This window comes from Protopterus annectens, chromosome 7.part0 (assembly GCF_019279795.1).
Source record: "Protopterus annectens isolate FY-2018-M chromosome 7.part0, PAN1.0, whole genome shotgun sequence".
Taxonomy (NCBI): Eukaryota; Metazoa; Chordata; order Ceratodontiformes; family Protopteridae; genus Protopterus; species Protopterus annectens.
The window spans coordinates 1,337,617,072-1,337,689,160 of record NC_056739.1 but is presented as its reverse complement, the minus strand read 5'-3'; positions in this window follow the sequence as shown (position 1 = coordinate 1,337,689,160).

Below are 72,089 nucleotides of genomic sequence, written 5' to 3'. Positions count from 1 at the left end.
ACTTTTACACATTGTTTCCTTCCATCTATTGCAACATACTTTTCTGCCAGCTTGATATTCTGCATTATTATCATATTTGTACTCTTACAATGTTTGTTGAATCAGTTTTGCTGGTTGAGGCTAGGTTCTGTTTTTGTAATGACGTTTAATGTTTGACATGAGACCAGGGTATCTCCGTACCTTCGATTCCAGTAGTGGAATGACGGTTAATGGTGATTTAAAATGCTAAAATTGAGAAATTCAGAGTAAAATGGGAGGGATCTTTGGTTTTATATTGATACAAGTCAAAATGGCATCTGTTTACATTTTGAGATGTGGGGGGTTTCTTACTGTGTATGGTGAGGTCACCACTGAGCTGTGATCAAGCAGTTCTGATTTGGGATAATACTTACTAGTAGTCTGAGAAACATGGCTGTCAGTGATGTTTGTAAGGGTCAGCAAAGTGGTTAATGCTTTAATGAACTCACTCAGAATAGATTATATATATTTTTTGCAATCTAACTTGAATGGTGGGTGCCTTATGGTCCTGTGGAGTGATTTTTCAGCAGAAATTATCAACTGTTTCCTTTGTAATGAAGCAGATTCTTATGATACGTGGAATGTAGCATTAATTTAGAAGGTATGCTTATGATGGTGTGGAGGTGATGAAGACTGGTCATAGGTTAGATGGTGTCCATTCCATTTCTGAGATGCAGTATTTCTTAAGGCATATGCATGGACATCAATGTATTGTGACACATATATTTGTTTGGGATAACAATTCTGTTTTGTAGTAAAGAGCCTGCTTGCAGTAGATGATGACCCATTTTTGGTACTGAACTCTAATTTGGAAAACTTAGACTATTAGACTGCATCTTTCTTGGGAACACCATATCAAATGGTTGGGCTGGAGGACCCACATCCTTCAGGGACCACATAGACCCTGATTATGATTCTTTAGTTTGGCCCTTGATGGCAGATGAGCTTGAGAGTTTCTTGGATTTTCATGCTTAATGACCATGTGGAGTATGCATTTTATAATAAATAATGGTTTTGGTTTCCCGAGTAATAATTCCTTTTTTTGGGCATCTAATAACACAAAAGTGAACTGGCTTGCAATATGTCATTTAGGAGTTTTGATTTCAGTAATGTTTTTATTTTTTATGACTGTTATGGTGGTATATAATAAGATTTAATGTTGTATCACAAGTGGTTATAACCTCAAAAAACAATTCAGTCAGTATTTGGCATTTGACAGATACATGGATATGAGAGAACAGGGGTAAGTATTTCCATTGATGAGAAGGGTGGGAGCTTATAACTGTAAAATATGCTGATATATGTAATAGTTTCATCTTTTCATATTGGACCAGTGGATGGAAAATTGGAAGTTCACCTGCAGGTCTGGCATCTATGTCTGTAGTGAATGAAGGCAGTCTGTAAATCATTCCCTGGCTTACACATATCCCTTAGAATAACTTCTAAGAATCGCATTGTAATTGCACCAGTCAAATGAAGCTGTTGTTTGTTAACGTTTAAGTTGGATTTTGTTGACTGTAACAACAGAAGGTGTGTGTGTGTGTGTTTGTGTTTGTGTGTTTGTGTGTGTATATATAGATATATTAAAGGTAGTTACTAAGATTTAGATAAAAAGGAGATCTAATAAAGCCATGTAAAGCTTTCTTCTTTTTAGTGTTGACAGCCATCCTAATCTGAATCCATATGTCATTCAAATCCATTCCCTTGACTCTCTTATAGGTTCATAGATTCATAGGTATGTATTAGGCTATCTGTCCAAAGGCATTTATAAGCCTAGCCAGAATTGTGTTAGCTTTCGCCACCCCCTTAGATTAGTTCCCTGTGCCTCTGTCCAGCAGAACCACTGAAGTGATCCCCGAGGTAAACTTTCTGTTTCCCATCCACTCGTCAAGGTTTCTCTTGAAGAGTGTTAGCGAGGAGCTCTGCCTAATGTAGATTGGAATCTTGTTCCAGAGCATGGGAAGTCTCTGGGACAGGTCACAGGAATCTATCCCTCCAATATGTCCTATTTATTGTTGTGGTGAGGTTTAGATCCCTAGAGCATGTGGCTCGAGGGGATATGGTTTTCTTTAGGTGGAGCATGTCCATTAATTCTGGGTTGGACATGACCTTATATGTCAGGCATAGATCACCTATGAGTTGGTGGTATGCAACCGAGTACAGCTGGAGTTTCTTCAGTCGAGCTGCATAGGGCATCTGTTTGAGGCCAGTGATCCTTTTGGTGAGGTACTTTTGTGGTCTTTCCAGCTGTTGCAGGTGTCTTGTAAGGTACATCCCAAATGGGGCATTGTGCTCTATGATGGGTCTGATGAGTGATGTGTACAGGGGCACAATGACCTCTTTTGATCTGGATGCAAACCCTTTTGTGATTAGGTGGGCCACATAGAAGGGTTTTCTAACCACTTTGGCAATGTGATTATTAAAGGAGAAATTAATATATACTTGGGTCCCCAGATCCCTTATTACGTCTTCCATATTTAGGGGGCTACCACCTATGTGGTAGTTTGTGGGTACTTTATTTTTTCCAAAGGGGATGACTATGCACATAACCTCTGGTAGCAGTTCCTTTCTCATTGCTGGTGCTCAGAATTGCTCATCCTGATGTTAACTTTCTCAGAAATAGAATTAATAAAGTTGATCTATAATTAAATTGCACGACTTTGATCTTATTACTTTCTCTGCAACTTTTGTTCATGTTAGAACTATTCATCAAGAGCAGCTAGGGGGCAGTTATAGTTTTAATTAATGTGAACAGAATGGAAATAGGCTTGGTAGTGGTTATATGAATATGTCCAAAAAGTATCTTGACAGTGACCGTGTTCACAAATGTTGCTCAGATGATCAGTATGTAATCTGGTTCCTTATTTCTAAGGTTATCATTGGCATCCATCTCACAGCTTCTCCCTCCTTTATTTTCTACTTTGCTTTCCAAACCAAGCTGTATCTGAAGAATAACGCTACCTTCCTAGGTAATTTCAGCACAAGTGCCTTTGGTCTGCTTGGCATCTCTGCATTAAACTACCTGTCAGAACTCAGACAAGCCCATCCCATGTTGGCAACTTATTCTGCCCTGTTTGTAGCTGTCCTGATCAACGTTAGAAACTTATAAGGTCTCTAGTCTTTTGTGACCATTTTTCTTCTGCTATAAGATTTAGACATATGTACCTTAATCTCAAGTAGGCTCTGTTGAGCTAAGGATAAAAACATCACCCACAATTACCTTAGCCACATAAGCTACGATTTCACTTTAAAGTCCAATGTTAAATCTGTTTTCTCCAAGTTTATTCCACCACTGTCTTACTCTGCTTCTGAATATTACTTTCTCCATATAAGCTTGAAGGCTATGTGGTAGATGGAAACCACAGATGTCCTAAGAATTTTAGCATCTTCTGAGGCTCTAAGATTGCAGATGGAAGTTATGGAAAACGTGCTTCACAGATGCATATTTACCATTCATTATGGTTTGTAATCTTAATGGAAAGAACATGTGATTACAAATATATGTTATTTAGATCCAAATTTAGTTCCAAATAAACTCACATAATTTTCAAATGTGCAGAGAGAGGTTACCCATCTTATTATCTACAGAAAGTTCTCAAGTCTCTTGGATTATTCAAACTGATGTGTTAACTGGTCACTTCGACCTATCATCATTAGATGAACAACTTGTCCTTTTGTCTGTAGAGCACTCTTCTTCCTTCTTTGAACCCGACTCTTAAATCTGACCCTTATACCCCACCCATTCCATTTAAAGTAAGTCCCCTTAAAAAATATCAGTCTAATATTGTTGTTATGTGATTCAGAATTCTCTGGTTGCAACAATCTTCATCTTTCAATGTTAAACATTTTCTTCCATTTAAGTGCTAAGTCACTTATATTTTTAACTTGTCATTTTATCCCTCTGTCACACCTGACATTTGCTCACCTATTTTTTCTCAGGCTTCCCACTATAGTCCAATTTCTTTAGTCCTATTACCCTATCTGGGGCATTCCTAGCATGAGTAGTAATACCATACAGGCAATTATTTGGATGGACCTCATTTGTCCTTCCATCACAATATTTCCTACTCTAGATGCTTTTGTTTTTAAGGGATTTGCACGTTTTAAAAACTGTTAGTAGGTTTCTCCTAATTAAACCCTCTTCAGACAGAAATGGCCAGCCTTTCAGATACTTGCAAACAAGTTCTGCAGGTTCACATTCTTTACTTATCTCCTTACAAGGGTCCTATTGATTTAGGTGAGAGCAGACATTGCTTTCATATTATTCACCACTTAGCTTATATTTATTAGCTATTACAAACCCTCATTAATAAAACCATTACTTGCAACTTTAGATCTTGGACTAGTAATCCTTTCTTGCTTCATACTGGGTAGTAGAATATGTTATCTCTTTATTCCATCCACCTTGTATGTACTACTATGTACAAGTCAAGAATGGAACTAACATTTATGATTTTAAGAACAGTCTCCTTTACTTCACAAGCCATATAAAGTATAGAAGTGCTTCATTTAAGAAACATCAATTTGATTTTTCCTTTACATGCACCCACACTTATTTAATATAGTTGGTCCTCATAATGTGTATGTTGATTTTTTTCTTTTCAGTAAGATGTTTCTGAACGTTTAACCATAAGAAAGAAAAAAACTAGGAAAAAACAATAAAAGAAGGGAAATGAGCCCCAAACATGTAATTTATATAGTTATAATAGAACTTAATTGCAAGAAACAACAAGGTACATACTTAGCTAATTTGTAGTGCAAAAATTATGTAGAGCAAATTTATTTACAAAGGCTGTCTATAAAGCTACGCAGTACATTTTAATTGCCAAATTATACACAATGCCTTGATTTTCTATATTGTCAGTCTTCATACAGAGTAGGTTAAGTTATTTTTCTTTAAATCTCAAGTAGGCTCTGTTAAGCTAAGGATAAATACGTCACCCAGAATTACCTAATAATATTATCCACATTTATTTATTCTGAAACGTTATCTAACAATGTAATTGACTTGACCAATATTCATAATTCAGATTTGTAATATATGTTGTATTATTAAAGTATTAATTTTAGCACTGTATATTTGACCTACCAAACATAGCCAACATTAGAATTTCCACTCTCAGTTTCAGATATGGAGTTTTTCATGCCCATGTTGTACATGTCCTTGAAACTGCCAACAAGAAGCAAAACAAGGGATGCCAACTAAGATTAACACATGCTGTGACGGGAACATCAAAGAGCACAATTTTCTTATATCCAAGTACACATTGTGACCACATAAGATTTGAGAAAAGATGCTGAATCTTTAGGAAGAAATTGTTTGGTAAGGAACACACAAAACTATTACTCCTGCTACCTTTTGCACAGTGGGAAACATCATCAAATGTCTTTCTGGTGTATAAAATGCTCTGCACAAGAACATCCATTGGTGAGAAAAGTCTTAAAAAAGGAGAGGAGGATATTTTGTGAGAAGAACTCAGAATAGAGGTTTTATTTTTGTTTATGATTTTCTTATCCTAATTTCCAAAATTTAAAAGGGATGTCCTTTTCAAGTTCTGTTAGGTACTTATGAATAATAGCTTGTCATTTGAGATGCATGTGCCCTATGAATTTTGGTCACCAGATAATTACTTCAGGTATTTAAGCCTGGTTTAGACCTAGTATGGCTTGAGGCATTTTTTTTAATATTCTGAGCTAATCGGTGGATATATAACTACACTGATCAGAATTTCTGAAATTTACTTACAGATTAACATTGCTAAAAATTTACTTTGAGATTCAGTGCTTAGGAGTTTAAATAATAAGTTTCTGGTAATAAACAGAAGCAAAGTGAACCTTGCCTGTTTAAAAGGGGGCAAAATGTTTTACATTATACAATTTAATAATAAAGCTTCTGGATGAAGTTATGCTATTATTATCATAGGAGTAAATGATTTGGGAATAACTTCAAGTGAATAATGTATGGCAAATGTCAAACACTTTTAAGGTAAACCTAGATAACTGGCTGGGAAACCTCACATCCCACCCTTCCCCAGTTTGCCTTCCTTGAAGTTATAGGGAATGTCTGAATTGTAATGGTTTACAGATTGATTTCTTGGTACTTAACAATGAACAGCTTATTAAATGAGAGTATGATAGGGGCCTTACACTGAATTTTTGTAATATCTCACCATCTCCAGCTTTCTCAAGGTATAAGTTAAGACAGGCTAGCAAATTAAATAGTGGCATATACAGTCAGGTTATTTACATATGCTTTTGTGGGAATATCTGTTAGCTAAATAATACTATTTGGGAAAGACAAATATCACCTAGGTAATTTAGAAAACAAATTTCTGGGTTAACTACAACTTGAACAGTGAATGTTTTCAGATCAACCCATGATAAGCCTAGACTGACTTCAAGAATTACAGTTAATTTGAAGTTTTTGAGGTGCTGTATCAGGAGCTTAAATAAAAAAATGTAATTCAGTGAAAGAGTTATATGATTTCATACAATTTTATAATTGTGACAGAAATATATTTTAATGACAAATTCCTCTTTAGCATTGGCTGGTTATAAGATATACACTAAGAGATGAATCATCATAGAAATTAAGGGACTTTATGGTTATGTAAATGATAAACTGAAATCTGTAAGAGCTGTAATAGACATAAATCTGAGATATAGGGTGTTAGGATTAGTAATGACCCGTATGTATTTGTTATACTTGCATTTCATAGTTATTGTAAACTAACTGGGACAGATTGTACTAACAATCTGGAAGAAATTGCTGTTCATTTTGATAATAATGTAACACTCTTATCAGGCTATCTTAACAGTCCTAAAATATGCTGAATGAATCTTTGTTAACCAAATCAGTTTTGCAAGCATTTGATTATTTAGACTAGCCAATAAGCTAAAGGGATGGGCAAGCCCAATCTATAACCAAATGAGATAGGTTATTTTGAGCACAAAAAGGGAAATTAGCTAGGCTTAAAATGGCCTCAAGGACAGCTAGCCTAGTATTTGCTTATGAACTTATAAGACAGAACAGTATTCAACATAGTGTTCAGATAACAATAGAACTGAGCAGTAGAATTGCAAAGTGTGTGAAGGACTTGGTGCTTACTTACTAAAGAAAGGGTGCATAGTAAGCTTGGATTTCATGAAGTGCTTTATAAGAGAGAGATTACACATTAATAAATATGGATATACAGGAATGAAAATAATAAGAGATATTATCCGCCACTGATATACTAGTATCTTGAAGTTGTTTTATAGAAAAATGGTTGCCCTTATATAAAATACACCTCTACCTATTACAATTATTATTACAAAAACGTAATGAAATAACAGTGTTCAAAAGTAAGTATAAAAGAAACAACATTACTTGTTAGACTTTAGGAAATATCAATTCCAAGTAAAGAAGGAATAATATTATAAGGCAAAATCCCATCTCAGGAAACATCCAGGGTTTCCAAAGAAAAATACAAGTTGAAATCAGCATCCTTTACTCTTGATAATAATAAAACCTTGTATATGCATACAAGAGCACAGAAAATGTCAAACAGACTTACAGTCACTATGGATGGTAATAATGTCACAGAAACAAATCTTGTTGTTGAAATTGGTTAATAAACAGTTTTATTCTAGATACAGATAACACATTTAGCTTTTCAACACTGTTGAAAGTGTCTACATCAGCATTATCTTTTAATTATAGAGGAGTCTATCTTAAAAGCATCAATCAAAATGCCATCTAATGCATCAATAGGACCTGAGAACTTAAATGGTTATTTCTTTAGTAATGCTAGAACATCTATAAAACCTTGTTTGACATTCTTATAGCATTGAAATTTGAAAGAGGTTTTTGCAACTGATAATTGGAGAGAGGCAATTTTGACTCGCATTCCAAAAGACAGTAATGTAAAACAAGTAAAACTAAAAAATTGGATCCCTTTCATTCAATAACTTACTAAATACCGTTGCCCCTCCCAGAACTAGAGTGAAATCCAAAATAGCCCCATGGCTCTCTAAAGATACCATCACTCTTACGGACTCATGTAACAAACTCTGGAAACTCCACCAAAAACTCAAAACCCCACAATCTCTTAACCAATATAAACAACTGCGCAACACAGTAAAACAGCATATTCACTCTGATCATAGATCCTACTATACAAAACTCCAGAACAACTATAAATTGAACCCTAAGAAATTCTGGAGTAGTATTACAGCCCTCTTCAAACCTGGCAGAAAAGATAACCCCTGTCCTGACCCTTCTTCTCCATAGCCACCAACTTTAACTCCTTCTTTATTGACTGTATAACCAGACTTACCACATCTTTCCCTGCTAGCTCATCAACCTCCTCTGCCCCACTCTCCACCAACCTCTCTTCCTGTACCACAAATTCCACCCCCCCACCTCAGACAATCTCTACACAAACCTCTCTTCCTCTGCCAACAACCCTACCTTCCTCCCTCTTTTCTCCCTCAAACCAATCTCTGTCAACACTGTTAAAAAAACTTCTCAGTAAATTAAAACCTTGTTCTAATGCCCCAGATAACCTTTCATCAAATTTTCTAAAATTAGCTGCTGACGGTATAGCCTACCCCATCTGTATTCTCATCAACTGCTCCATCCAGGAATCTTATGTACCCCTCCCTTGGAAAAAGGCTTTCATCATCCCCTTAAATAAGGGAGGCAACAATGACATCCCTAACTTCCGCCCTATATCCATACTCTTCCCTATCTCAAAAATACTTGAAAAATGTATTCACCAACAACTTCTTTCCTTCTTCCTATACAATAACCTCCTGTCCCTTATACAACATGGTTTCAGACCCCACCATAGTACCTCATCAGCCTTATCTTTCCATGACATTGTCAGCCATGCCCGAGACTCTGGCAGTGTTGTATCCTCTCTGTTCTTAGACTTAACTAAAACCTTCAATACCATTTCCCATAACCTATTACTATCAAAGCTCTCACACTTTAACCTCTCTCCTCCAACTATAAATTGGTTTTCCAGTTATCTTTCAAACAGGCAACAGTCCATTAAATGGAACAACTCCACCTCTTCTTTCCTTGATACCCTCACAGGAGTGCCCCAAGGGGTCTATCTTTGGAGCTTTATTATTTAATATCTTCATTAATGACTTCCATCATTGCATCCCAATTGTTAAACTTGTTCAATACGCAGATGGCTCTACTGTCATCTGCTCAGCTGATTCTCTCTCCAAACTTATGTAACTAACACATACTGCTTTTAGTTGCACTGAGACCTAGATCCTAAATAACCATTTAGTCCTTAATGCAACTAAAACTAAACTTATGATTTTCTCCCCTACCAAGAACTACACAATTGACAAAAAGTCCTTTATTATAAAAAGCCAAAACATGATTCCCATTGAACTAGTCCCTCAAACCAAGCTTCTCAGAGTCTTTATTGATGAACAGCTAAAATCTGACATACACATTCAAATCAACATCAAGAAAACCCACCAAAAGCTAGGTATGCTTTACCGCCATAACCAGGCTAACCCACTCCACCACTTACCTCCTCCCGTCTCTCCTTTATGGAGCTCTAATTCTCACCAACCTTCAAAGTACCCTCAAAGCTAAGCTGGCATCCTGTTACAATAAAATCTCCAAGTTTGCTACAAATTCCAAATCTTCCTCTCACAACTCAATTTCCTTACATTTGCTGAATTGGTTAGAACTCACTAATCATCTCTCTTTCATTCAACTCTCCACTGGCTATAAACTCATTTTCAATCCTTCCCATTGCCATTCATTATCCTCCACTCTCACAATGCACCATCCTGGTCATTCTCTTAGATCCACTAATCAGAACCTACTTTAACTGCACAAACCTCTTTGCACTTCAGGCCAATCTCTATTAGCCTTCTCTCTTGCACGAAAATGGAACTTACTTCCTCCCCATATTCAGACCACCCAAAATCATTCTGCCTTTAAGTCCCTTCTCACTCTTATCTATCCTCCACCTGGGAAATGTTCCTGCTCACACCCCTCCTAAATTTCTCCTACTCCTTTCTCGCAATTAATCTCCATATCTCTCAAGCACTAGCTTTATGTAATACTTTTTTTTCACTACAACATGTTGCTACAATAATTGTATTAACTGCCAATAAATGTGAATGTATCTTTCAGCTTTCTCCTATAACTGTATTAACTGCCAACACATTTTGTATCGTATGTGGAGCCTCCTCTCCTATAATTGCATTAACTGCCAATATTATTTGTTTTTTGTACTAACTGCTTAGATTTTAGTATATACTTTCTTGTATTAACTGGCAATATAATTTTGAATGTACTTGGAGATTTACTCCCCAGGCCTCCATTGAAAAAGTGCTCAATATTTTTATTTTATTTTATTTATTTTACATTTGTTGACCGGGCTAGTCCAACTGGATATATGTCCATTTTCAGTGGAGGCCCGTGGAGAAAAACTCCAACAAACAAAAAACCCACTATCATTTATAATATGAGACATTTACAAATACAGTTAAATGTATAGATAATCATCCTATACATTACATTTTGTTACATTTCTGTAAACAGAATCATGGTACATTTCAGCTATGGTTAGCAATGCAAATATTTTGCTAACAATTTAGTATAAGAGAATACTTTCCTGGTTAACAAACTACAAATAAATAAAAAGTGAATAACCACAGTCATATTAAGTTTGACTCATCTTAGGAATTATGGCATGTGATTTAAAAGTATACCGGGACATTAGCCAATATGAATTCTCTTATGGAAGGTCATGTACCATCAGTCTCTTGAAATTTTATGGAAATGTTAAAATGCTCTTAAGAATGGAATCCCAGTAGATATCAGATACTTGAATCTTTCCAAAGCTTCCTCTCTGCCTCGTACTTGACACCTAGGATACCATGGCCATTCTCTCTGCATATCAGAAGGGTGGTCATGAGGAGATTAAAATACATGATACACTCAGTAACCCCCAAAGCAAGGAACAGGACAAGGAGCTACTGACAAATAACATAGTTTTATTTATTTTACTTTATGCTTTGTTGACCAGGTTATTCCCACTAAGTTAGGAGCCTTTTTTCAAGGGAGACCCAAGGTGATATTTATACTACTTGGAAAATTTGGCCAGCACAGGGCATCAGAGAAATTTTTCTACTCTTGGTAGTCGGGGGAAGGCTTTGTGTGTTACACATCCTGACTTCATGTTTCCTGTCCAGGTGCGGAGGCAATCAGGAGGAACAGGGAGAAAACGTTCTGATTCAACTTTTGCTGAAAATGGAGTGAAAGTTGCTAAAAATGTAGTTGGCAGAATCACTACCAGAGTTTTTTTTTCTGATGATGTGGGTGCAGTGACATTGGAGGAAAAAGAGATTGTAGCTGTAACTGAGATGGATTCAGAAGAAAACCTTCCAGAGGAGATCATTTGGAGATACAGTTACCTCTGAAGAATGCATAGTTACAACCCTCCAATGGGGGGGGGGGGGGTTGTTGTGGGATGATTATCTGGAAGAAATGGTAAACCAAATTGAGCCAGAAAGTGGAGCAGCAATTTCATGGCATGACATCATGGGAAAAAAAGGAGAAGAGATTATGCCAGAAAAAGTTCCACAGACAAAAATCTATGCACAAACCGTTGGAGAAGAAGCAACAAAGAAAGAAGAAATAAAAGAAGCAAGAAATTTTTAACAGGTATGCGGTTTGGGAGGTCATATCACCTCTGGGTGTCAAAGCAAAAATAGGTAAGAACATTTATTTTAATTAAAAAAGGGACTTTTTGTGACTTGATATTTCAGACTGGGCAGGACATGGAAAAATGTTTGGGTGTATATGAACAAAATATTTATCAATGGTCAGAATATATGGTACAAGCTTTTTATTGACAAACAAAAAAAGAATAATCATCCAGTTTAGAATGAAGTTGAAGCAAAAGAACTGAAAGAACATTTGTTAACTATATGTAAAGAAGTAATAGACACTACAAAAATATATGATGAAAGAGGACTATGGACTGGGGGATGGGAATGTGGAGTAATACTGAAAATGCAAAATGATAATGTTATGCATGTACCTAGTATTATTAATGCTCTTGGTAATAGGGGTTTTGTGAAATATAGGGGTGAACCAAAGACTTGTTATTTTTGTGGAAAAATGATAATTTAATCAATGAATGTGATAAAAATATGTTATTTATGTGGCAAAACAGGGCATAACACAAAAAATGTGATTTAAAGTGCAAAATTATGGCAATACTGGTCATTCATGACTAGAATGTGAAATGAATGTGCAAGAAAATGAAAATAGTTATACAGGAGAAAGGGGTAGAAAATGTGTTATACAAGAAAATGTACAAAAAGATCTGACTGATAAAGGGATTATACATGAAGTTAAAGAAAGTAACAAGGAAAAAGAAACCGAGGAGACAAGTGAGGAAGAAGCTGATTGGTGCACAGTAAGAAATAAAAATAATTCAATAGGAAAAGAGTTAAAGAAAAGAAAATTCAAAGATATAATGCTTAGAGAAAATAAGAACAGAAAGGGGAAACATTTTATTATACTAACTGTTCTTAAAAGCTGAAAATATTAGCTTTAAATGTGAACAGTATGAAAAATCTTAAGAGAAGAATAGGTATATTACAATGGTAAGCTGCAGTAGGTGCAGATATCATTTTAGTAGATATCAGATTATTAACAGAGGAAGAAAGAACACAGACTGAAAAACTTTGGAATGGTGTGGTAGTTTGGAACATGGAGAAAGAAATGTGTTCCGGCATATGTATATTATATCAAGAAAGCATTAACATATTAGATGTAACTATAGTGGAACTAGGACGAATTATGGTAATAGACTTCAGATGGAAAAAATATATGTATAGAATTATAGCTTTATATGCATATGTAACAAAAAAGAGAGAGAAAGGATGTTTAAAAATATTCTTGAATATGTTTGTGTAAATATGGACATTATGGTGGGGGTGATTCTAATTGTAATTAAAAAAAAATTAAGAACAATTGCGATATTAAAATGGTTAAATAAATTATGAGAAGTGGAAAGTTAAGTTTATGGGAGAATAACCACTGGACCTACAAAAAGAGTGAAATTAGAACAGCAATTGATATTTTTTTTAATATCTGATAGTTTAAAATCTATAAAAAAGGAATTAAGTCTGCTGGATTTTCAGATTATGTGGATATATAGGTTAAAGTACAGGAAAATGAAGAATAGGAGAAGGAATAAAGAGAAATAATGAAAAGGAATTAGATTTAGAAGACAAAAAGTTATGAAATTATGGAAAAATCATACGAATATGAGGAATTTTTATGAGAATTGGACTCTCTGGTAGCTTAATTTTAAAGAGAAATATAAGAAGAAAAGAAAAAGAGATAAAAGATATTAAGTCAAGAATGATTTAGAGTCTTAGTAGAGAAGAAACATTTCTTTTATGAAAAAGAAAAAGAAATATATAAAATTAATCAAATTAAAATTAACTTGTTATATAAATAAAAACATTGTTTACAAGGAAAGAAAGAAGAGGTAGCACCATCTTTGAGTAAAATGATAAAGGAAGGAAAAATAAGAGAATTAAAAAATAATGAAGGTAAGCAAATAAGACAGCAAAAAGGAATATACGAAATAATTAAAGAATATGTATTGGAATTATTTGTTAGAAGAAAACATTTATAAAGGTGAAAATTAAATAATGAAGATAATGAGTATTTAGAACAAAAATAACTATGAAAGAATTGAATGAAATTCTAAAAGATATTAACATGAATTCTGCAACAGGATTACGTGGAATTGAATATGGTATGTACAAAGAAATGAAAGTGTCAAAAATAATTTTTATAGAAGTTATGAATGAATGGTTAGAAACTGGAATTAAAGAGAAAAGGATATGTGCAAGAAGGAAATAAAGAGGAGATAAAAACTGGAGACCTATAACACTGAATAATATGGATTATATTTTTTTTATGAGAATAATAAAAAGGTTACAAAAAATGGATAGAATATATGACCAAAATGTATTCAGAAGAAAAGGAAAAGGAAGTCAACTGTTATTATGGATAATAAGAGAAATAGTTGATGATATAAATAAAAATGCAGAAATGAAGGTTATGATAGGGGCTAAAAGTAAAGCCCATGATAATATCCAGTATAAATCATTATGGGGAATTTTGCAGGCATATAATGTATGCAAAAAATACTACAAATAATAAAATCTGTTTATGAAAGGAACTATGTTACACTAAAGGTAAATGGCTGAAAGAAATAAAAAATAGAATGTGGATTAAAGCAGGGATGCTCAGCTAGTAGTGTAATTTTCTCATTAGTTATGAATGTAATAGTGAAGGAAATTAATAAAATGCCAAGTAGTGGTGGATACAAAACGATGAAAGAAGTACAATTGCCAATAATGTATAATTATGCAGATGATATTATATTTGTTAAAAATAAAGTATGGATGGAAAAAGTAAATGAAAATTAAGGATAAATTAAAACAAAATTGGTTTAAGTATAAATAAAGAGAAAAGTAAATGATTTGGTTTTGAAGGTATGATAGGAGACATTGAGTTCAATGAAAAATTTATAGGTATATTGGGAATAATATTTGGAAGAAATGAATACAGACAACAACAATGAGATAATATACTCAAGTAAAGGATATGACTAATTTTTGGAAATAATATAGATTTTCATATAGAAAAAAAAGCACACTTATAGAATACCACTGTAATAGAAAAAAATGTTTATGTTGCTAACATCTATCTGATTCCTATTAAGTATGAAAAGGAACCAATGATCATTATATTTTCTTGTATATGGGGCTCTAGACTGAATCCAGTCAAGAGAGGGATTCTATATATGAAAGAAGAAAAGGGAGGCTTGGGTTTAATAAACCCAATAGCACATGCAGCATCTTTAGTTTTGTATAAGGTATTGAAAAGAATTATGAAGGAAAATTAAAAACATGATAGAATGATACTATATTATAAATACAAAGATCTGTGGGAAGTAATGGAAGTTAAAAAAAGAAGTAAATGCATTGTAAAGAAATGAAAAAGTATCAAAACAAAATTGTGTTATGAAAAATAAAAAAATAATATATATGAGAAAAATAGAAAGAAATGTTGCTTAAGTATTATGACAACATTTTTATGCATTGATCCATTGAACAATTTAGAAATAGATAAGAAAAAAGCCATACTTATAAGATATAACTATAAAAAGATTAAAGAATGTAATGATTTTTATGGAGATTGCCTATTAGAAAATTGCTGGTTAAGGCAAATATGTCATAAAAAAGCAAGATAGAATATGTAATAAATGTAGAGAGTTTGAGACTACTGAGCTCATGGTTTTGAAATGTGAAAGAGTTCATAATTTGTGGAAAGAAATATGCAAACATAGGGTGGAAAGTTTGTTAAAATTTGAGAAAATAAATATGGGCATAATAGAATTTGGTTATTATAGTGTATGAAAACAGGAAGAAGTGAAGAAAATGGACAGAATCATATTTTATGTTTCATGGACTATATGGAATGAGAGACTAAATGAAATTAAATACAATGGAAAATGGACTTTGACAAAGATTTTGGAGAAAATAATGTTTTGGTTGTGGATAAAAGAGTGGGGAGGGATTGCTTAAACTGAAGTTGATCATGTACGGCAATTCATAAATAGATGTAAATAATGTAAATATGCAAATATTTAAATAATATGTAATGTATATATCAATAAAAACCCTTCTGATTGTGAGTGGTAATGTGCTGTGACATAGTGCTTCTGTTTTTGGATGAAACAGTAAGTGAAGGAGAGGAGGGGAGGGTCAAAATGATCATGAAGGATGAAATGCAGGATGAAAAAGAAGTGAAGAGTACTGAGCCTTCACGAGATACAGAAATGCTATTTCAGAAGAGATTGTTTGAGGGAGATGCTGAATTGCAGCAGGGATGTATTATTACAACCCTCCAATTGGGAGGGTTAAGGGATGTATATCTAAATGATTCTAAATGATTTATTATTGGAAGGTTTGATTAATTTGGATACATATTTATTTTATATGTGGAAAAGCCTAGGGTACCAACAATATTTGGTGTACCCAAAGTGCACAAAAATTTAAACAACCCTCTTCTGAGACACATAGTATCGTCAGAGGGTTCTGTTACTGCACCACTAGCTAAATATGTGGATAAAAAGATTACAGACCTAGTCAAAGGTAATAAAAATATTTTAAATGATTCATGGGATCTTTTGATGAGACTAGACAGTTCAAAATTTAGTGAAGATTTAAGTTTTGTAACTTTGGATGTGGTTAATCTTTTTACATGTATACCACATGAACTGGGGCTGAAATGGTTTGAAGAGATGTTGGTACGTTATAAAGGTATCAACTTAAATGAATTTAGAACCTTCTTGTACTAATGGACACGGTTTTAAGGAACAACTTCATCTTTTTTGAAGGTGAATATTATAAACAAATGACTGGAGTAGCCATGGGCGCACATTGCGCCCCCACATATGCGAATTTAATTATGGCATATTGGGAAGAGAATTTTGTATTAAATTCTCATTTTCACTAGCATTGGAAATACTATAGGAGATTTCTGGATGATATTTGTATCCTATGGACTAGTACAGAAGATAATTTCAAAGAACAAATGAACTATTTAGATGTCAATATACAAAAAGTTGGTGGAAATTTTATATCTAAAATTCACCATAAGGAGACATTTTCGAATTCCTACTTGCACTACACCAGTTCTCACCCACCACACCAGAAGAAAGGTGTTGTAAAGGGACAACTGGTGCGGGCAAGTAGGATGACATCTGAAGATGAGATATTTAAAGAAGAAGTTAGATACATTATAAAATTATTTTTTGATAGGGGTTATCCAAAGGACCTGCTGACACAAATCAGCCTAGAGGTGATAGAGGGAAGAAAAAACAGGTTTGCCCCTATACTTGGAAAATTAGACTCTATTCATGCATTTAATGATGCACTTGATAATGATGGAGATAACTACAGTTCAGGTATTACACTCACATATGATGGACAACCTGGTCTGGTTAGAAAGGTTACAGAAAAAGAACGGTTGAATTTTGCCAAGATATCAGATTTGGATTGTATTTTTGATAAAGAAATAAAGTACACATACCGAAAAGGTAAAAATATTAAGAATTTGTTAGAGATGGGCACTCAAATAGGAAGAAGTGAAGGACACTCTAGGAATAGCAAAAAAGGTTTATTTAAATGTGGTAGTTGCAATTACTGTTCCCATTTGTTAACAGGAGCCTCAATATATTTAACATCTCGTAACAAGAAGTTATACTTGAATTCTTTTGTGAATTGCAACACCAAAGGAATTATATATTTAGCGATTTGTAAAATATGTGAGTCATTTTACATAGGGAAGAGTGAGAGAAAACTCAAACAGAGGTTATACGAACACCTGTATGATATAAAAATGAGACATGAAAATAATGCCCTATATAAGCACACCTGTGTATGTAAGGGAGCTGAATTTGGATTCTTTGTTCCAGAGACTGCAGCTATTGACCCGAGAGGTGGATCATGGGAAACAAGGGTTGAATACAGAGAGCTGTATTGGCAAGTAGTATTGGAAGCATGTAAAAAACCTGGCTTAAATGATATGATCTCTATTATGCCTGTATTAAAGGTTAGATCTGCTAAGTTATAGCTAGGGCTTGAACTGTTTGAATATATCTTACAAAGGAATGTAAAAAAAACTTTTATTTGATAAAATGGTTTTATATAAAAAGTTTTAGAAAAGGTTTTAGAGAGAGAAAAGTTTTTTATAAAAAAATAAGTTTTTATGATTGTCCACTAGATGGTGCTATTCATTTATAAGTTTTTTACTATGTATATTTAACTAAAGTAAAGTATACAACTCAAATGGTATAAATTTGTTATATATAAGTGGATTTATATGGTTTATACATGTATGTATTTGATATTTATTTGATATACATAAATTCATTTATAATTGTTATGCACATTGCACTTTATATCAGCATCAACTGCGGTGGTGGTGCTGCGGTAGCGTTGTCACCTCACAGTAAGACGTTGTCCTGTTTGATTCTCAGCTAGAGCGTCTTCTGTGTGGAGACTTGCGTAAATGGGTGTACCTTCATTGAAGGTTGTGCGTCAGAGCCGGCAACTAGGTATGTAAAAATCTACTGCCAATCATTAGCGGACCGGAGTTCCGCTGTGGCGACCCCTAACTGGGAAAAGCCGAAAGACACAACAACAACAGCTTTATATTAGCATCAAGTGGGATTGTGACAGGGAAGTTTGAAGGCTGCAGTAACTTATGTTTAATTAATCAATTAGGAACTGTGAGTCATTGTAAGCCTTCATTGGGTGGGGTTAACTGTGAAATGATATTTAAATGAAGGTGGTGGTGTGTTTAGCTTATCTGAAGAAGTTGGTGATGAAAACGTACCTGTTTTTAACGTTTATGTATCTTTGTGTCTACACTATTAAATGTTACCAGTTGTGGATCCGGTGAGTGTTTTGTGCTTCATACTACTTGGTTACTAGTTTTCCTAGCACTTCATTCCTGTTTTTCGGTTATATGTACATCTAAATGACTTGATTAACCAGAATGAACCAGAAAGCAAGAAGGCAGTGTCATGGGGAGAAATAATGGAGAGGATACAGGAAGAAGTAAAATAATTAAGAAAAGAGGAGAAGGGGTTGTACACACAAACCACGAGAAAAGGAGGAAAAAAGGGAAGAAAAGAAAACAGAGGTGAAAAAGAACAATGTATCTTATAATTGGAAGCAGTAAGGAGGAGAAGGAACTTGATAGGTATGAAATCTGGGATAACATTATTGCACCCTTGGGTTTCACTCCTGGAGATGTAAGAGCCTTTATTCATATTAACAAAGACTCTTTTTGTAAAATTTAATTTGAAACAGGACAGTGTATATGGAACAATTTGTAGAGCAATATGAAGTAAAGAAAAAATTAGAATCCTCAGAATTCATACGCTGTTCAAGCATTTAACAGAGAGACAAAAAAGAACATTTATGTATAATCTCAAACTGAGGTAGAAAAAGAAGTATTGAAAGACTATTCAAAGACTGTTTGTAAGGATGCTATGAAAATTACAAAAATATATGATAAACGAGGTTTATGGACTGGGGGTTGGGAATGTGCTGTTATACTGCAAATAAAAAATGAAAATGTAATACATGTTTCAAGTATGATAAATGTGGAGGGAAATAAAGGATTTGTGATTGTGGGCAACCAAAGACATATTTCTTTTGTGGTAAAATGATTTAATCAGTAACTGTGATAAGATAAAGTGTTATATTTATGGTAAAGCAGGTCATGAAGCAAAAAAAGTGAATTGAAATGTATGAAATGTGAACAAACAGGTCATTCATGGATGGATTGTGGAGAATATTTGGAAGAAAAGGAGGGATGAACAAGTACAAGATGTTGATCAAGTGTACAATATAGAAGTGGAACAAGAGGAAAACCAGGAAGAAAATATAATGGCAGATAAAAAAGATTAGGAAAATTTGATAGCTACAGAAGGGGAGATAAAGAGGAAGAAGAAACAGGCAATTCAAGTGAAGAGGGAGACACTAATTGGGTGATGGTTAACGGTAAAATGAATTCCAGTGGGAAAAGAGTAAAAGAGAGAAAATTAAAATTTAAGAATATAGGTTTGAGAGACAATAAAAGGTAAAGGATGTAAAAAATAAACACTTTTATAAAAAAGTGAATATCTTAGCTATAAATCTAAATAGTGTAAAGAATATTAAAAGAAGAGGAGGTGTATAAGAATGGTGTAGAACATTTGATATGTATGTTACAACATTAGAAGACACAAGACGTTTGACAGAAGGAGAGAGAGATTACAAGTGAATGAATTGTGGAATGAATGGTATTTGGAATAAAGGAGAAGAAACATGATCAGGTATTAGAATTTTAAATAAAAACTCAACAGAAATTTGGATTGTACTTTAGTAATATTAGGTAGAGTGACAATATTGGATGTTAGATGGAAAAACAAGTATATAGAATTATTGCAGTATATCCATGTGCTACACAAAAGAAAGAGTTGATGTTTAAAACGATCCATGATTATGTGACTGTTAATATGTAAATTGTTTTGTGGGGGATTTTAACTGTGACTTAAGAAAAAATGAAAAAAGATGGGGCTGATTCTAAAGTAATTGCACAGATTTTGAAAAATGGAAAAATGTATTTATGGGATAACATACAATGGACATATAGAAGGGGTAATTTAAGAACAGAAATTGAATATTTTATGATTTCAGAAAATTTGAAAACTTTACATAAAGGAACAAAAGTAACAGGTTTTTCAGACCATGTGGCAATTTGGATAGAGATTCAAGACAAAGAAGGCTATATAAAGTAGGTAGAGGTATTCAAAGAATGATTGAAATAGATTTGAATGACAAGGGATCATAATGACATGAGGGTGGTTTATGAATACTGGGCAAGGTGGATAAGTTTTAAAGGAAAATATAAAATGCATTTTTTCTTTAGAATGGCAAAGATGAAAAAGAATGGAAGAGAAACAAAAGTATAACAAAATCATTTATGAAGAATTTAGAGAAGAAATAAGAGATAGAAAATGATTTTTTGAAAGAGAAAAAATGACATATGAAATGAATCAAGAAAAAAATGAAAAAAATGTTTAAACAATGCTATTTCTTACAATGAAAGAAAGAGGATGTGACACCATACCTAAAGTTGTAAAAGAAAATAGAAGAGTAATAAGATAAATAAGAAATGAAAAAGATGTTAAAACACAAAAAGAAATAATGTTTGCAATAAAATAACATTTAAGTAAGACATTTTCAAAGTATAAAACAATAAGAGGATGCAAGTGGAAAGTGAAAAAAATAACTAAAAAGACAATGAAGGGTGGAAATGAACATAACAGTGAAAGACATGGAAAATGTATTAAAGACAGTGAATATGGAATCAGCCACAAGGCTGGATGGGATTGAATATTCGCTGTATAAAGACATGCTAGATTGGCAGAAGTATTTTACAGAGGTACTAAATGAAATGTTAGAGAAAGGGGTGGAAGATAAAGAAACAGGTATTGGTGCTATGAAATTTACATGGAAAAAGGAGAAAAAGAAGATATAAAAAACCTGGAGACCAGTAGTATTAAATAATATGAAGATATTTATGAAAATAATAGAGAAGAGATTGGAAATTAAAGTGAATAAATTATTGAATGAAACAGTATTTGGAAAAAAGGAAAAGGGAGTCAAGAACTTCTGAAGATGATAAGGGAAATGGTAGATCGAATAAATTGAAATTCAGAGCTTAAAATTTTGGCAGGTAATTTGAGCAAAGCATTTGATAATACACAACATGAGCTTTTATGGAAGATTTTAAAAAAGTATAATATAAGTAAAAAAAAATAAAAATGTTTGTTGCAGTTTATGAAAATGATAAAGCAAAATTAGTAATACATAGTTGTTTAAGTGAAGAAATAGATATAAGAAGTGGCATAAGGCAGGGTTGTCCGGCTAGCAGCATTTTATTTGTGATAATTATGAATGCAGTTGTTAATGAAATTAATTTCACTTTAAAAGTAGCAGAATATAGAACAAGAGAAGGAATCTGAGTACCAGTAATGGTTCCTTACTCTGATGATATAATGTTAATTACTAAGAACGAATGGTAGATGGAGGTAGCTATGAAGAAACTTAGTCAAGAGCTAAAAGTTATTGACATGTATAAATAATGATGAATGTAAAGGTTTAGAATTGATAGGAAAATTAGGAAGGATTCATTTTAATATCAGCACAGAATAATACAATGGTAGAATGTGATCCAGAAAATAAGAAATATATATTTGTTTTGGAGAACATTTAAGTTGATGTATAGGAAAAAAGTATATATGATCAATTATATTCTATTAGGTAAAATAGAGTATGTGTTTATGGTTCCCATAAGATATGAGAAAGAAATATTACCAATAATGTTTGCATTTATATAAGATCAAGATTAAATATGGTTAAAAGAGGGGCATTGTATGTTAAGAAAAAAAAGAAGGATTAGGACTGATTAATCACACTGATTATGAAGTATCATTGAAGTTATATAAAGTGTTGACAAAGTTAAAGGAAATGAATAAATGGTTGATAGCAATAATAATGAAGGAAAAGTATAAAGAATTTTGAGGTAAGTTGAATGACATGAAAATAGGAAATGGATATTTAAGTAAGGAAATGAAAATATCAACACAAAATTATGTTATGGAAGATATATAATATAGAAAAAGTAGAAGGGAATGGTATATGAATATAATGAATAAGTATCATTGTGTTTATCCATAGAAACATTTAGAGAAAGGAAAATAAAAGCTATAAAGGGAAGGATAGAAAGATGTAAAAAAGATTTTGAATGTACAAATTTTCTGTGGAGATTAAGAATAAGCAAATTATCAGTAAAGGCAAATGTGCCATATTAAAAAAAAATAGAAGAAAGAATTTTCAATCATTGTGGTGAAGAAGAAATCACAGAAGATTTTTTTTAATTGTGAAAGGGTAAAGAAATTATGGCAAAAATATGTAAAAGCTATAAAATATTTGAGGGGAATAACGAATATAAATATGGATATGATAGAATTTGGTTATGGTGACAAAAGGGAAAAAGATAACAGGAATACAGATAGAAAATTGTTTTGTATAATATGGATTATTTGTAATGAAAGGTTAAATGAGATAAAATTTTATGGAAATGGATATTGCCAGAAATATTGAAGAAAATATGATTTTGGTTGTGGGGAAAGGGAGATTAGGAATGTGAATAAAAGATAGTGAATGTATATAAAAATGAAAACTGATAATGAGATTATGAATGTAAAAATGTAAATAATTCATATGTGATGTATATCATGTAAATATGCAATAGCTTTAAATAAAGGACACCTACTCTTTCTGATAGGTGCCATGGAATCTTTTTCATCCACCTTAACTACCACCAACTCAGACAGATGGGAGCTCAGTTTAAAATCTCATCCAAAGCATGACACACTTAGGTGTCCAGCATCCCCTTATGCTGCACTGCAGTGTGAGCAGTCAATGTACCTCTTATGGGGAAGAAAACATACAACCTTCTGCACCAAAGCCAAGCGTGCTACTGACACTGATGCTCCACTGACAGTACAAACAAGGAAGTGGTGAGCCATGGATAAAGCAAAGCACAAAGTATTATATCCATTAAGGGAATAAACAAGATATGCTCCCCCAGCTCAAAACATGAAACAAATAGAGAATTCACTGATTATTAATACAGTGCAAACAGGAAGCAGAGAGTAGCTTCTTTATTACTATTCTTGTAGAGACTTTAACAACATAATTAATCAATAGAACTTACTTCTACTTTGTAACATCTCATCTGCCTCTGTAACATTGTGCAATACATGTCTAAAGTAGGTAGGGAAGAAACAAATGTGTGTTCAGTGTAATGGTTTAGGTAAGGTACCAAATATCTTTAGTTTAATATTTAGAATCCATTGTTATTTTACTGTTACAATGCAAGTTGTAGTAGTATTTACATGAAGTAAACGTTTTCTTTTTTCAATGTTTTCTGTTTTGAGTTCAATATATCCTTGCCTTTGTAACATTTCAATTATTTTGTCTTTTGTTGTTTGCCCTTTACCATTACTTTCTACATATTATGGTAGAAGATAGACATTCTACAATTTCTGTTTCAGCCAGGGCTGACATAGTTAGTAGCACAATAGACTGATTTTTATTTTTGGGAGGGTATCATTCTCAGGGGAATTATTTTAGCTATCCCTGCTTCAAAGTTCAGCTAGTAAGCATCCCTTTGAGTGGCTGTTGTTCTGTAACTCATTTTCATTAAATAAAACTATCCCCTTTCACTTTAAATGTCCTTCCATATCACTGTTGCAGTATTCCTAACAGAAGGAATATCTTGCCAAGGACAGACCAACATCCGTCCAGCATACCAAAGCCTTTAGTACTTACAGGTGCTGTACATCACACATATGCTCCTTACGCAAGGCATAGGGCAAAAAGGTGATATATTGATGCACACATTCAGAACTTCTTTGTTGCCAGTATGAATGCCATGATTAAATGTCAGTCTGAACACCTTTCTTCTGTACTGGTTACTCAGCTCTTTCTCAGATAAGTGCCCCTTTGGGGTGTCTCCTTATCTTCTTTTTCTTTAGTATTTAGCTAAGTCTACTTAAACTCCTACTTCCCAGAAACCTAACTTTCAGGATAAGCTGGGCTCTATTTGATTATTTGCTTCCCCTTTCCCTCAAACATGTCCCTTTATTGCTGTTCCTTCCAAGCTGGTTGAGAATCACAACAGACTCTCGGGTTCTGTCTGTTATCCACCAGGGGTATTTCATGGTTTAGAAAACCATTCCTGCCTTTTTGGGCATTCCACAACCTCCTCAGGAACAGCTGCCTTTTTTTCCTAGCGGTATTTCCTTTTGGTCCAGGGCACCATTAAAGCTGTACCTCCAGCCCAGGTAAGGAGTGGGTTTACTCCAGAATGTTTCTGGTTCTCAGGAAGAAGGGTTCTTGGAGATCAATTCTGGGCCTTTCCCAGCTCAACACCTCATAGGATTGCTTCCTTTTGGATGTTGTCTCTTCAAACCTTATTTCCTCTTCTTCTTCCCCAGGCATTTCTGGTCTCTCTGGATCTCAAGGATGCCTACCTTCATATCCCCACCCATCCCCTGTTCAGGAAATGTTTCTATTTCTTTGTTTCTTCCTTGCATTTTCAGTTCTCTGCTTTGCCATTTGGCCTTGCCACTGCCCTTGCTCCTGTCATTGCTTTTTTGAAGGATGAGATGAGTTTGGATCTTTCCTTATCTGGATGATCTGCTCATTCGAGCTTCTACCCCAGAGGCTCTGCTTCAAGATCTCCAGTTTACTATTTTCCTGCTACAGAGCCTGGGATTCACCATAAACTTTTTAAAAATCAGCTTTGCCCTCTTCTCGGGATTATGTTTTCTTTGGCTGCAAGATCCAGACCATCCCCTTTCTGGCATCCCTTCTTGCCCCCAGGCCCTGTCTCTTAATGCCTTTTTCCAGTAACGTCCTAGTCTAGAGTCAGTCATGGCCAGGGACTTTCTCAGAGCCCTCATGTTTATGGCTTCCACCACTCCCGTGCTTCCTCTGGCCAGGCTACATATGAGAAAGTTACAGTGGTACCTGAAGTCAATGTAGTTCAACATTGCCACACCCTGGACTTCCCAGTTCTTTTCCTCTCTTGCCTCAAACTGAAGCTTCAGTGGTGGATTCATCAACTCACTCTCAACCAGGGGATGTCTTTCCAAGCTCTAGCCTGGATGCAAGAGCTCTTTTAAGATGCCTCAGACAGGGGATGGGGGGGCATTCTTTGGCTCTCTGAAGGTTCATGGTCTCTAGCCTCTGTATCAGAAGTCAGACCACATCAACATAAAGGAGATGAAGGACATTCTAACTCTTTATGCTTTTCTTTCCCTGTTTCATCTCGGACCCCTCAAAAGTTTTAGAGACAAGACCACTGTGATGTGGTATGTCACAAGGAGAATAAGATCTAATCTTCTTTGCAAACTAGCTCTTCTGGTCTGGGATCTTGCTGTCCAGTATCAAGTGGCTGTTCAGAGCACAGAGTCTTTTTGCAGGACCAGCACACAAGCTCATTAATGGATGCTTCACAGAAATGTCCATTAGTGGGGTATTCCTCAGATGGATCTTTTTGCCTCCCCCTGAGCAGAGAACTTCCTCTGTCCTGTTCCAGAGCCCCACGACCTGTGGCTTGGAACGTGGACACCCTATCGTTTCCTTGGAAGGGGGGGTTTTCTGTATGCCTTCACTCCCTTTCCTCTGCTTCTGAGGTTCTTGCACAAGATCAAGCAAGACTCTCCCAAGGTCTTGCTAGTGACTGCATTTTGGTTGAACCAGCATTGGTTCCCCTTTCTTTATCACTTATCTAGAGGGGAAATCGTTACAAATTACCTCACCGGGTGGACCTTCTCACACAAGACAAGGGGTCTCTTATCCATCCTCACTTATCCACTCTTAACTGATGCTGTGCGTGTTAGGGTTTTGTTCCCTTTAAGGCAACTATTTTCTGAGGACATGCTTCATGTCCTGCAGGATGCCAGGAATCCCACTACCAGGAAGTCATATTTGTCCAAATGAAAGCACTTTTATGTTTGGTGCCTCTCTCGAAACCAGGCTTCCTTATATTCACAGGTTCCTATGGCAATCTCTTATTTCTGTGATCTGCTCCATGGTAGGTTGGCATATTCTTCAGTTAAAAAGGAAAGTTGAAGAAGCATCCAGAAGGAACCAGAAGAATTCGACAACCAGTTTATTGAGCACCAACTCAAGTTAAGTGCTTTAATCCCACACTGTTACAAAGGGACTTCTTCAGAACTAAAAAAATTGACTTCACAGATTAAATATATAGCACAAATGAATATACTAGTATTAATTGTTTGCTGAAACTTAGACACCTAGAAGGTTAAAGTTTTTTTAACTATTTTTATTGTTTTTAATTGATTTCATTAGTTAATTGGATTATTGGTTTATTGATTTATTGATTTTTGCTATGTATTTAATCTGTGAAGTCAAATTTCTTTTTAGTTCTGAAGAAGCCCCTTTGTAATGGTGTAGGACCAAAGCATGTAACTTGAGTTGTTGCCCAATAAACTGGCTGTTGAATTATTAATGAAAAATACGAACACTGAAAAACTAATAAAAAGGACAAAAGTGATCCGTAAACTGGTAGCACCGTTTATTACAAATTCTGTGTGTCATAATAGAATTTGTAATAAATGGTGCTACCAGTTTACGGATCACTTTTGTCCTTTTTATTGGCTGTTGAATTATTATGATTCCTTCTGGCAGGTGCTTCAAGTTTCCTTTTTTGCAGTCTATTGTTTTTTTTTTTTTTTTTGGTTACGAAGTTGAGTGGAATATTCTTCAGTTAAAGCTCAGCTGTCATCAGTTTTTGCCTGTCTACCATTAGCTCCTCCTCTGGCCTCTAGATTTGAGGTCAAGCAATTTCTTAAAGGTGTCCTTCATATCAGGCCTCTCAGGAAGCCATTTCTGCCTTCCCAGGACCTCATTTTTCTTCTTGAAAATTTGACTCAGGCTCCTTTTGACCATACTGCTTCAGCTTCCTTACAACATTGTACTTGGAAGACTCTTCTTCTTTTAGCCCTCACTTCAGCAGTGTCTGAGCTTCAGACTTAAATGGCTTACCTCCCTTTTTAGTATTTCACAGAGACAGGGTGTATCTTCACACTAATCCTTCTTTTATGCCCAGGGTGATCAATGAGTTGTTTCTTAATCAGTCTATTTATCTGTCTTTCCTTTTTCCTTCTCCTCAGTCTGCTAGTGAGAATGTTCTTCACACATATTTGCATACACAGATCAGATTTTATTTAGATAAAACTAAGGATATTCACAAATCTGAATAGCCTTTTGTTTCCTTTCATACCAGTTCTTTGGATTTGGCTGTTTCTAATCAAATCATCTCCTCCTGGATTTCAAATGCCTTTTCTTTTTGTTATTCTTTTCATGGTAAGCGTCTTTCCTCCTCTACAAAGGCTCATTCTACCTGGGCTGTTGCCTCCGATGGTGCTTTTTTCAAAGGACTGGATATTAATTCTATTCTTGAGGCTGCTACTTGGTTTTCAGTTCATACCTTCACTAAGCACTACAAGTTTGATATTATTTCTAGGGCTAGAGCTGACTTTGCCAGGGCTATCCAGCATGGGTTTCTGGAGGGCTCTTCAGTGAACTCCTCCTCCTAGGCTTCTTCTTGAGCTTTTATACTCTCCCTTTTTTTATGAATACTTATTAGTGATATGGAAGAACATATTACAGTTGTGTAAAATCTTACCATAACAGTAGATATCTTTCTGTCCATTGTTGCTTTATTGGTTCTCTCCCTCCTGCCCCCTCTGCTCTAGCCTGTTCTTTCTTGTCCTTCTGGATGAAGGGTTCTTCTATCTTTTCTTCTTCTGGTTGTAAATGTTCCTTCTTGTCCCTAAGGATAATCTGTTCCTTCTGGGTCTTTTTCAGTTCTGAATGTGTACATCCGTATATCATGTTTATGCCCTACGCCTTGTGCAAGGAGCATATGTATGAGATATGGCGCCTTGTAAACGCTAAAGGCTTTGGTACACTGGCCAGATGTTGGGCTATCCTTGACAGGAGATCCCTTCTGTTAGGAACACTGCAACAGCAAAGAGAAGGGCATCTGCCATTACAGTAAGATTTTACAAAACTGTATTTTCTCCCCGCATACCAGCAGCGTAGTTCTCTGGAGGCTAAAAGGTAAATGTATACCTTGTGCTGTTTCATAATTAATTACTTATTTTGTAGCAACAATAATTATTTGCTTTCCTTTTGAAGGAATCCCATTGAACTATTGGTTCTCTTTTGCAGCCCTGGTTTATTTTTTTTAACTGTTTGTGTACTCCAACAACAACTGTGCCTCACTTAACCAAGGGATGAAACAAAAGTGTTGCAAAAGTAAATAGTTTGCTTTGATTGGTTATGACTGAAGGAGCAATTTTTTAGGGTTATCTGTTTGCTCAGGTATATAACATTATATGAAACTCCTCATAAATGTTCTATTTGTTGTGGGAATTAATAAGTTGGCAGCCTGATTTTTTTGTTATACTCCAGCTTTATGAATTTGCAAGAACTATTTTAAACATTACAGCTTACCTGGAATAGTGTAGCTGATATTAATAACCTAAAACAGGAATCTAACATCATATAAATGCAATTTCACAGAGTACTTCCTCTACATACTTTACAAAACCTAAATATTGCTTACAAATGTACCAACAGTATAAAATAAGAAAGAAAATATTTTAAATAAGTGTGTCTAGCCTAGCCCCACAGCCATACCCCATAAGAACCTCAATCAAGTCTTCTGGAGGCATCCCAGAAAACAGAGCTTGGGACAAAGTTGTACTTTTTTTGGTTTGCATTATCCCATGCCACCATTATGTTGGAAAATCATGTTTTAAGACTACTAAACTCAATCTAAGAAGGTTCCCATTCTTCCCTCTTCCTCTTCCCTTTGAATCAAGGATTCTCATTTCTTTTGTTTGTAACTGAAATTTCTGCCATACAGGTAAGCTTGTACCTGTTGCAGAATTCAAACAATACCCAGACACTCCTTCTCTATGTCTGCAGTAGATACTTCAGTGATTTGGAGTCTGTGGCTCAAGATCTCAATAGGGTACTCTTCCCTTCTGTGGAAACCTGTGTAAGTACAGCCAACCATCCATAGTTGGAATTGTCAAGTAGGAGTTCTTGACTGTAGTCAGGATTGACTAGAACAGCTAATGGCCAAAGGCTGGAGTTCAGATAACCTTATCTTATCTACTTTTCCTGGTAAGGTCTATAAATGAGCAGCTTATCATATTATAGTGGGAACAGGTAACCTTTTCACAACACAATGCTGTAATGGCATTGGGCATTGGCATTCTTAAATTTTGGCTTCTGATCTTGGCAAATACTGGATAACACAGATAATAATATACCTCTGCTTTACCCACCTGACACTTACTGACCATAATAGTTAGCCCTCCCTTTGCAATCTGCCAGTATATCTAGTCATGTTCAGCATATTCTGACTATGGTCATCAATAGATGGCAATACTACCCAGATAAGCAAGGACATATCTTCCAGTCATGCTAGGACAAGATCTATCAGCCTGTGAAAACTTGCTGGGATATTCTTCATTACAAAGAGCACTTTGTAAACTGGTGTAACCCAAATGGGGTCACAAATGCTGACATCTTCCTGGCTGCATATGTGAAGGGTACATGCCAGTAACCCTTGGTCAATTCACTAGTAGTTAAATACTTACCCCTACCCAGCTGCTCTAAGGCTTCATCTTCCCTAGGCACACAGGAAGTATCTGACTCTATGTGACTATTCAGTTTTCCACTGTCCACACAGAATCTGCTGCTACCATCATTATTTGGCACTAGCACCACTTGGGTCAGGCATGGCTGGACTAGGACTCCTCCCTCGGTTCCCTCGGTTTGTCATGTTCTCTCTGAGCTTCTTAACTCTTTCTCTAAGTGGCTAGTTTGTTGTTTTGTTGGTGGTTTGTCCACATGATGCCTCACCAGTTGGGTACTCTCTGGCTTACCAGTAAACATATCCCCAAATGTCAGTAATACTGAAGATTACCATAGAGTTTCTAAATCTGGTTAGGAAATAGCTGATAGGATAGGCCTACCTTATCCACCATGGTATCAGACTGAGCCTCATTGAGGAGGAGGTCTACCAGCAGATCCCCCTCCATTTCCACCAGTATCCCATTGAAGATACAGAGTACCAGGGTGTATCTATCATGATAAGGCTTTATTATGTTATCATGATTGAGATTATGCCTCTGAATCCTGCATAGCAAATCTACTATGTTGATGATATGGTTTGGCTCACATTTTTCAAAATGGCGAAAAGAACCATCCAGGCTGCCAACAGCTTGTTGTGTATAATAGAAACAAATACCATCACCTGCCACTCAAATTAACATTTTGAGTGTGGCTATCATGTCATATCAGACTGTGTGCTGTTTTTTATATAAATGCTTTATATGTGTGTGTGTGTGTGTGTGTGTGTGTGTGTGTGTGTGTGTGTGTGTGTGTGTGTGTGTGTGTGTGTGAGTATGTGTGTGTGTGTATATATATATATATATATATATATATATATATATATATATATATATATATATATATATATATATATCTATGTATATATCTATATCTATCTATCTATATATATATATATATATATAAATATTATATATTTTTTTCACATAATATATCACTTTTCATTGAATAGTATGTCAAATGACATGAAGTTGACATAAAAGAATGTAAATAATGATGTTACAAGTACTGCATATCAATCTAGTGTGCTATTTTTTTGTAAATAATATTGTTACTTTAAGCAGAGATATTCCTTTCAGAAAGGCAGAAACCTTGCAATGTTAGAGTGGTTAATAAAGTAATGAGGGCTGGAGTCAGCCAGAAAAGAGGTGTTGGCTCTGCCTGAATGGGGCTTTTATGCTCAAGTAGAACTCCTTGCATCGAGCACTACAGAATTAAGAAAAGACACCAAATGTAACCCGGAGATTTTTCGTGACCAAGGAAGGCCAGAAGAGACTTGCTAGAAAGCTGAGAGAGACTTGTTAAAAGTGACATGGTTTTTACTATCTGGGTATTTTTTAAAGGGAGTTTGGTACTTACGTATTATCGCAACCAGATTCCTAACCTCTCATGTTTTTGCGAAACTATGAATGTTAACTTAAAAAGGGGTGTGTAAAGTGTTAACTACTGTTCTGTCACACTGTTTTTCATATAGGAAGAGGAATAACAGCAAGATTCCTCTTCCTTGGTAGTGTCCTTTCCCAATGTAATTACTTCTTGACATAACTTTAAAGATGGCGGTTCTATGATGGCCAATAACATTATAGTCGTGTAAGTTAACATTTGTCAAATTTAAGTTTAAGGAATGAACACAAGGAAGAAATGACACATAGAAAATAACTGTCTGTGACATGCCCTGTTAACATGGAACATGGAATTTTTGAAGCCTTAAAATGAAAAGCGTTCTTCATGAGGTACATTTGAGAGGTGTGTTATGGTATATAATGGCGTGTAGAAGTGGTGTATTCATACTAATAATCCAGTAACGATCATTTGTGCAGCGACAATTTAAGAAAGAAAACAGTGGTGACCAATAACTTGTAGAAAAGGTTCCACGAAATTGTACACATCAGTGCACTCCTACTAATATGTAGTGATTACTTGCTTGGGCAGTGGAGCATTTTTCTTCTGGAAAAAGTGCATTTGAACTTCCTTTAGTGTTAGGCATCTCAATTTAAGTTTCAAAAAGCCTTTTAAAGTTTTGCATTTTTGAGATGGGAGATTGAGAGGTAGTCTTTACATTAGTCAGCCCTGTTTCTCGCTACCGACGTCATGCAATAATACGCAAGTACCAGGAGTTTAAGTTGTTTTGGTAAGAACTTGCATTTTTCTAGTCTGTTTGCAGTACAAAATATTAAATGGTGGTCTTTGCTGGATTTTGTAGTTTAATATATATATATATATATATATATATATATATTTATATATATATATATATATATATATATATATTTATATATATATATATATATATATATATATTTATATATATATATATATATATATATATATATATATATATATATATATATATATATATATATATATATATATATATATATATATATATATATATATATATATACATATATATATATATATATATATGTAGCCATACACATAGATCAATATAGAAATGCATACATGCACACTATGGGTAGTGGTAAATATACATGTGCATACAGAGAGGTTCAACTTACAGAATGCTTCTTTTGTTGCCTAATGTATGTGGACTTAGTTTATTGAATGCTGGTGTTATCCTGCTTTGCTATTACTGGATGTCTGCATGTTGATATACTGTATTGATGTGAGTAAGTTTGTTTGTGATCATTACTGATGCATAGCCTGATGGCAACGATTTAGCTTGCCTACTCATTTGTGGGTTCTCTGGTGGTGAAGTTAGGATGTACATGTGAGGGCTAGGTTGTGTGAGTCCTGGTGCATTGTCTGGCTGAGCACCTGCAGTTATTTATCAGTCCTTGAGATTGTTGCTGTTTCTGAAATTGTGTGTGTATATGCTTGCGTGTGTGCGCAAGTGTGTGCGCGCGTGCGTGTGTGTGTGTGTGTAGGTGTATGTATGGGTTCCCTTTCTAAAACCTCGAGTTCCATATGGTCGAGACCATATTATCGAAGTTTTAGAACTTTGAAATTCTGAACGAAGATCTGCATGCAGCGCGGAATGGGATATTTCCCTTTCCTTCGCTGTAGTGCTATCTCAGAGTTTGTATATTTAAGTAGCGTGGGTGTGGGGAGTGCAGGGGGGCTTGCCCATAAATGTTGGCAAAGATATTTTTTGGGATTTATTTTGGAATGTTGAGATTCCTAAACTTCAATCATATGGTCTCAACCATATGAAATTCAAAGTCTTGGTAATTCGACATTCAGAAGTGAATCCGCGTGTGTGTGTGTGTGAAAATGCCCCAGGTGCTTATGGTGGTGTGGTAGGGAATACCTCAGGCTTGAACCCTGTACCCTGTATGCAGGTGTTAAAGACTTGAGTTCCCTACCCACCACCATTTGTAAAAAAATTTCAGATTTTTGCCTCATATTCGATCTGATCTGTTCCTCATAATATCTGTGGTTTGTAAATGTTGCAATGCTTGATATTTGATGGTGTAGTAGTAGCATTGTTGCCTCACAGTTGCAGGTTCTTGGGTTTGATTCTTGGCTGGGGTTCCTTCTTTGTGGGGTCTGTATCTTCTCCCTGTGTTTGTGTGGGTTTGCTTTTGTGTCCTCCCATGTTACAAAGACATGTCTGCATTATTTCTTCCAGGGCCTCTGCTGAAAATTGTTTATTTGTTCCAAGTCAGACTGTCCTGATTAAAAAATGTTAAATAAAATTGACAGGCATTTGAATTTCAGACTTAAGGGTTTCTGAATGTTTAATTCCTTGCATATTTGATGGTGCAGTGGTAGTATTGTAGCCTCACAGCTATAGGTTTTCTGGTTTGATTCTTGGTTGGGGTGGCTTCTGTGTGGAGTCTGCATCTCCTCCATGTGTTTGTGTGGATTTGCTCTGGTGCCCTGCCATTTTACAAAGACGTGTCTGCAGTTTTAATCCCTGCTGAAAATTGGTTTTGTTCTGTCCGCAGTAAAATTGACAGGCATTTGAATTTCAGACTTCAGGTTTCTGAATGTTTAATTCCTTGCATAACTGATGGTGCAGTGGTAGTATTGTTGCCTCACAGCTATAGGTTTTCTGGTTTGATTCTTGGTTGGGGTGGCTTCTGTGTGGAGTCTGCATCTCCTGCCTGTGTTTGTGTGGATTTGCTCTGGTGCCCTGCCATTTTACAAAGATGTGTCTGCAGTTTTAATCCCTGCGTCTCTGCTGAAAATTGTTTTTGTTCTGTCCGCAGTAAAATTGACAGGCATTTGAATTTCAGACTTCAGGTTTCTGAATGTTTAATTCCTTGCATAATTGATGGTGCAGTGATAGTATTGTTGCCTCACAGCTATAGGTTTTCTGGTTTGATTCTTGGTTGGGGTGGCTTCTGTCTGCATCTCCTCCTGTATTTGTGTGGATTTGCTCTGGTGCCCTGCCATTTTACAAAGACGTGTCTGCAGTTTTAATCCCTGTGTCTCTGCTGAAAATTGTTTTGTTCTGTCCGCAGTAAAATTGACAGGCATTTGAATTTCAGACTTCAGGTTTCTGAATGTTTAATTCCTTGCATAATTGATGGTGCAGTGATAGTATTGTTGCCTCACAGCTATAGGTTTTCTGGTTTGATTCTTGGTTGGGGTGGCTTCTGTCTGCATCTCCTCCCTGTATTTGTGTGGATTTGCTCTGGTGCCCTGCCATTTTACAAAGACGTGTCTGCAGTTTTAATCCCTGCGTCTCTGCTGAAAATTGTTTTTGTTCTGTCCGCAGTAAAATTGACAGGCATTTGAATTTCAGACTTCAGGTTTCTGAATGTTTAATTCCTTGCATAATTGATGGTGCAGTGATAGTATTGTTGCCTCACAGCTATAGGTTTTCTGGTTTGATTCTTGGTTGGGGTGGCTTCTGTCTGCATCTCCTCCCTGTATTTGTGTGGATTTGCTCTGGTGCCCTGCCATTTTACAAAGACGTGTCTGCAGTATTAATCCCTGCGTCTCTGCTGAAAATTGTTTTTGTTCTGTCCGCAGTAAAATTGACAGGCATTTGAATTTCAGACTTCAGGTTTCTGAATGTTTAATTCCTTGCATAATTGATGGTGCAGTGGTAGTATTGTTGCCTCACAGCTATAGGTTTTCTGGTTTGATTCTTGGTTGGGGTGGCTTCTGTGTGGAGTCTGCATCTCCTCCCTGTGTTTGTGTGGATTTGCTCTGGTGCCCTGCCATTTTACAAAGATGTGTCTGCAGTTTTAATCCCTGCGTGTCTGCTGAAAATTGTTTTTGTTCTGTCCGCAGTAAAATTGACCGGCATTTGAATTTCCAACTTCATGTTCTTCAGAATACATAGTAGCACAACCTTTTTTTTTTTAGCAATTTTTGAAGTTTATAAGATGAATATTTTAAATCTGTCCCTATTTTTGGGACTGTATTCCCCCATTATTGGCTTCGTCCAGGTTTTTGTGCTAAGGTTGACAGCTATGGCAAGAACTGAATTCACTGAATATGTTTGAGGGCTGTATTCCCTCATTACTGGGTTTGTCCAGGTGTTTTGTACTAAGAGGTTGACAGCTATGGTGAGAACTGAATTCACTAAATGATAGCCATTTAAGTTTCAGTCTTCCCCTCTTTTACAAAGCAGCTGATGTGGCGTAGTGGTATGTTACTCTGACTGTATTTTGCTCAGGGACCTTGGCAGTAAAATATATGGTGGCAACACAACATTTTATTCTAGCAACTTTCCAAGATTATACAAGCAATGTTTAATGTGTCCCTGTTTTTGGGCTTTTGACCCCCAATACATTTTGGCTTTTTCCAGTTTTCTTGAGCTGCGAAGTTGAGATGCAGTTGAGTATTGAGTAGATTTTACAAGGAACTGAGAGCTGCAGGGGAATAGAAGTTTAGTGCTTTGCCAGTTAATACTATAGCACAACAGGCTGTGTACTTGCTTTTGATGCAGAAGGTTGTGGGTTCTACTCCCACAAGGGGTAGATGCTGCCGTATTGAGAATGTTCTCCTTGGTGAAGATACTAACTATGAGTTCGTTATCAGTTTGCCATCCATTTCCTCTTGCAATATTATTACTAGCTTATCATTTTTTTAATGTAATATAGGCAATTTATTCCTGAGGGGCAACAGACACTTTATTTTTCGATGAAACCATGAAATATAAAGGTGATTGCTAGCAGCAACCGCTTCATTAGTTACAGATTTCTTTAATGTGGAATTATTTAGATGACTGACTTCAGAGATTGTGCATATTTACTGATAATGGACTGTAGAATTGTGCATATTTACTGATAAAGGTGGACTGTAGAATTGTGCATATTTACTGATAATGGTGGACTGTGGAATTGTGCATATTTACTAATAATGGTGGACTGTAGAATTGTGTATATTTACTAATAATGGTGGACTGTGGAAGTCTGAGTAGACTTTTTATGATAAATGTTCTCAACTGGGCAGTTTTGCCATTATGGGTGCATATGGTTTGTTTCATTGCTTACTGGAAAAATGTTCAAAACAAATTTAAAACACCCTGTAACAAGTGTACTGTATTGTACAAGGAATATAATTTTAGTACAACGAGGAAGGTGTATCAAAGAGCACATGTATGTTTCATATGCAAGGAGCCTATGATTCAAAACAGCCCAAAATTAATCTTTATCTGCCACTGGCAAAATGTATTTTCTTTGAATGTGGGTTTCAATGCTGTTTCAATGAATGTGAGTTTCAAGGGCAGAGAAGTTTTAATGCTAAGTTTTCATTGTGAGACTGCATTGCTTTGTTTAACAGATGACTTAGTGTTTGTGCTGTAAAATACAAAATAAAACTTTCAAATGAAGTCCAACTCCTCATAGAAGTAAAGCAGTATGCACATTAGTGTTTATGGTAAATGGAGTGAAATAGCCAAGTATAATGGTTCATTGGAATGGCTGCAGAGGCTCCATTCAACCATTATTTTGTCAGGGGCGGCAAACTCAGACAGGCCCAGCTGAACTATACCTCCCAACTGTCCAGATTTTCAAAGAATGAATAGATTTTTGCTTCTTATTTTTGGTTTGTTGTTCATAAAATTTGTAGTTTTAATTCCTAAATGATTTGCCAGAAGTCAAGTTTCAGACTTCATAACCTTCAGAAAAATGCATGTTAAAGTAAGAGCTGTTCTATCAACTGTCTCAATTTATACAAGAGCAATTTTAGTACTGTTTATATGTGCCCCAATATATTTGGCCTTGTTCAGATTTACTGCATTAACAGGTTGAGAGGTACATGCAAATAAATTGCTTTATAGAATTAGGCATAGCCAACCTCTCAACTGTCCCCAATTTTTGGCTCAAAATGTTGCTCTTCCCCTTATAATCCCTCCATAAAGTAGCAATTTTGGAAGAAAACATGGAGGGTTTACAATTAAGAAATAACTGTAATAATCAAAGTTATAGATTACTTGAAATGCATGTAGATTCTTTTATATTTTGTCAGCTGCTCAAGGTAGCAGTACTAATATTAAAGTGTCCCTTCTTTGACAGGTAGCAGCTGTATTGTGTGTCTATTTTATATTTTTGCATCACGTTTTTGTCCATTTTTCATAAAATTGTGTTTTTGGCAAATTAGTGACATCACTAAAGACTGAAGTTAGAAAATGACAGACATTTGAGTTTCAGATTTTATACCCTTCAGAAAATTCATACTAATGCAAGACCTATTCTATTATCTTTCTAAGTTTATTAGAGCAATATTTAAAAATTGTCCTTATTGTTGGGCCTTTGTCCCACTTCTGTGTATGGCTTTGTCCAGATTTCTTGCTCTTGAGGTTGAGAGGTATGACAAATGTGTCAGGGCCATCACAGTCAGCCAGAGAGATTTCAAATTGTGACATGCTTGTTGCACCCCACTCCCCATGTAGTGACTCTGGATGTGTCCAAGCAAGGCAAGGAGTAGTTGTATCTACCTTGGATGGGGAGGACACACTGCATAAGTACTACAGTGGCTTTTCATCTGTCCTTGATTTTGCAGAATGGTCTGGTTTCTGTCATATTTTTGTACTGTTGATTTATGCTTATTACTCAAAGTGCCTGTTGCTCTGTGTTTTTAAGTAGCAATGCTTTAATGACCATAAGGTAAGCTTGTCTGAGATCGTAAGATGCAAGTAAGCTTTAATAAGCATACTGTTAAAGAATTGCCAACATTGAAAGCATTTCTGTTGTTGCCATGCAGAGAATACTTGACTAGATAATGTATAAGCCTTGGGTATTAAAGGACAGGATTCCATTATTTTAAAAAGCTCATTACACTTGTTGGAGACTTCCAGTCATCTCTACAGACTTTACCCGTAAACTAAACAGAATGCCAATCATGTGTGGTCCATAACCTGTACAGTAATCCTTTAAGCAATGTATCTTGAGCTTGTTTCTTGTTTGCTTTTCATTTTTTACTTTTATCATGTTTTCCCCATGAAACAAGTTGTCAGGCAGCAGGTCTTTTTGGATAAGAAACATTTTTACAAGTGGGGCATCACATAGATTTCTACTTTCAGCATGTTACTTGGTACTTTAATAAAGCTGAATATATTATAATTAGGACTGCAGTGCAAGGAGAAGTGGTTTGAGTTGAGTGCTTCTGGTTTTTCTTATACTTGATTTTGACTGGCATTCCAGTAATGTATTTAAAAAGTAATTTATTTTTTCATGCCTCACAACCTTTTGTTTCCATCTAGATATTAAGTAAGCTGTCATGCAGCCAATGCATTGAAATATTTTTATTCTTCTACACTTATTTTTGTCTTGATTGGACATTCATAATGATGGTTTGCCACCCAGGGCAGCGTATTTAATTAAAGTTAGTTTTTTTGTGGTTTTGTGCATAGCTCCTCCCCTTTCTGGTTGACCACACCCCCCCCTTGACCCCACCCATTCAGCTGTCTCCTGCAGCCCCCCTGTGATTTGAAGTCACCAGCCGCCACTGTTAGTTTGTAAAATAAAACAAACACATTTTAAAGCACTACTTCTGTCTTCCAGTGAAACTGGACTCTTCTGACAAATTCATTTATTTATTTAACATTTGTTTACCAGGATGGTCAGACTGGACAACATTGTGCATTTTCAGCAGAGGCCCGAGGAGAAAAACTCTAGCAAAGTACATTTTTACTAATACATGTATAGTACAATAAAGAAAAAGTTTACTATACAGCTTAAATGTATCTACTTACAGTCGAGCAGAGGTCAGTAAAGCAATTTATATACGCAGGAGATTAATAAATAAAAATATATACATGAGAGATGAGGTTAACACACAAATAAAGTACAAATACAGTACAACATGTCTTAGATTTTCTTAAGCCTGTATAGTACATTTAATATGTCATCTGACAGAATACAATTTACAACTGTGAAGAAGACAAAGGAATATAGGTAAGGGAGATGCAGGTTACAGGAGGTATAGAGTGGATAGATGTTAAATATATGCTTTTCATTTTTTCAGTTATGTTACAAGCTGTGACAAAGACATTTAAGTTGAAATTGTTATTGTAGCCACTTTTTTTACCACGTGCATTCCTCTAATCCTTGTAAGTGTTGATACTATTGCAGTATGATCCATAAGTAAACTGAGTAGCAGACCATTTGGGATCACTGTATTATATTCTGCAATATGGTAGGTTGTTTATTTTACATACATTTCAAACATATAGCGTAATTTATTCTGTACCTTTTTCTGCCGCCACCCCGGCTGATCATCTAGTACCTGATGACCCATTTGTTCTCTTATTCCACAACCATATCTCCAGATATCTTTGAAAATAGGCCATCATTCAGGCAAGTTCTGCAGCTTTGATCCCTAAGCCCTTCTCCTAGTAGGTTGATTGTCACACTGACAAGCCAGGCTCTGTAATACTAGCCCAGAGGGTTTGTCATGTTTGCATGCAAGTACTGAATCCATCTATAAGGTTACACACTGATTACATATGCTGACCTATATATACCTTTTTTCTACATGACATGATGTCAGTATCAAAAATGCCCTTGCCATTTCCCTTCCCGTGATTGGGTGAACCAGTCAGCAGTACAGTCTCACACCCTCTTGGTTGGCTTTTCCACTTTCTGCGGCACCAGTCAATCCTGGCTCGTCTGGGTTACAGATAGGGCTTTATTTATGCAAAGAAACTGGTTTGCCCAGTATTTTCAAAAGTAGAAAAAATGTTAAACAGGTTATTAAACTCATGCTGTATTTTATGAAAACACAAAGGCACTAGAACACAGGTTTCTTTCTTTTCTTCATTTTCTTTTAGTGAGTTTGTTCAAGTACTATGATAATTTATAAGTGATTCACTAAACATTGCAAAAGTACTATTGATAGATTATATAAAACTGCAAAAGTACCAGACACACACACACACACACACACACACACACACACACACACACACACACACACACACACACACACACACACACACACACACACACACATATACAAACACACACACACACAAACACACATCTATATGTTTACCAATAGATTAGTGTATGGTGGGCCCAGTTCGGTCGACACTACATATAGTTGACAGTCATGCAATAAATGATGATCCTTGAGGAAGGGGAAGATGCTCCTTCCTCAGGGATCATGTGATCTTGGAGTTGGTATATATAATCAACAGGGGGTTTGGGTGAGTACAGGAAAGCTTGTTCCCCCTGCAGAAAACACTGTTTTAGTAATGTATGTTCTGAGGAGTAACTTCGGTGCACGAGCAAATGGGTGTTGATATTCTCATTTTAATGTTATTGGATCAATGTTAAACATGTCGGCCTAATGCAGATTCAACAAATGTCACTGCTTCCATGTATATATGTGTGTGTATATATATCTATCTATATATATATATATATATATATATATATATATATATATATATACATATAGCTAGCTTAAACACACACACTCACACACACACAGACAAAAAGCATTTGTTCTGACCACATTTGATAAAAAAGTCACTGCTTCCATATATATATATATATATATATATATATTAAACATATACACACACACACACACACACACACACACACACACACACACACACACACAGTCAAAAAGCATTTGTTCTCACCACATTTGATAAAAAAAAAACAAAAGTATAGTAAGCTCTACAGAATTAATGCTGGTGTGGCTTAGGGTGTTAGTGTAGCAGGAATTACAAGGCAAATTAGTCTAGTGGACCATGTGTACCTTACTAATTTCCACCTATTAAGTTTGTGCATTGTCTGTGTGTGGTGTCTTTTCTTTTCTCATTGGCTATTTGTCAGCAGAGTTAGTATATTTAAAAGGGGTTGCCCCCTGGAAAAAGAAGTTTTGTATGAGTATTTGCTATACTTTAAGTTTTAGATGTAACAAGATGAGACTAGATGTGCTTTAGATTACATTTTGTCATTGGAAGAAAAGTTTCTTAGATGAAACATAATATCCCCCCCCCCGTGTATATATCTATATCTATCTATCTATATATATATATATATATATATATATATATATATATATATATTTAGTTTATACCATGTATTCCAAAACAGAGTGGGTGAAGGCTCTGTTACGTAAAACTGGAATATCATCTTAGATGGAAAAATATTCCCAGTAAGCAGGGGAGCTTAAAGGATTATTATAATTTCTTAGCTAAACATTAAAACTAATTTCAAATATTAAGCATACAATCATAAGCAATTAACTGGTTTTAATTAATTCTGTATTGAGTGTTTTTCACCTCTATGATAGCAAGTGGGTTAGTGTGTTTAAAGGTATGCCAAGCGACTACAGCAGTGAAGAGGTGCAGAACAGAAAAACACTAGGTGGTCTTTAACGTAGAACATATCCTAGAGATTAAGCTTTTTGTATGAGTGACAACTTACTACCAAACATACAAACCATTTGAGTTTCTTGCCTGCTGCCTCATGTAGAAATAATTACAATAAATGTTTCTATACTAAATGTGCAATCAATTCCAGCCCAGGAAAATCAGCTTTGTGGTGATTTTTAATATTTTCCAAAAGGATTCATTTATTAGATGGGAAGGGTTTACACTATGTTAAGTTAAATGTAGGAAGAAAACCATTTTCACTTTTTTTCTAACAAGTGCAAGCAATGCAGAATGAATTGTACAGCTATTACAGATGATTTTACTGTAAATACCAATACTGTTTAATAATGATCCAGCTTCTTGTTTTATATTTTAAATATGATCGCCTTAAAATTTAAGTCAGTGTCATGCAGTTAACTTAAAATGTAGAATAAAACGTGCTAAATTTGGCAAATTAATTTCATGGGAGGAAGGGCTCAGCATGAGATCATTAGCATTAGATCTAAATCTGATATTAATTTGTTTAGAGAACTGTTGCAAGGGGACGTAACAAAGAACATTTTCATACCAGAAAGAAAATTGTAAAAATCAACAAGGGTGTGGGCACTTTGCAGCTGTTATTTTACAGTAACAGAATGTCAGTCTATGTTTTTTAAAGAACCACATTCTTTCAGTGTAATACAGTGATCTCCAAAATGCCGTATTTTATAATCTTTATTGCAAATAGTTTGGGAAAACAATGCTTAAAATGTGTAATTTTAACTTCCAATGTTACTACTGTTAGAATTTTCATTTCACTGTGATGGAAAAAAAAACTTTTAGGCTGAATTACATTTCTGCAAAACCTGACCCTACAAATCCCCCTGCTTTTTCCTCATTAAAAATGTTGTCTGTGGGCATAGTCTATGCATTTGCTCACCATACCCCTTTGCTTTCTATATAAACAAATTCCAAATTCATACAACGTGGGAAATACAGAAAATAGAGATAGTTCTACAATTGGAAATTGCTGATTTGGACTAACAAGTTTCACCAAGTCATGGTGATGTCAAGAATTTCATCTTTTCATTTACCAGTTTTACTCTCATGTCTCTGCAGTTTGCTACACTGATTTTGTTTAAACTAATGTGCTACAGAGACTTATACTTGTTTAGTAAGGATGTCTAATTATACACCATGAGTAAAAAAGTTTAGCTTAACATACCTCTCAACTGTACAGATTTTCACAGACTATCCAGATTTTTGCCTCATATTTTTGGTCTGTTTTTCACAAAAGATCTTTTATGCTTGAGTCCACTAAACTATTGTGTCACAGTATCTTGGAAATCACAATTTCAATGCTGAACCATTTCACACTGATTTATTGGCAATCCTGTAATGTTTTCTAATATTAGAGCTTAAACTGTGTAACTTAGTGGTGATGTTCATGCAGGTGGCTAGGACACTTGTCCCCAGACGTGGAGAGCTCTGGCCTACTTATTCTCACTCCAATGTTTTATGACATTGCAGTTAGGTGCAATAACAGTGGTCATACATTACTACTATTGTAATCATCGCCATGGTTTTGTAACCTTGGAGTGAGAATATTAAGAAGGAAAATGTGTGAGAAGAGGGCGCAAGAGCACTTGCCCCCTACAGAAGGCATATATTCACTATTTGTAATTTGACATTTCCTGTAGTTATGCCTTTTCCTAGCTGAGTTATGTATTGCAGTTGGTAATACAGAAGCCCAGCATCAAACTTCTGATTTCTGTGGTGCTCTGCTATAGTATTTCAGTATATATTAATTTTGCATCATATTATTATAGGTTCATAGGATGATACTAGGCTATTGACCTGGAGGCCCTTATAAGCCTAGCCAAGAATTTCGCCATTCTTCCCTCAAAGACAGCACCTGTTTCCCCTGTCCAGTAGGGACACTGATGGGATCCCTTGAGTATATTTTCTGTTTCTCATCTAGTCAACCAGGTTCCTCTTAAAGAGGGCTAGAGAGGTACTCTGCTTGACATGGAGTGGGAGTCTATTCCATAGATGGGGGAGTCTTTGGACACAAATCTATTCCACCAACAAGTTCTATTAATGTCACAGACCAGGATAGGGCCTTACATGTGGGTTGCACAAGTGGAGTCTGTTTTATTTATGGATATACAGTAACTCCATCAAGGCTGGGTCTGAAATGGCCTTGTATGCCAGACACAGGTCACCTCTGAGCAGTCTGTATGAGACTGAGTAGAGGGATAGGGCATTTAGCCTATCTGTATAGGATAGGTGTTTGAGACTCTGGATTTTCCTAGCCAGGAACCTCTGTGGTCTCTCCAACTGCTGCATGTGCTTGGCAATTTACACATTCTTAGTCATATAGTGTAACACCTAGATGAAGGGGGCATTGTACTCGATAATGGGTCTGATAAGAGAGGAGTACAGGGATGTTATGAGCTCCTTGTTCCTGGATGAAATGCCTTATTTATCAGGTGGGCCATGTAGAAAGCCTTCCGTACAACAGAGGCAATGTGTTGGTCAAAAGTCAGGTTGCTATCAACTTGGGTGCCCAAGTCCCTCAGAACTGATTGTATGCTTAGTACGTTGTAATTAATGTGATAATTAGTGGGGAAGACATTTTCCCCAAAGGGGATAATGATGCATTTTTTGACATTCAGTTTGAAGCCATGTTTCTGGCACCAGTCATTAGTTTGGTTAGGGTCCTCTTGCAGGATGTTCACATCACTAGGGGAATTTAAGACCATGCCCAGCTTGCAGTCATCTTCAAACTTGGTCAGCCACAGACCACTGCTTTTGGCTTGCACCTCAGAAAAGTATATCCCAAACAATAGAGCCCCCAAGACTGATCCTTGGGTTACACTGCTTGTTATGGGTCTACTACTAGAGTTGGCTTCCCCAACTTTGACTGAGTGGGTTCTGTCAGTGAGCCAGTTAGCTACCCATCTGGTAAGATACAGGTTGATGGCTAGCTGGAAGAGTTTATCTATTATACCCGAGTGTGGACTAGTGTCAAAAGCTTTGACTAGGTTAAGGTAGGTGGTGTACACCATCTTCCCCTTGTCCATGGATTTGGTGACTGTTTCAAAGAAGTTGACCAAGTGTAACAGGCATGATCTCTCTCTAACAAATCCAAACAGTGTGAGGTCAAGAGTTTGGAGGTTGCCAATGTCCTTGTTTATAAGGTCCATGATAATGCATTCCATGGCCTTGCAGATCAGGCTAGTTAGGCTGATAGGCCAATAATTGCTTGGGTCAGTGGATGCTCCACCTTTTGTGTAGAGAGATGACAGTGGCTGTCCTCCATTCAGCTGGGATGAAGCCAGTGCGCAGGCTTTGGTTGATAGGGTGTCAGATGGAGCTGAGAGCTCATGCCCAAGTTCATGTAGAATACAGCTAGGGAAAGAAGTTTGCTGTCAAAGGTTGCAAGATGGCCCACTTTTATTGTCTCCCAAAAATTCATAAATCTACAACTAATCTACCGGGGTGCCCTATAGTCTCTGGAAGGGAATATTTTTTAGGCAAAATAGGACAGTTTTTACATCATTTCCTGCTACCCAAAGTTCAGTTATTACCAGCATATATTAAAGATGTGTTTGATTTTTTGAAGAAAATTGAGTCTATACAATGGAGTGACCATATGTACTGGGTATCCATTGATGTTAAAAGTCTTTACACCAGCATTAACCATGACTTTGGTTTGGAAGAAGTTAGATTTTTCCTGGGTGACAGCCCAGTTATGGAATATATTATTGAGCTTCTGGATTTCTGTCTTAGAAATATTTTTTTGAATTTTGTGGTAAACCTTATAGACAGAAGGAGGGGACTGCTATGGGGGCATCAGTTGCCCAATCTTATGCCAGCCTATGTATGGATCTTTTTGAGCCATAATATATATATATATATATATATATATATATATATAGATCACAATTTTTTCATAAATATGCACTTAAGTGCTTCAGATACATTGATGATTTGATTTTTTTGTGTGAGGAGGGTATGAATGAGGTAGAAAAAGTTGTAGATGAACTACATAATAACAGATTTGGTCTAAAATTTGATGACCTTAAGGTAGGTAAAATTGTGTCCTATTTAGATGTCTTGTTGGATAGCAGTAGAGATATTATTCATACTACAGTCCATAGAAAGTTTGAAGATGGTGTATATTATTTAATGGCCCTTAGTTGTCATCCACCTCATACAATTGATGCCATACCTTTGGGTGAATTTATTAGAATTCATAGATTATGTAATAATGAGGTGGACTTCCATAGAGAAATGGGCAAGACTGTAGGTATGTTTAGGAAAACGGGTTTTAGTGATGAACTTTTGAAGGAATGTTGGGAGAAATTTAAAAAGGAATATATCTTTAATAAAATAGCAGACAGTGTAGTACCACAATATTACTATAGAAACTTAAGGAGGGATAAAAGAGAAATAATGTATTTTGTAACTACTTATAGTAGCTTTAGCCTGATTCTTATAAGATTATTAAAATTCTGTTGGGGCTGTATTTCAAAATTAAAGGATGTCAGTAGAAATATTAGTGGAATATCTACTATTTCATATAGGAAGGGTAGAAATTTAAAAGATTTTTTAGTGAAATCGAAGTTCATTTGTCCTAATGCTAATATCTATAAAAATCTTTTAGAATATGGAACCAGTATATGTCATAGATGTAAGGCCTGTAAATATGTTGTGCAAAGTTTTAATAAAATTAATGGCCAACATTTTCAGGCCAAAGGCTGCTTTTGCTGTAATACTGAGGGCATTATTTGTGCCCTCAGATGTCCCTTTAATAAATTTTACATAGGGCAACGTAAGAGATCTTTTAAGATGAGGCTGCTAGAGCACTTGAGAGATATAAGTAATAATAAAAAAGAAATCTCGGTAGCAGTACGTTTTAATCAGATGCATAAAGGGAGTAGTGGGGGACTGAGGTTCGGTGTTAGAAAAAAATTAATTTTTATATGTGATGATACCTATATAAAAATGAATTATTGTCTAAGGAATCTGAATATATTTTAAAATATAATACTTTGATCCCAAATGGGTTAAATGCATAATTTAACTGGAGGTTCTTTATTTAATTGATCTTATTTATGATTCTTTTATTGTTTAATTGGTATAGGTATATAGACAGGTGGTGATTTATGTAATGTTGTACTCCTTGAAGGCATGTGTTGCTGAGACGTCAGAGGAATAAACTTGTGGATTTTACAGTCTTCTGATCTTTATTATTATTTTGGTGTTTTTCTGCCATGGTTTATTGATTTGGTTGAATAGGGTGTCTAATGGAAATGACAGCTCATGTCTGAGTTCATGTAGGATACAGCTAGGGATTTTATCAGGTCCCATGGGAGAATGTATTTTTGCCTTTGAGAGGGCATTAAGGATCAGCTCCTTGGTGATGAGGGGAGGGGAGCAGGTGCTGGGGATGTCCTGGCTTACTGATGGGGGACAGGGGGTGAAGTTTTCACTGAGCCTGTCTGTCAGCAGGTTGGCTATATCCATGGCGTTTGTGTATGTGGTGTTATTGACCACCAGTTCAGAATAGATTTGGGTGTTGCCTTTGAGATTGTGAACATATGTGAAGAAGATCTTGTGATTGTCCTTGGTGGATGTGACCAATTTGGACTCGAGAATTTCTCCAGTGACCTTATTTGCTTGTTCAGACAAAGGAGACATTGCTTTCAACTTGGCACCTGCTTCTTCTTGGCCCTGGACAGCAATTATTTCCTTCTGTTATAGAGTTTGTTTATTGCTGCTATCCACCAAACAGGTTTAGTCTTTCTTGAGGAAGACAATTTGGTCCTGTCAGGTATTGTTGCATCCATACAGCTATGTAGGTGCTTGTATAGTTTTTTGTTGTAGGCTTAGACATTAGTGCTATTTCCAACTGAAGGGACAGTGGCTGTGAAGCTGCTTACATCTGCTCTGAGGAGATTGTAGTCAGCTTTGGAAAAGGTTTTTAATTTGATTTGGACAAGGGGGTGGTTCAGGGGCGATGGTGACTTCAAAAGTGATTGCTTAATGGTTGGATCATACCAAGGAGGATGACACTGTAGCAGTACTACAGTGGCTACTCATGTTGATTAGGACCAGGTCCAGGATATTTTCACCTCTCGCAGGTGTGTTAACCAGCTGATCCAATGCAAGTCAAGGAATCTCTGGGCATTCATGTTTGGGCTAGAATAGGTCTTCCACTCTGTGGTTGGGTAGTTAAAGTAACCCAGAATCAGGGTAGAGGGTTGAATATTGATGGATTCAAGTAAGTCCAGATAGGTCGAATGGGCGTTCTGAGTCATGGTTGGGGGTCTGTAGCTAGCTATGGTTTGAATAGGTGTTTTATCAACAGTTGACTACACTTGGAGTGTCTACTGTGCTTCATACTGTTTTACCAACCTGAAAGTGTGTATGTCTTTGATAACTATTGAAGCTCCACCTCCTTTGGCTTTGAAGCCCTCTGTATTAAGTAACTTTGTCACTGGAAAATGGGCATTGTAGAAAATATACATAATTGTATACTGATTAAAACAAAACTGGGATAAAAGCATGTTTTAATTTTGGAGAGTTCTCCACAAGTGGTTGAGGTGAAAGTCCTGGAGTTTCAATTGCTGAAGAAAAAATGCAAAAAAACATAACATCAGCTACTGTTTTCCACAGCAAATAATTGCCATTGTGATTTCTAAGTGTAGACTGAAATGATTCCTTTCTTTTGTGAAATGTCTCACTTCTTAGAGCAGCTGCAACCATGTAGTTGGTATGTATAAGTCTGGAGGATGTACAGGGCCAGCCTCCACATATTTATAGTAGAACTAGTTTCAGAATACAAAGCTAAGTACACACAGAAACTCTAACATGAAGAGGTATGTGAAGATTGGGTGAAGATAGATGAAGGTTGCCAGCCTAGCCAGATAGAATTTTATAGATAATTATGTCATCTGTAAATATTAATGTAAACCACAGGCTTGTTGTCTAAAATTGAAAAATGCTGTTACATGTGGAACTACAAAAAAATGTAACAACAGTGCACTCTGCTGTAAGGAAGCTAAGTCAAGCATTTTATGACTTTCTTTGATCTTTAAAATTGGTTCTGGCCAGTCTAGATGTAGGAATTCTTGATATTATTTTAAGGCCAGAGTAATGGTCAGAATTTGCATGCATAAATGTCCTTAATGGCTTTGCTTCCTGACCTGGTGTGAGCTTACTAAAGAATGTAGCCTGTTAGCCTGGGAACCCAGGGAAGTATGAAGAATGATGTAATATAAACCAGGAATGTGATTTTAAAAACAGAGAGAATCAGAGAGCATTAAGCTTTTTTGTCTTGACCATCCAACTCAGCACTGCCTTTGCTATATATGTAAGTTTATCTTAGACTTGTGTTTTCTCTTAGAAATAGCTAGAAACTAGAAAGAGTAGACTGTGTTTTTCTGTGATGTCAGAACTGTACTACTGAATTATTTTAAGTATTTCTCTGTGATCTCTGAACTCTTGACTAGCACTGTGTAGTAAAAAGTATTGTCTTCTGTTTTTAGTATTTATTATTAAATATTTTTAAAACTTTCAACTGTGGCTGTTTTGTGTAGAGTTAATTTAAGCTCTAGAGTACATTGCATGTATACAGTGATTACTGTCCAAGTCAATCCAAATAAGCCTTGCTGTTCAGTCGCACTTACCATTTGGATAATAATATTGCTCACTAATAATTGGGCACCCTTTTAAGGGCCTTTGAGTAGCTGATAAATATTAGATGGGTGGTGGCAGTGATTTCTACTGTATAGTCTGGGTAAAAGGGGCACAGCTGGAGAACCTGTGCCAGCCTTCCCGAGGAGTGTCTGTGTGATTGTATAAACTCTTATCTCAAAGTGTGTGTGTGTCAGCTACTTGGGCAGGGACACAAAGCACTTGTTGGGCAGAAAGGGTGCTGGAGGTTTTAGCTTGCCCAGCTGGCTGAGATCTGGACCCTATAGCTGTGCCAGTGGGGAGTCTTATTGGGGACCTGAAGAGCAAGGGAGTGACCAGCCCCGGACTGACTGTGATCTCTGTGTGCTCTTAAGGGAAATTGCACTTTACTGTGTGTATTTGTTATCCTTTCCTTCTATATGAGATGCCCCTCACTGGTGTTGATGGTGAGGATTGAGATTCCTTGATTGCTGGGCCAGGGGATGGACATCACAAGGTACATAGTCTTATTAGAAGAATAAGCAGGGTCAGTTAGTGTGCAACTGTAAGTAATCTTGATAATGGCATTATAGGTAAATATTTGTAATCAACAAACAATAAATCAGATGCAGAACATTATTAAACACAATAACAAAAATTAAGATCCTGTGTAGGAGGAATTATTTTACAGATTTTTTGTTTCTGTACAGGTTGCCAAGTTTCTATTCCCTGAATATCAGGTGCCAAAGTCACTTAACTGTAAGGAACAGAATGCTGATGACTGTTTTCCGTAGGAAATCACTGCTGTTGTGGTTTTTAAGTGCGCATTGTTACTGATTCCCTTGTTTTGGAAGAATTTTCTATCCCTTGTGTATGTGGAGTCATGGAGTATAGATATATGTTTGTGGATACTGTAAAAAAAAAAAAAATATCAGTTTTTGTCCATTTGTGTTTCAGGCTTTTCTTAAGTTTTTTAGTTTTTTTTTCTTTTTTGTCATTTGAGGTTCAGTAATGGAACTCAGAAGTTCAATATACAATATTTCATGGAAGGTAATTACTGCTTACCGTATTCATGGTAGTCAAAAAGGCTATAGCTATTATCCAAGAGTGTCATTTACACCAAAGTTTGATTCGGCTAAATATTTCTCAGTTTTGGTTAAAAGTGAAAATAGAACAATGCAGTACAAGTATGTGTGAATATGAAAAAAAGTATAGAAATAAGAAGATGATATATTCACAGGCAGCGAGTATGCAAATGAGCTGAGCTACGTGATCTTAGTTTAAGGTCATAACAACTGAAGTAGCTTGGAGCTTGTTTAAAAGAGCATATTATCATTGAAAAGGCAGAATGTTAAACTGGTCCCCACTTTATTGTGTAAATGATGTAATCTTATTTACTAAATGAATTAATATTTTTGGCTAAGAAAAGACATAGAAATATTTTATTTATTTATTTATTTGCAGTTTGTTGGCTATAAGCATGAACCTTGAAAGAGCATGACTGTAAATGGGAACAGGGGGAATATATACTAAGTCTGAGATTGTAGTATCTTAGGGTATTCCCCATGCTCTGTTGTACAGCAGTGTCTGAGTCATTATTTATAAGCAACATGTCTGAAGATACATAGGGTAAAGGCCAGCTGCCAAAATGTCTTGAAGATGTTTCATTGAGTTTCAACATTCATTTTATTTTCAGTACAATTGCATTTCATTTTTCAGAGATGCATGACTTGAATTTATGAGTCCTGCATTTCTGATGGGGAGTGAGGGGGTGTATATGTGTGTATATGCAGAACAGGATCATGGTCAAATGGGCACTAGACAGCATGATTGACCAGGCTCCTCCGCCCTTGCAGCCACTGCAGTGCCCCATTGCTTGGCTGTCTCTCTACAATTGCCATAAACACTGTTCAAACCTGTCAGTGAGCAAATACATGCATACTAGTCCTGCAAAGCCAGATTGAAGACCATTTAAAAATGACCAGATGATAACAATATAAGGTACTTTAATCCACAGAGAGCTTCTTACCCCCACAAGCAGTTTAGCCAGTTTCCTGATTGTGTTCACCTCGTATTGTTATGGAAAATTAATACATGTACCTTATTGGCTGCTTTGCATGAATTGTATAAAGATCACTAGCATTGGACCATAAGATCCAGCCATATCTAGAACAGTTTAAACAGAAAAATACGAGAGCATAAGAAATATTAACCACTTGATAACATATGTTAAGCCAATATGCACAATCTCTGCTATTCCTAATATAGAGGTTGCTGCTGGCAGACAACTTTGCATTTCAGTGCATCACCTACAAATGCAGTGCCTGCTGTAGTTTAACAGTAGATTACCTATGTTGCATTAAAAAATTGTGTGCCAGTGATATTGCTATAACATTTCCTGCACTAAATTAGCTATGCAATAAGGAATGGCTGACAAATAACAAAATATTTCTTACACATGCAGTACTTTAGACCTTAAAGGAACCTAACCCAAATCCCCAATTGCTCCAAAGCACTGTCTGGTTAAGTGACTTGCTCAATGTCACAGTAGGTAAATGATTGTGGAAAGATTCAAACCCTGCAGCTTTGCTATAGGAAGCAGCTCCTTATTAAATCACAATTTTAGTTCTCTAAGCACACTGCCAGAGTAACATTTTTAACTGTATGTAGAAATCCTTTACATCTGATCACGTTGAGAAGATGTATCACAATGTGCAACAATGACTACATAACAGATGCACTGATTGGTTTACCTTTAAAATGTCCCAACACAATTGTGCGACTCTTTACTTACTCAGCTCGAAATGTCAGAAACTGCAAAGCTGAATGCTCAAAAGAGTGAACCTGGTATACAAAAGAAAAAGTCGACACAGGAATGTGTATGCACCCGTCACTTCCGGATGTCTCTGACGACCGTTATGCAGGGGTGGAAGCCCCCCTGCACCCCCCACACCTCTTGCTAATTATATATACTAACTCCGAGATTACACTACAATGAGGGAAACGGTGCTTGTCCTGATCCTCACTTTAGTGAGATCTCCGTTCAAAATGCCAAATTCAAAACAGTGAATGCACACTAGAATTCACTGTTATGAGTTTGGCATTTTTCCATTTGCTAATTTGAACTGTTGAAAACAGACTTTTGCTCATCTGAGAGTTGGGCAAGTGGACCTCAACATTTTAAGGATAAACCAAGCTGATCATCACTTTATATAATGCAGCCTATATTACTTGACAAATGTCAGCTCATTTGCAGTTGCCGAAGGCTGTAAAATACATGACAAACATGCAACATGTTTAGACTATATTATACACTCCATGCCTATTACTGAATTAATTCATTCTCTAGTATAATGAATAAAGCAAAATAAAGAGAATATAAATGCTACATCAGTTTTGTTTAACAAGCCATAAGTCATACAAAAATCATAAATATTACTGCATACAACATACATTTTTTTTGGGGGGGGTTACATGCTTGCAAGATAGTGACACCTCATGTGTCTTCTCTGTCATCAAGAATAGTTATTCTCTGTTACATCACTCAGTATAACCTACCTGAATGGCTAACAATGTTGTATTGTTGCAAGATAAACTTCCAGAGTCAACACAGCCAGACCATGGACAATTGAGACCATATGCAGGGTTATGAATCAGGTCCCCATCAGCCATCCAATTCTTTGTCTATCTCTCCCCAGTTACCATAACACTAGTAAACCTCCCAGTGTACCTACTATTTTCTTCTTTACTTTTACAGTTTCACAGAGATTTGGATTTCATTTACTATTTCAGATTTTATATAAGAAATACTGACAACCATTTAATAAACAAAATACTCTCACATTAAAACAGACAATATGAGACACAGTAAATTTCTCTTCCCTTGAAACTGACATTTAGTGAAAATGCATCTGCAACCCATTAAACTACAAGAGACATGCTGAGAGTCACACTCCTATAGTATATAGTATAGTGAAATACTAGTTACTGCCTATGTGAATGGTGCAGAAATTAAAAGAAAAATGTGTAATGCATTTGCTGACAGCCTGGGACAGCTCACTGGCCACAAGTATCCCATTTCAGGAGCAGCTCAAGAGTATTGTCTGGTGAAGTAACTTGGCAGAGTCACATAGAAGGCAGGGGAAGTCTGACGGAATCAAACAATATACTACTGGAAGCTGCTGTTTAACAGCTCATAACTAGATAACTCTTGTAGTCCAACCACAGTGCATTTCATACTTGCGTACCTGCAAAAGAACAAGCTAAATTAAAAATGCATTCATAGTTAAAATATTAACATTAAACTTGCAGACTTCAAGCTGTCCAATTTATTCACAGCTAAACAATAAGCAACTGTCAACATTCAACAGAATAAGGAAACGAAGGATCATATCCAAAGAGTATGGCTGATCTGATGATGCCCCTTTTTACTACCATTTCTTTCCTTTACATCATAACTAATCTGGTTCACAAGTAGTTTATTTTATTTATTTTACTTTATTTGTATTTACTAAGCTCGCAGGTCAGCGGACTAGTGAGAAAATTTCCAGTTGCCAAAAAAACTGTCTGGTTAATTGATTTGCACAGGAACAGGGCATAAATTAGTCAAAATCAGAGATGTTCTGCAAAACTGTAGACAGATAAGAACAGATTACTCTAAATCACTAAAAAGATCAAGAGAACAACAGGTTTTACATCAACACATATTTTGTAAACAATGAAACCTAAGAAATTCTAATGAATGACAGTGACTGCAATCCTCAGTAATTTACCAAAGAAAAAAGAAAGTTAATGGAATTCTGGTGGTTAGTGTGCAGGATTAAGGCTCTTGCATTTCATACATAAGGTACAGGGTTTGATTCTATGTGTGATGCATGCATAGAAACTAAAATTCAACCCACTGTCCATATTCACAAACACACACCTTGTTTTGGTAATGAAGTTCTCTCTCTACTGCAGTCATTAATGTTAATGCTGCAAATCAAAGGAAATTCAACCCTCTCCTCTCATGTTTGAAACAGCGCTCCATCCAAATCCATGGCTGTGAGCTGTATACAGTTACAGAGTGTCAGTTTATTGGCTCAAAGATTCTGTTGATGACATTGTTGTAGGTGTGCCTAGCAGAAAATTTGCCAATGAAAGAAATGCTGTTGCATGCAGGACATCATCCTTTTTAAAGGATCTCAGCAGGAAAATTGGTTCTGACTTCTTTGTATGGTTGGAATTTTTTTTTGTATGGCCAGGTCTCCCAGACAACACTGGACCCTAGGCAGCTGTCAAGGTCACCTTGTGCTGAATCTGGCTCTGTATATGTGTGTGTGTGTGTGTGTGTGTGTGTGTGTGTCTGTGTAGACACACACACACACACACACACACACACATGCAAATACATACATATGTGTCATAGAGACATTTGGATAATTAGCACAAGGAGGGGTAGTAGTAGGGGAGAATGAAAAATGTTTAAATCTAGGAAAAAGGTTCAGTCATGTTTTACTTCTTCATAATGATAAAATGGAATTTGAATGGCTGTGACTGACTGAGAGTCATTCCTGAAATAAATGTCAGTCTAAACCACACAAATGGCAGTTTTTTTTTCCCTTTAAATAGTTAAACAGCTTACCTTTAAACACAGAAGAACTGGTTTCTTATCTGACATGAAAATGGATGAAACTCCATTGTTGAACAAACTATATAGTTGAAAGCCATTTCACCAGTCATGTAAAAGTTGCAGCATACTGTATTTGCACACCTGTGGTAAATCACAATTCTATGGTACCAGTAAAGTACAAGTTTAAGAAAGAATCCATCTGATTAAATAATAGCTTGTATAGTAAGGACATTTTCTTTGTGTTTATTTCTAAATTGTAAAACAGTGATGAATCCTGAAAGATGATTCGGATGTGGATTTGTTTATCTTGTTTTAAGTTGCTTCCCTTTCATCATTCTGGAAGGAAGACAGATGTATAAGGTAAACATATTGAACAGGTGATGAGAAAGCAAAAGTATGTCTGATTTCTGTAACAGAACCAAGAAGACTTAATCCATAAAGAAGTTGTGTTTATGGACATTATCTACCACTATAATTCCGTGCTCCATAAACACCCGATTTTTGTTGAGATTCAATAGCTGAACTAGAGAGAGCCAGTGGTTTTTATTTGCTCTGTTTGATCATGGTGAGGTGTTTGATCCACCAGAGTAGAAGATGGTATTTGGTAGCATTGAGTACTGCATCACATTTTTGTCACTATTCAAACAGTTTTACATTGCTGACTGATTTGAAGATTGCCTAGTAAGTTATATTTGCAGATAAGAGGAGAGGGGAAAGCCATCTGCACACTGAGACATTTAGTGTTAATCATGCTCTCCCACATACCTTTGACATAAATAAAAAACAACAGAGGAACTGATTGCTTAGTATGCCTATACAGGTGACACTAATTTGGAAAATACAGTAAGCCTGCTGGTTCTTCTGTTTATAAGGTAATGGGTTCCTACTCCTCTGTGTAGAAATGACTATGGAAAATGTATATGTGAAAGGTAAGTGCCTGCACACATCGAAGACTTTATTAACATTTAGCTATACAGTAACAATATACTAACCTTGCTCATATATATTGAAGTCTGTAGCTGCTAATTTTTTTATCCTGTGTGCATGACCATCATCATGTGCCTCTCTCTCTCTCTGCACCTAGTTGCCCCATCCATTCCTTTTATAAGGGTGAGCTTGAAGTGAAAGCCTTTGAATCCATTTGCCAATCAGGGAGTGAGAGCTAGGTGTTCGGAACTAGGACAGCCTAAACTCATGTGGGTCATCCAAGTATGTAGTGCCTCCTTATGTCGGCTTGTGCCTCCCACATACATTGGTTTCCTATGAGGTTCCATGTGTAGTCACCATCACATGTAGACACGTATCCACATTGACCCATATGCTACCTGTAATTCTTTGACACACCTCCAGAGTCAGTAGTGCTTGTGGCCAGATATCCTCTCTCTCCCCTTCCCCTACAATAAGCAAGCTGGCATCTGCCATTCTCCTTCACATCTTCTTTATACATCATGTCTGTTAAGTTTAGCCAACACATTCAGTTTATTTTTATTTTTTATATCATATACATGTTGATAATTTGGATGTTCAAACCTATAATACTTTGTACCTACCTGAATAAATTGCCCCATGCTTACCTTTCATATGTGCATACAGTAATTCTAATTAACAAAATATTCCCCTTAGTAACACAATCTGTCATAATCAGTCTTTAGGATTTGCAATTATTACACCAAAGACATGCTGTAGGTATGCTGCGGTGGTAAGGCAGTAGAGTTGTTACCTCACAGCAAGAGGTTCTCCCGTTCGATTATCGGCTTGGCTTGGGAGTGCCTTATGTGTGGAGTCTGCATGTCCTCCTCACGGTTGGGTAGCGTTCGAAAGACATGCGTGCATAAATGGGCGTGCCTTCGTTGAAGGTTGGGCGTCGAGCTGGCACCTTGGCATTTCATAAAAAAATCTACTGCCAATCATTAGCGGAACGGAGTTCCACTGTGGCGACCCCTTACCGGGAAAAAGCCAAAAGACAAACAACAACAACAACACCAAAGACATGCTGTAGGTGGATTGGACACTCTAAATTGGCCCTAGGCGTGAGTGTGTGCATGTGTGTGCCTTCTGGGGAAGGTTGGGTGTCAGGCTGGCAACTGGACACCGTAAAAACTCCACTGCCAAACATGAGCGGATAGGTGATCCACTGTGGTGACCCCTAACCGGGAAAAGCCAAAAGAAGTAGAAGAAGACACCTATGTTACATGCTTATGTCCTGGATAGCTCAACAATTCCAGATTTCACACACACCTTTTCCTCAACTCTATACCACATTCCCGCCCCACTGAGATTTGAACTGCTTTTTAGATGCATAATTAACCTCTCCTTTATCCAATAAGCATCTACATCAAAATCAACATTCCTAAGCCATTTTAATATTGTAAGTATTCTTTCTCTATTTTAATACTATTTTGATTTACTGCTAACATAGAAAATATATCCCTTTTCATTCTTTGTGTAGCACTTTCTTTTTAAAATTTTCCCTCTTTTCTTGTCTCTTGTCCTTTCATCACTGGGCACACCTTTCGTCTTTCCTTCCTTTATTGTTAATTCATCATGGATTATAACATATCAATTTTTTTTTCTGTTGTCCATTCTTTCCCATTTATAGAGTATTCCCAGATACTTCCATATCTCGTCCCTTTGTTATACTGTTTTGCTGAGCATGTTTTCAGACATCTGGTTGATGTGTGTTAACTATGTTTTCTTCCTCCTTGTAGCCTAACCTCAGTCAAAACACTTGAGTCTCTGACACACAATATCTGCAAAATAGTTTGCAGTTTTTTGCAACATGCCCTATTAGTCTGCACCACAGCTAACATTTAATATACAAGAAAAGGCTTCAATATATTATTTCCTTTCTTCAACGTAGCCCAAATATCCCACACCACAGTCCAAAGATTACAATCAAAAACTTTTGAAATCGAATGTACTTCTTTACAAACAGTCATAAAATAGCTCTTAGTATCTTTTTCCAGTATTATGTGAGTCCTGGAAAGAACAGTCACTTTCTTTCTATATAATGGTGAAACAGCAGAATACACATCTTCATTCCAGGGACCGTTGTACTTACTAGAGTCAATAATGTTTGTATATGTGTTCAGTAGTTCAAATGATTCAAAGATAACCTCTCCAAATTGCTAATTTCCTAAATGAATAACTGATTTAATATCCATAGACTCAATAATCCTGTCATGAATTGCATCAGTTTCATGCTTACAGTCTATTTTACTGGTAATTCTCAAGCTGGCATCCTCATCTTCACAAGCTGCTGCTGTACTCTCTTTTTAACAGCCATAGCTGTTGCCAACACATATGTCTATCTCTTTTTACTGCCCCTTGACTACTTCTGTCTGTGTCCAGTATGTGACAATGTTAGCAATTCCTCTTAGCCACTGCTATCTCTCATTCCACTCCCTCACCATCACATGTGCCTAAATAATTCTCCACTGATTGTGATCAGGATATCGCTTAGCCATTCAGTGGTTCCTATTCCTCAATCAAGGTTCATAAATGCCATGTAGCCAAGCTGCCCTCTGCTAAAAAATAATTTACATTTTTCCTCAGTCTTTGTATCAGGAAAAGTCTGCTCAATTAGGTCTGCTTCTGCAGACACACTGCATGTCAGCATACAAACAGCTACATTTTCTTCGCCCGAGTCAGAGCTTCTGTTCTCCTCCTTCCTTTTCTTTCTGTTTACTTCTTAATCTGCCTGTAGGAGAAGTCCTCTAGTGCCTTGGCAAAATTTCCTCTAGTCAGTTTGAATACCACCTTGGGTCTCTCTTGAACAGAGGCAGCTGGCCTAATAGTACTAACCTGGTCAACAAAAAATCAATCAAAATAAATATTTTCTTGTTTAAACATCTTAATAAAAATGTTCTAAACATTGTAATAAAAAAATCAATTTCGGACATAAAGAACAGTGCAAGTGTGGTGATGAATACCCAGGTGTTATTTATGACACACTTGGGGCAAGAGCTGTGGAGGTATTTGAAATTTGAGCTAAAGATCATTTTATATCAAATGCATTGACTGAAGACTGATTTTCCTATGATATGTATGTTGTGTTTGTGTATGGCAACACACACACACACACACACACACACACACACGGCTGTTCAGATGTATGGTTTGGAAAGGTGAATTACATACAATGCTGTGATTCTGCATGTGATTAATAGCAAACCTTGTCCAATTAAAGTCTTCAAACAGTAAGTTCAGAAAAGCCCTCTGGAAGAAACATATTCATGCTTGTATTTGGGGAGGGTTAGAAATGACCTTTTTGGTGGCTAGGTATTTGTGATAAAAACCACAACTACAATCTATTTACCTAGACCAGCTTCAAGCATGCATTTCTCTGGCTGCAAGGTACAGACTCTGTGATACTAGTACAGTAGCACTACAAAAGAAATAGGAAGGAGTATAGCAGGTCAGCGGCTTACATGATAAACTTTTTGTCAGTCTATCCAGATGCTACAGCTAGGAATCGCCTGTCATTATATACCTAGTCTCCACAAAGCTGCATTATCTCCTGAAATGTATAACAGAGACTATTATAAAGGTTTCAGGGACAAAAAAACAAACAAACTTGCTTGAAGTTAAAGGATGAAGCCACAACGCTTTATTCATTTAGAATGCTTTCAGAGCTAATTAGATACATTATTTTGAAACACTTCTGTAGAACAACATTGATATGACTTATAGCATTATAGCTGTCAAGAAGCAGAGGTTAAATTTGTCAGGTAATAATTTTCACATTTATTGCATGAAATAGTCATGTAAAGTTGCTGCAAGTAAATGCAATTGTGCAGCTGAACAGAACTAAACAGAAAAATCTGTGGTGATGGAGTGTTGGACCACATCAGAGCATTGCGGATGCTGAAGGCCAAAGGAAAAATGCTACGATGAGAAAGAGGGCCACTGAGATTGGTACTAAATCCCAGGGCAAAGGCCCAGGTGGATTTGTACCAGGTGCAGATGTTTGTCATAGCTGCAAATATTCAATGACAGCTTTGAAGAATAAAGAGGAAAAAGGGTCCATGTGAACAACAGTTGAATATTTTTAGTTAGTCCTGACAGATAAATGAGCACCATTCCTGTGAGAAGGGCAATAGCCTCCATCACTCTCAGCCATTCAAAAGGGAGTCAGGTTTAGATCCCCCCATCTGAATTGGCAAAGATGGGCTTCTTATTGTGACTAGTGTGGTGATGCAAATGTTTGTGTAGAAGCTGGCATGACCCCTTAGGAGAGTTCTCTTTTTTTATTAAAGGGGCAGGTACTTCAGAATGGGTTCACCATGATGGAGGGGCATGTGCCCTGAAAAGCAGTGCAGTTCTGGCAGTGTTAGGCAAGCCCTCACTGGCCCTTGAAAATCCTGGGAAGAGGTTGGAAGTTTTGCTGTAGCCTGTACCCATATCTGTAGCATGTCTCCAAGGTGAGTAGCCTCTGACATGTTAAAACAATATAGATAACACAAGAAAGCAACGTCAGAGACATAAATTCAGGATAATGATTGGCTCCAAGGTCTGTGTCAGTTAGGCTTGAGTGCAAAACAGGGCTGGGTATGAGCCTCAGCTGGAGAAGTAATGCTCCTCACCATGGCTACTCTATGAGAAGGCAAAGGAGACAGTGCATTTAACTTTAGATGAATGCTGGGCGCTCCCTTTAGATGGTTCTGGCTGTGTTGGCTACCAGTCCCAAATGGTCCCCTGTGTCATTTGGCAAGTAGCGATTGGTTGGAATTGGTATAGACCTGGGAAATCTGATTGCTTAATTAAAATAAAATATTAAAAAGGCCCATCTTGGATGCTGAGTTCTGTCTAGTTCTCTTGAATGTCAAAGTGAAGAAATTCAGTGAAGCATGGGTTAATGGCTGGAGTAACTATGACTCTTTAGATAGCCAAATGCTTTTGTCATCTAACTAGTGAAATATATGAACGGATGAATAAGATTCTCTTTATGCATGCCTACTATCTAGTGAAACCACAGCCAAGGGAATGGGTTGTGCAGAATCAGTGGGGAGAAAAGAGCCTGTTGAGCTTGATTCTCATCTGAAACTGTGAAAAAGGCATGAGAGGTGTAATTTAAGTGACAGGCCTCAGAGGCCTGTGGAATCCAACTAATCTTATTTTTCACCTGCCTGGGTAGGTGGGGGAAGCCCCACCAACTTCTTTCTTCTAGTTCCAAACACCTAGGTGCCAAGGAGTAACCCATTCTGGCGATGGTATCGGGGTGATCTGACTAGGAAGGTACACCAATCAAAGAGTAATACAGGTGTCTTAAGACAAGATCAGAAAGAAAACCTCCTAGGCAATATCTGCCTTACTTTCATCTATATAGATTAACCATATAATAAATAAACTAGGTCAAATTGAGCATTAAATAATCCTTTTAAAATGCTGCTACCTCCCACACTTACTGAATGATTTATACAAGCTCTAATTACAGCAGTCTTCAGACTGTTTTGTGGAGCATCTTTTTATCTTCATCTTTATGTTTTACTAAAACACTATTTTTGTTTTAATCTATATTTTTATATGATAAGAAACAATGCTGGGATGAAGGCACACTAATCAACCTTAAAAGCAAAACATAGATTAGGCATGTTCTTAATAATGTATGAGACCAGTTGATACTGTTGAGAGGCCTGAGTATAGAGAACTGATTCAAGTCCCTCCAAATATACCAGAACTCTTAATACTACACTTAGCAGTAGTTAATTAAATATGTTACATTCCAGTTTATTTGTATTAAGACTTGTGATCTTTCCACATACATTTCCTGGCTCATGTCTTTGCTAACATGTTGACATGACGGCTTCCATCAGAGTTTTATATGGTAGAATGAGTAGATAAGCCAGCATAGACAGTAGGTCAGGAATGCATGGGTACAGATACATATGTCCTATTTTACAACCCTTTAAATAACTCCTATGTAGCTTTCCATATTTATATAAGCATTCCATTAGGTTTATTGACTAGGGTCATTGCCAATATGGACAGCTGTGTTTCTGAAAATAAACAAGGTTTCTGAATTTACCTTCTGTGAAAATAAATGGAAATAATCCTTCATCTAGTCATTCTTTTAACTGCAGATGTCTCTTGTATTATAAATCAGTTCTTATTTGTGTAGAAACTTGAATCTTTCGAGTCCTTTGAAAAGACAAATTTTTTTCTGTACCACTCCTGCAGCTGAGGTCTCTCACATACTCTGCAAAAAAGAGTTAGTTTAAATACTTGTCCATCCATCCCTACAATATAAATAAGTATTACATTCCTCTTAGAGCTACAGCTGAAATACTGACTCACGTCTATATTTGTTTGAAAATAGCAGATTACTGAGTGCATTTCAATGAGCATATATATATATATATATATATATATATATATATATATATATATGTGGAACTACTCTCATTCATCTAAAATGTTTCAATGATGTGTGTGTGTGTGTGCGTGTGTGTGTGTGTGTGTGTGTATTTTATATATGTATATATATATATATATATATATATATATATATATATATATATATATATATATATATAGGAACACTTCACATAATCGAATTACTGAAATCTCGAATTTCATATGGTCGAAACCATATCATCAAGATTTCAGTAAATCGAATATGTAAAGTGTTAATAAATAAGAAGTTACTTATATTAAAACGTTACGTGCACACAGAGGCAAGGATTCCTGTACGGTCTGTGTGCACGTAATGTTTTTATCTTTTCTCCGGTGTTGACAGGAAGTGGGAAATCTCCCTTTTTGCGCTTCCGCATACAGTGCAAAATGGGAGATTTCCCTTTTCCCCACTGTAGCGCGATCTCAGAGTTGGTATATTTAAGTAGGGGGGTGTGGGGGGCACAGCGGTGTTTGAGGTTTTTTTTTTTTTTTACGGTTTCATTTCAGAAGTTCGAGTTTCCAAAACTCAATCTTTTGGTCTCGGCTATATGAAATTCGAGATTTTGGGGATTCGAGCTTCTGAAGTGAATCTATATATATATATATATATATATATATATATATATATATATATATATATACATATATATATATATATATATATATATATATATATATATGGGTCTACTTCATTTGACCTAACTTTCATTTGATTGAAATTCATTTGACCGAGACCATATAACCTAAAGGTCAAAATACTGAAAACTCACTTGACTGAAACTCATAACACCAACACCTTACAGTGCTAAATTTAACACAGTAGTGCCAGCTGTAGACTACTGTAAGGTAAGTAAAAGGTATATGCCCCTTTCCCCACTGTAGTGTGATCCTAGGTTCATAGATTAGGTTCATAGATCAGCACTAGGCCAACTGCCCTTGCGAGCCATTTTAGGCCTAGCCAATTATTCATTGGGAGACTTGAACCCTGCACCTTGTGTTTGTAAGGCAAACACCTTAACCATTAGGCCACCCTCCCAACCTTCCTGGGGTTATTACATATAGTTAGGGGGTGTGGGGGGCACAGCTCCCCATATTGGGATGTGTGGGGGGTTTAGTCCCCACCTAGTTTGGTTTTATATCATCTGGTTTCTGATAAGAGGGCATATAATTAGTTTTTAAGTTCTGGAAAGTGTTAGTTATTGTTGTTGTAAGTTTGCATGTCTATAGTTTGCAATTTAGTGTGTTAAAATCTAGCATTGTAAGGTGTCAGTGTTATGAGCTTCAGTCAAGTGAGTTTTCAGTATTATGAACTTTAGGTTATATGGTCTCAGTCAAATGAATGTCAGTCATATGAAAGTTAGGTCATATGAAGTAGACCCATATATATATATATATATATATATATATATATATATATATATATATATATATTAATATGCAGTTTCTGTGAAAGTTGTCTTGATTGGTCCCCTTAGCAAATAGCAAATGAGCTTTGTCTAGCTGGGCTAACACAGTTAACAATTAATTAATACATAAATATATACATACATTTTCTGCTGTCCATTGTCATTTATTTGTGCTTACTAATCTATTTAAAAAACTATACCTTTTATATTTTATCTCAGGTTAGTGTTACAAAGCCGTGAACATTTTAAAATTGCTGCAGATCTGGCATGAGAAATGATTAGTTGAAGTATGCATTCTCTTGTCCCATTTGAATTAAAAATAACAGAAATTTCCATTTTAATGCACTTGAACACCTGATCCATTAAACCTTTGAATAAAAATGATAGAATACTTATTAAGACAAAGGTCAGCTGTATTTGTAAAAATAGAAGTAACTACTTAAAGTAGTTTGGGAAATAATGAAGTTGATTATACCTACACTTTAAGTACCCTAATCACAAAAGCCTTCATTAAATTATATTATGCCAAAAGGCTTTATAGAATTATTATCATTAATCTGTTTCCAAGAGGAAGTAGGACAGAGCACACTAAAATAATTCAGTTAAACTGAAGATGTGCATATCATAATATTAAGCTCTAAGCTGCCTGCAGAATAAATTAGAAATATGGTTAAATTTAATTGCTGTTTTTCTCCTGACTGCTTTATGTATATACACTTACTTTTGAATTTATTTGTTTGATTACCTGTGTATATGTTGATAAGGGATAGAATAAGTTAGGAACCTTGAATGCAGTTCTACAATCAGTAATGAGTATTTTAGTACTCTATGCTGGAGACAGACAAAATGAATTATCATTACTGAACTAAGAGTAACCATAATAAGTAATGATAAGAAATTAGTAAACTCATAGTAATGTCTGCAAACAAGTAGCTTTGTCTAGGTGAACACTGAGTGAATGATCTTCGTATTACCTTTCATGCAGCCGAGTCAATGCCAATCCCTTAAACAAGCAGTTCTGATCCCAGACAGTTGAGGTGGTAGACACACATTTAATGCTACACTGAAGGAACCACTACTGCCCCGAACTGCATTAATATTAAACTGCTTAAGGTAGTCAGTGTCCTTGCTAATTCCTTTCCTGCAGCTATTTACATTCTTTACCTCTTCTAATGGCTTCGGTCCTCTTTCTATAATATGCTATATTGCTATCCCTTTAGTTTAAGCCTTCTCCCTCTTTTTGATTGCTACATCTTAGCCCAAAAGCTCTGCTAAGCATGGCACCAATTTTCTCTCCATGTCTTGACATTATAAACTGCAACTTGTTTAAGAACAGGGGATTGCACAGCTTATTGCAGTATGCAACAAAATTAACAAAACAGTCCATATCCTAGCAACTGGCACATTTCTGCAGTTGGGGATTATCACAAGGATATTCCCTGCTAATATGATATTATACTATTTCCTTATATGCCTAATAGAACAAGCCACCATCTGTACGCTTAGCCATAAGTCAAAGAGGGAAAAGACAAGCAGTTTGCAATGATTCCATTGTATGGCCAGACTGCCAGAAATAATTGGTGCCGTAGATCTCAAACATGCCACCATATGGATAACAAGTACACATGCACACATTCATATATCAACTGTATGGCTGTCATTCTTTAACAGCAGGTGGTTTTCATCCAAGATGAATGCATTCTCAATGCAAACTGTAACCATCCATGTGGGAATCATGATAAATGCATCTCTCATGCATGTACTGTACAATGAGCCTTTGAAACAATACGTCCAACATGTACACCTATTTAGTGATGCTGCATACATCTGGTGCTGTGGCCACTGATCCTGATCTAGCTACTTGCATCAGCTAAGAAGGATGCATACAGTAATGAGCAACACAACATGAAGAGCATCGCTGAGTATTCCCACTTTGTGGAATGTATGAGGTATTTCAGGTGTCTGAATAAGTTTGGAGTAACACTGCTATACTTCCTCAGCAATATATATTACTACATCAGCTGGTGCTGCATGAAATCTCACCTTGCAAATTCTAGCTACTATCTTTACCCTTCTGGGATTACAGCTACAAGATGAAGAATGAGAATATGAATCGATGTTATCACCACCCTGACAGACCAGTCATGTATAGCAGCAACCTCTTGCTGAACAGGTCCCCACCACCCTAATTCAGCATTCATTTGTCTAAGGTATGATGATGCTGTGCCAGGCCATGCAGGAGTGTATGATGGCTAATATGGCAGCACACGCACAGTAGGCAGGAGCAAGTCGCATACATGTAAATGCACACATTCAAGGAATCGGAATACTCATGTGATCATTATGTCCCAATTACTAAACAAGGTGCCATGAACAGAGCTAAGATAACTGAGGAACTTATTTCAGACACAGGCCCTCACCACAGTACCAGCAGAGGTGTCTGTTTTGATGACAATGACCCCAGTGTCCAGTGCTGCAGAACTGGAACCATGGCCACATCCATATGGCATTTGCCACTGTGCAGGCAAAGAGTCCATATGTCCACTACATGTAGAATGGCCAAATGGCATAATGTCCACAGCAACAGGACTGCAGGTCAAGTAGAAATGACCACAGAAGGGAGAAACAACATGACTGCTGTGCTGGTTGGCATCTGAGAAACTCGGTGGTTCTAGTCACAGAAACATGAAATACTTGTGCACAAAATAAACTCTGAAAGGTGTGGAAGAGCAGTTCCTGATGTGTGGCAGTGCAACCTAATTTTGCATTGGTACATAGGTGGCATCATTCAGACTATACGCCTTCCACAAAAAAATGTGCATTGTTGATACTGTGCTTCTGCAGCTGCTTGACAAAGACTGACTACAGATACACAAGGTGCAAACCACACCATTCAGACTGCTCACTGTAGATAGGGCAGTACAGTCTGCCAACCGACAGAGGGGTAGTTGGTTCAACTAATGACCTGTGTTGGTCTTATAAGTTAGTGTTCCACCCTAGCAGAAAAAAATAAAATAAAACACCACAATCCACATGGGGAGCGATACGGGAATCACCGGCCATTAGATCTCAGCTCTTATGTGTTTTTGCTCTTTCACTGAAGAGCTGGGGCAGGAGAGAGGGGTAGTGCAGCACCTGGCTACCATGCCTGATTGGTGTGTCAGTAGAAGGACTGGAGTAGAGGGAAAAGTCATGTACTGGGCTACTATGCCTGATTGGTTTACATGTAGAAGGCATGGAACATAGGGATGGGTTGTGTACCTGGATACCATGCCTGATTGGTGTGCCAGTAGAAAGAGTGAAGTAGAGGGAGGGGTCATGTACCTAGCTACCATGCCTGTTTGGTTTACCAGTAGAAGGAGTGGAGCATAGGGAGGGGTTGTGTACCTGGCTACCATGCCTGATTGGTGTGCCTGTAGACACATTATCATCACTGGAGTTACAGAGCTGTGCTAATCCACCAGTTACCAAAGCACTCATACCCAGCACCTGGAAACATTCTGCAGGGTTATAATCAGGACCACAGTGGTTATAAACATGCTCAGGTTGTATGAAAGGCTGGCTAACCACATAAGCTACTAGAGGATCTGCCAGGGCCATTGTGGTATTTGTTGTCCTGTTTGTCATGCAAGAGATACAAACACATCAAAGCATGCAGAGGTGGTATGTGCAGCCAGACAGACAGACAGAAACCATGTTGCATGTTGTTCAAATAAAATATAAAATAAAAAAAAAAAAATCCAGCTCCTGCATCTCTGCAAAAAGCACATACAAAACAACAAAACAAATTGCTCCTTTAGTAGTATATATATATATATCAAATACTTGTTGAAAGTGTGGCATTTGTGCTGGTTTCCGAAGCAACAATCTGTTTTGTCCTTGCCCATTTTATGTACCTGACAAAGGGCATTGACATAGCATAAGTGAGTCTAGGAGCACACTTGTAAGGATGAAGAGTTAATTGTTTATGAAACAACTTGCAGTATGAATTTGGATCACTATATGTTCATAGGTAAGTACTAGGGTAGCTATTCATTTTAAACCTAGCCAATATCCTTTTCAAAGTTAGACTCAAACTCTGTACCTTGCGTCTGTAAGCTAAACACTTTAACCATTATACCAACCTCCCAACCCTTGTGTCTGAGAGTATCTACATTAATCCCATGCTGACCACCAGTGATAAACACCTCAGGGACTGGGTTGAACAGAATCTGCTCATCAAGAATTGATGTGGGTGTATTAGATGCACCAGCTGTCCCACATTCCTCCTGCAGGTTTTTTTGCCTTTCATATTGATGATCTTTGTTACTGATCACTTTGTTAAAATTTACTAGTCGGACTTCTGGCATGGATGACCATGCCCACCTTTGTCCATCTCTGAATATATTGTACCTTATTACCACTTCAGCACATAAGCAGTGCACCATCTGTGGGCAGGTTATGCTGGGGAGCATACTTACTCTTTCAGCCATGATATGTAGTCATAGTAAGCATATCACAATGATAAGTAACTTGTACAAATGTATTTAATTTATTTATTTATCCTTTGTTGGCTGGTGACATCTTTTCAGGGCAGACCTGACGTGATAGTTATACAACTTGGGGAAATTGGCCAGGGCATTGTGGAACTTCCCTTTCTCTTTGGAGCTGCTAGATGGCACCAGAGAGTTCCTACAGCAGTAAGGAAGAGGGGTAAGTGAAGCAGCATCATAGAGGAGGAGAGAAAAGCTATGGAGAGTGTGGAGGTGGAAAATGAGAATTTGGAGAAAATAATTGTTCAGTAGGGAGCAGCGTGTCTGTTGGAGTGGTGCAGATAACAGAACTGGCATCAGGAGGGCTTGCAGATGATGTTCTGTTAAAAGTAATTGAGCAGGATGATCCAGGTGACAGTTCTAATGTATCATGGGGTGAGACAGCTGATAACTTTTTCAGAAGTGATGAAGATGGTAATGTGGAGAAGGAACCATCGATGTGGCTGTAGAGAATGCAGCAGTTAAAACTTATGCAGCAGTGACAGAAAGCAAGAAAAAAAAAATAAAAACAGAGACATTGTCTGGTTTTGTGGCACCAGATAATGTAGAAACTAAAACATATGCAGCAGTGATGGCAGGCAAAAAAGGAGATCAGCAACAAAAAGTAATTAAAACTGTTTTTAAAAGGAAGAGAAGACCAACTCTGAGAATAAGAACAATAAATGATACTGTAATAGACATATTATGTATGGAATAATATGGTAACTATTCTGGGTTTTAAAGCTCAAAATGTTCACTCTTTTATACATATACTTTTTGTGATTTAACATTTGAAACCGTGGGACTGATGATGGACTTTCTAGAACTGTGTAACAAAAGAAAGACATTTATCCATTGAATAATTATTTGTTTTCTGATAACAACTTAAATATTAAAAAATGTTACTTTGTAGTTTAGAACTGATGAACTGGGAGAAGAAGATATTAAAAAAGGCATGCAGGGTTTTATGCAAAACTACTGATAACATCGTGAAAGTTAGAGATGATAGAAACATACTGAATGACGGTTGGAAGTTGGAAGATGTGAAGTATGAAAAAACATGGTGAAACACTTTCCAAGTATTCTGTGGCTGTTCATAGAGAGACATTAAGATATGCTGGCAGTCTAAATCATTCTTTTGTGGGGAGTTTTCACATTTAACTAAAAACTGTGACAAGGTACAATGTACCCAGTCTGGGATGAAAGGACATACCACAAGAAGGTGCGTGCCTGAATGCAGGTTGTTTTAAAAAAGGCACTTTTGGATGGATTGTCAATACTGAACAATAAATAATGAAAACAAAAGGGAAAGGGAAGAAAACATACATGAGGAAGGACAACAGGAGGTGGGGGAGAGTGTGAACTAGGCATAGAAGAAACTGTAGAAGAAGAAAATTATGGAGTGGAAAATGAGGAGAGAGAGGGCATGCAAGAAGAGAGGGACACTAATAATGTTTTTGAAGTTCTAGCCAGTAAAAAATATGATTCTGAGGATCAAAGATTATTTGTACATAAACCAATGAGAAAAATTAATTTGGGAAAGAGTAAAACTAAGAAAAAGAAAAATTTGAAAATATTTCCCCTAAACTTCAAAAGAAGAAAAAACAGCAATTTTAGAGTATTTTCAGTAAATGTGAACAGTATTATTAACACTGTAAGAAGGATAGTCTTACTGGAGTGGTGCGCTAAATGTGATCTGGATGTTATTCTGTTAGAGGATGAAAGATTCCTGACAGATGAAGAAAGACTGCAAACAGAAGAATTGCAGAGTGGAAATATAATATGGAATAGGATGTTAAAATTGTTCTGGAGTAACTTTGTTGTGTAAAACAACAACAGGAAAAAAAAAAGTAAAAATAGTAGATGTAATGCTGGTAAGGATAGGAAGGTTAACTGTTGTGGATGTTAGCTTGAGAGAACATGTTTATAGAATTAGCATTATATACATATATATTTATTCATATCTCTGTATATATATCTGTATATATATATATATATATATATATATATATATATGTATATATAGCAAAGAAAGAGAGAAACTGTTTAATCAAATATTAGATTATCTGCTGATTAATATGAAAATTAAAATTGCAGGAGACTCTAAATGGGATTTAAGGGTAAGACAGAAAGTGATAGGGAAAGACATAAAAAAAGGAAATGTTAAACTGTGGTAAATTAGCTGGAGGTGCAGTGGTGCAGCGGTAGTGTTGTCACCTCACAGCAAGAGGTTCTCTGGTTCAATTCTCAGCTGGGGTGCCTTCTGTGTAGTGTCTGCATGTCCTCCCTGCATTCATGTGGGTTTCCTCCAGGTGCTCCAGTTTCCTCCCACATCACAAAGACATGCTTCTAGAGCATTTCTCCCCAGGCCTCTGCTGAAAATTGGCTTTGTTCCAAGTTGGACTTTCCCTGTAAACAAATGTAAAAAAAAAATAAATATGTCATCAGATGTACAGAGGGTGCACTCGGTTCTGAAATTGATTATTTTGCATTATCAGAAGGCTTGGGGGTAGCAGATCATGATACAGTTGTGATTGGTTTTTCATACCATTTAGCAATAGGGATGGAGGTGATGGAATAAAAGGGGTATATTAAAATAAGAAAGGGTATAAAAAGAATAAATGATAAATTATGGGATGAAATTGGAGAGTGGGAATTATTACAGTTATGGGAGGATCATCTAACCATGAAGAACATCTAGAAAAATTGGTCTGAATGGTTTATTGAATTTAAAAAGAAGTACAAAAATTGTTTTTGTTTTCCCCAATGGCAAGATTGTATAATACAGGAAGAGAAAGTGAAATATATGAAAATTTATAGAAATGTATTAGAAAATTTAGATAATAATTCAAGAGAGTATTATGCTATAAAAAAGAAATATAGGGAAAAATCAAGAAAAAACATTACTTTTTAGGCAGGGATATTTTCAAGGAAGGTGGGAAGAGTTATCTGCGTATCTGAGTAAAATAGTAAAGGAGGATATTAATAGGAGGTGGTTGGCTTAATGGTTAAGGCGTTTACCTCACAGACACTTGGTACAGGATTTGATCACCTTTGAGGGAAATTGGCTAGGCTTAAAATAGCCCACAAAGGCAGCTAAATTAGTGCTTACCCATGAACCTATTAGTATAAAATAAAAAATCTAAAGGAAGAGGTAAAAAGAACACAAGAGCAAATTATGAGTGTTGTAGTCCAGCATATGGAAAATAAGAGAGAATGGAAAGTATACAAAAAATCCAGAATGAGTTAAGGAAGAATTTGAAAAAGGAATTGCTATTAGTGAATTGGATGAAGTACTTAAGAAAGTAAATGCTGATTCATTATCAGATACAGATGGTATATGGTATGGTATATGGTATGGAAAGAAATGAAAGGATTAGCAAAGAGAGTACTTTGTAAATATATTGAATGAATGGTTTGTTACGCAGACTTATGTAGTTGGATATTAAAGTTTATATGGAAGAAAGATGAGAAAAAAATGAAAAAATAATGTTGACTGATCACACTAAACACAGATTATAACATTTTATGAAAATAATACAGAGAAAAATGGGAGGAAGTATGAGGGATATTATGGAAAAAGGTATATATGGTATAAAAGGGATGGGAAGTCAAGAATTGTTACTGGTTGTGAATGAAATTGTGGATGGTGTAAGTAAAAGGGAGGATGTGAAGCATATGGTAGGTGATATTAGCAAGACATTTGACACAGTAGGACATACGTTGTGTGATGTTATGGAGAAGTATGTAATAGGTAACAGAATTAGGAGAGTGTATATTTCAGTATATCA